General features: G+C 27.6%; 1 protein-coding gene across 2 annotated transcripts; it reads right to left on the reverse strand.

The window, feature by feature from the left end:
- Positions 1-1,923: 1,923 nt before the first annotated feature.
- Positions 1,924-52,003, reverse strand: LOC107446239 (DIS3-like exonuclease 1). Of its 2 annotated transcripts, none has more exons than XM_071178698.1 (22): positions 51,625-52,003; positions 47,479-47,615; positions 45,597-45,748; positions 42,497-42,578; positions 40,344-40,485; positions 38,934-39,069; positions 36,630-36,781; positions 34,509-34,624; positions 33,281-33,393; positions 29,877-30,030; positions 27,674-27,822; positions 24,717-24,908; positions 21,902-22,004; positions 21,193-21,287; positions 19,952-20,114; positions 19,655-19,750; positions 17,655-17,807; positions 14,361-14,510; positions 12,299-12,403; positions 9,641-9,955; positions 7,855-7,962; positions 1,924-2,124 (listed from the first exon to the last, which is right to left on the reverse strand). In XM_071178698.1, the coding sequence occupies exons 1-22, from the start codon at positions 51,638-51,640 to the stop codon at positions 1,990-1,992; spliced, it is 2,964 nt and encodes a 987-aa protein (XP_071034799.1). In that variant the 5' UTR covers positions 51,641-52,003; the 3' UTR covers positions 1,924-1,989. The 2 variants fall into 2 exon arrangements, with proteins under 2 accessions (XP_071034799.1, XP_042896540.1); XM_043040606.2 differs by having other exon boundaries at positions 51,181-51,630.
- Between the last annotated feature and the right edge of the window lie 20,086 nt (positions 52,004-72,089).

Consider the following 72,089-nt stretch of genomic DNA (forward strand, 5'->3'; position numbering starts at 1 on the left):
AGAGTATCTAAGTAAAAATTTTCTTACTTAAAATATTAAATTGAGAATTATTTGAATTGGTCTAATCATTTTGTTTATAAACTGCATCTATGTTTTCCAGTCCTTTTAAATATTTTTCTGAATGGTATTTTATATCTGGTCACGAGTGTTTTAGGGAATATTTAAATATGTATCTATTCATCTATACTCATGAAATTTTTAGTGATGAATTTTAAAAAAATAAAGTGTAATTCATCAAATAAAGTGCGCCATAAATCGTTCAACTCATTAATAAGTCTGAGTTATATTTCCTGCATAGTTGTTACTCTTTCTTGTCTGTGTAATTTTTAAGTGTGTGCTAGTAATTTTATGACTTGTATATAAAGATTTGAAAAAATAAATTTTTTTTTGTCAGAATTGTTCATCTACTTCATTTATTTTGCAACAAATCTAAAAGATTATAAAAGAAATATTTTACAACAATGAAATCTAAACTAAATAATCGTTGTTTCTATCATTTTAGGTTTTTGACAGTTTAACCAGTTTTTGACAGCTTAATCAAGTTTTGAACACTTGTGTCAAAAACCCAACCCTGCATGCTTTTAATTTTTTTTTGAGAGATGAAAATCTTTGTTAGCTGAAAGAATGACAAAAATTATCCTATATATAAGGTATTAAATATATTTTTTGATGCATTTTCTTGCAATTCTTGAAAAAAAAATGACTCCACAGATTAAAATTGCATGTTATATAAATGTGTAAGAAGGGAATGACAACTCACAAAAAGTAAGTAACTAATCTGTATTGTTGAAATAGACTGCTTCCTACATTTCTATCAATTTCACACAAATAGAAAATAACCATGTTACTTTCATTTTAGGTTTTCTGACAGTTTAACCAAGTTTTGGATGCTAATGCCAAAAACCCCCAACCCTGCATGCTTTTAACTTTTTTTTGACAGATGAAAATCTTTGTTAGCTGAAAGAATGACAAAAATTATCCTACAACCAAGGTATTAAATATTTTTTGCATCTATCCTTGGAATTCCTGAAAACTCCACAGATCAGAATAGCATGTTATATCAATGTGTGAGAAGTGACCAACATCTGCAGAAATTATTTTTTGTCCCACTTTGTAGAAATAATTTTAATTTTTAGCATTTAATGTTTCTATAAATTACATACAAATTGGTTCATTGCATTGGAAATGAGAGAGAACAATGTACATGGATCATTTCTCATTACCCTGTTACGTAATGTGATTTTCATTAAAATATCCACGGCTGGGTAGTCGTCGGGTACCCACATGAAAATTCATCTCCAACTACAAATTTTATCTGCCAAATAGCCAATATAGTAACTTTGCATCAATTGTAAGAATTAATTTATTTGCATGTATATTGTCTGTTACAGAAAAGAATTCTCTTTTATTTAAAATGTGGCAGATTTTATGAAAGCATAATATATTTAACATCAATATAAGAAAATAAAATTAATATTCTTAAATATTTGTCTATTGCTATCGCCTTTTAATTATAATTATTTGAAGAATTTCTTTTATTAATTATTCTAGTGGTTTCTTACGTCACATTCTAAATGTATGCATATTTGAATTTTTTTAAAATGTATTTTTAACAAAATTATGCCGTTTTCTATAACTGTTAGTATTATGATAAAATTGCTGAGATATGCATTTAAGTTTCGTGTTCAATTCTGTAGTTAAATTCACCAAGTCAGCTTTGTTTAAAAAGTGTTTGAATTATGAGGTGAACAAGTTTTTACAAAATTTTAAATGGCAAAATCTGAACATAATTATTTAAATGAAAAACACTTTTTAAGTTCAAAAGCTATTTGAATAATTTTGTTCAAATCTTTCACTAAAATCTTTATAAAATCTAGAAAACAAGATTTGTTAAATATAAAACTAAAAGAAAAGTAGACTGTCAAAACTATTAACTTTTTATTCTATGTATTACAAAATATGTACATTATTTACACATAGATATATAACTTAATCTTTTGAGAGTAATGTTAAAGCTCTAATATGTTCTAAAAATTTGTACATACTGATTTCTTCTTTTAATTCTGAATTACAATCTTCATTTTTCTTTTCAACTTCAAGAGCTGTATGTATTGGAAGTGAAGGCTAGTAAAAGAACTGATGTTAAAATATTTGCTTAAAAATACAATTAGAAACAATCAATTTTTGTACACTGTTAACTTTTTATATTTTTAGCTTTCAATGTGTCAAACATTTTATTAACAGGGTGTGTGATGCTCAAGGCTTATACAAATGATGGCAACCTTAAAAGAATTAGAAATTTCCACAGCATCCTAATTCTATAATCTATGTTTGATTAATAAAAAAAAAGAGAAATGGTCAGAATTAAAGAATAATTAGCAGATTTCTTATTTAAAATTCTAACAACCTTTTCAGACTTGCAACTAATAATAAAATGTAGTGAAGCAGTGACACAAAGAAAATAAAATTACCCAAATATATGTTTGTTTAGTGCGACGTTTATGTCTACTGCATAATATATTAGTTCTGTAGAATAAGGCTTTGTACAGTTGCTTAATTTTTCTTTTTCTGATATCCTATTTGTCATATTTTTTAAGAGGGGGAGTTTTTTCTACAATATGTAAAGCAGTAGTAAGATGCTTGGTTTAATAAAGTAGAATTAAAATACTAACCACTTAATCTAAATAATTTATATGTATAAAAAATTTGAATTATTCAAGCATAGAATTAAGCAGTCACCCCTATTATTTCCCAGCATGATACCCTTTTATTAATTTTCTTTTGCAATGCAATATGTTCGGTAATTACACTTTACTTTTCTTTGTTTTATTGAGGTGAAAAGTAGCAATTGAAGTAAACCTTTAAGATTTTATGACAACCTATTCCTTTTTTTCACTGAAAAACAAAGTTTTAAAATTTTCCTACTTTTTGTGAAGAAGGATGTATGGTTATTGTTTAAAGCAAAAAGTTATAAAATAGCAATATTATTCGAATAAAACTTTTTGTTTAGTTTATTAATAAAAATGTGAGGTTGAGCTGCTGAATGGTGGTAAAAGTTCTAATTTTTTGTCCCTTAATGACCATATAAGAGGCATGGTACTTTTTACTTATTGGGTCAAATGCCTGTATATTGCGGCAAATATTTTATTCTTCACTGCTCTTATTTTTTTAGTATTTATAATTAGTATTTACCTTTACTACAGTAGGACCCACTTATAACGAGCCTGCATTTAATGAGGGAAATAGAGTGTTTGGTACAATGTTAAAAATGTATTACAGTTTCATGATTCTTCAAAGTTGTTCAAAACCAGGTGTAACCTTCAGAGAAGGGGAAATGACAGTCTGACTGAACACCTTTCAACAGATAAGGAAAGAGTTTATGGGTGGGCGGGTGAAATAATTCCAGAGATGCATGCAGAGTTGCATTGTTGTGTTGCAACAAGTTGGGAAGGGATGAGAAAAAAACTTTTTATTGTAGGTAAATCTGCAAAACCAAGATGCTTTAGCAGAGTAAAATGCCTGCCACTGATTTATAGATCTAATAAAAATGCATGAATGACTTTAAAATTATTTGTCTCATTTTTGCATGAGTGGGAAAAGGTGCTTGAAAAGCAAAAACGAAAGATTGCCCTTATCGTGGACAAATTGCTCAGCTCGCCCACTTGTCAGCAATTTAAAGGACAAAAAGCTTGTTTTTTTTTTTTGTCTCCTAACTCAAGGTGTACCCAGTTTTAAATGCTATTACAGAAGGCAAATAATTCTTAAGATGTTAGACAAAATGGAAAAGAATGAGGATTTTAAAATTTCTGTTCATGACAGATGCATTGAGAAGTGTAACACAATCATATATCTAAAACTGCTTTAGAATAGCTAGGTGGATTGCCACTCTCAGTGTAGTTACAACAAAAGAACATTTAGGAGTTTAACGATGTTTTAAACATCGATGATTACACACGCTATGTTGTTGAACATTACAAAACCTTGGACAGTTTTGAAGCAATCGATACTACAGATGACGAAACATTTAATGCGTTAAGTATTTTAAGATGAAAATTAGCTGGAAGCAAGTCAGGGAAGTTGTTTTTATTAATTTATAATTTTTTCATACTAACCTTAAATTCAGATTTAGCGAGTATTTTTTTGTTTTCCGAGCTGCTCGTTATATACGGGTCCTACTGAATAATAAATTATATAACTGTAATACAGTCAGTACTGCCTTTATGGTCACCCCGCTTATATGGTCAATTTTCTAAAGTCCCGTCTAACTTAATAGGAAACATGTGTTAAAGCTCACCGCTTATATGGTCATCCTATTTTTCGAGTTACTGGTTATATGGTCAGTTTCCTTTTTTTTCTTTTGAAAAAAGATACATTTTAAGACATTTCTTCAGACAGGAAGCCAAGAAAAATGACCACAAGGTAAACACATTCCTTCGACCCCCGGAGAGAACTGGAATTTCCCCCTCTATTTCGTCACCTTACCCTCTTTTCTCTTTTGCATTCATTGATGACCTTACCCTCTCCTCATTTGACCACTCGCAATCTTTTCCCTGTCCAAGGCCAAAAGGTCTTTTGATCGTTTGAAGTTATCTCTTAGAGCTTGAAAAGGAGTTGAAGTTGAGAAAAAAGAACATTTTTATTGGATTACTGAACGCATAACGTATCCATGCTTTCATTATGGCTTCGAAAAGAAAGAATTTAACAATATCGTAAAATAATGAATTGGTTGAAAAGTTTAAACTTTGCCAAAGAAAATTCTATACCGCGAACAACTTTAAACAACATTTTAGCAGCCAAACGTAGCTCTCCAGATGTTTCAATTAGCGACAGAGAAAGAAAACGTCAGCGTGTGTCACCTTATGAGAATGTGAAGAAGGCTCTTCTGTCATGGATCAAATATGCACAGTCACAAAATGCTCCTATATCCTGGAATATTCTAAAAGAAAAAGCTTTAGAAATAGCTAAAGAACTTGGAGAATCAAATTTTGTTGCAAGCAATGGCTGGACACAGCGATTCAATGCAAGAAATAACCTATATTTTAAGAAATTGTGTGGAGAAGCTGCTGATTTTGACAACAGTTCTTTAAGAGAATGGAAAGACGTAGTGTTGCGAGATATTCATGAAAGATATGAACCTGCTAATGTGTTCAACATCGATGAATGTGGACTTTTCTATGGGTCTTACCCGACAGAACCCTTTGCTTCAAAGGAGAAAAAAGTAAGGAACGCTTAACAGTTTTGTTATCTGCAAACATGGATGGTTCGGAGAAAATGATTCCTTTGGTGATTGGAAAATTTCTGAAACCGAGATGCATGAAAAATTGTAAATCTTTGCCTGTTTTGTACGATGCCAATTCAAAGGAATGGATGACCCAAACGATCTGGGAAAAAACTCTCAGAAGGTGGGACCTACATTTTTCAAAGAAAAACAGAAAAGTTGCATTGATTGCTGATAACTACTGTTCTGTTGTGGGCTTGAAATCGATTGAGCTCGTATTTTTGCCTCCAAACTGCACATGTGTGTTGCAGCCTCTAGATCAAGGCATAATTCAAAGCTTCAAGTCTATGTATAGAAAGCTTCTTCTACGGGATATGATCACCACCATAGACAGAAAAGAAGAATTTCACTTTTCAGTTTTGAACGCACTGTTCTATATTGACCAAAGCTGGAACATGGTGTCGTCGAAAACTATTGAAAATTGTTTCCGTCACGCGGGGTTCCACTGTTCTCCAGACTCTTCGGTATCATTAGAGGACCCTGAGGAAGATCTTCCATTGGCTGAATTGGCAGAAAATCTTCGAAACCGAGGCTATGCAATGCCGNTGACAACAGTTCTTTAAAAGAATGGAAAGACATAGTGTTGCGAGATATTCATGAAAGATATGAACCTGCTAACGTGTTCAACGTCGATGAATGTGGACTTTTCTATAGGATCTTACCCGACAAAACCCTTTGCTTCAAAGGAGAAAAATGTATAGGCGGAAAAAAAAGTAAGGAACGCTTAACAGTTTTGTTATCTGCAAACATGGATGGTTCGGAGAAAATGATTCCTTTGGTGATTGGAAAATTTCTGAAACCGAGATGCACGAAAAATTGTAAATCTTTGCCTGTTTTGTACGATGCCAATTCAAAGGCATGGATGACCCAAACGCTCTGGGAAAAAACTCTCAGAAGGTGGGACCTACATTTTTCAAAGAAAAACAGAAAAGTTGCATTGATTGCTGATAACTACTGTTCACTGTTCTGTTGTGGGCTTGAAATCGATTGAGCTCGTATTTTTGCCTCCAAACAGCACATGTGTGTTGCAGCCTCTAGATCAAGGCATAATTCAAAGCTTCAAGTCTATGTATAGAAAGCTTCTTCTACGGGACATGATCACCACCATAGACAGAAAAGAAGAATTTCACGTTTCAGTTTTGAACGCACTGTTCTATATTGACCAAAGCTGGAACATGGTGTTGTCGAAAACTATTGAAAATTGTTTCCGTTACGTGGGGTTCCACAGTTCTCCAGACTCTTCGGTATCATTAGAGGACCCTGAGGAAGATCTTCCATTAGCTGAATTGGCAGAAAATTTTCGAAACCGAGGCTATGCAGTGCCGGGCGTAAATTTGTATTCCCAAATAGACGTTGATGTCTTCACTAATTGTGAAGCAACCGTGGAAGGCATTGTATCTAATGTCTTAAATCTGAATGCTGAAGGAAGTGACGATGAGGATGATACTGAATGCAATAAAAAGTCTGTATCAACAGCTGATGCTCTTAAGGCTATAGATGACTTAAGGTGTATAGTTCATGCAGCAGATGAACATTTAAAAACTATCAGAGACTTAGAAAAAGTTGTTTTAACAACCAAGAAGAAGAAACTGACAAGCTTATTGGAATATTTTTTTGAACATGTACATATGCTAAGGTTAAAAATTATTTTTGCATTCTTTCTTATTATGCACCTTAATAATTTTTAAACGTTTTTGAATTATTTGTTTAAAAAATACATTCTGATTCCAGAATATATTCACGCCATATTTGGTTATCGCATTTATGGTCATAATATTCTGGACCCATGAGCTGACCATATAACCAATACTGACTGTATTTTAAATATATCTGTTGGGAAGTAAACTTTAAATACGCCCCGACCCTTAAGGGATAATATAGAGAGCGAATTGTTATTTTCTAATCACTGAAAAAAAATTGGAAAATTAAATGTTAGCAGGTATGTTTTTTTTCAATTGATGATAGTAACTGCTTAAAAATAGATTGTTGATAAAGGAACAGAATGACCACAAACATTCAAGAAAAAAATTCGTTGACTTCTTCAAGTTTCCTAATAAGAGGCATAAATTTTATTTTTAATTTTTTAGTTATGCCTTATTCTAATACAAGGTGCATAGTCAAATTTTTAAAGAAAAAGCACTCAAAAAATATTTTAAGCACTGAAAAACTTCAAAAGATTTAAGCAAAGAAAATTAAGCACTTTTTACAAATACCCAATTAAAAAAAAAAAGACTAAGGGCTAAAATGAAAAATTGAAAATAAGCACCTTTCAGCACTTTTTTTAAAAACGCTACACATCCTGTTATAGATTAAGTATACTTGGAAGAAAATCCCATTAGAATTATTACAAGACCAATTCTTTTGTCAAAATATTGGAATTTTTTGCACCTCAAACACAAATTCATTTTTCTGATTTTTTGGGTATTTTAATTAAATTTCTTGATTTTTCCAGATGGATAAAATTCTCTGATCTGTACAAAATTTCTCCACAGGATTCATTAAAAGCAAAATTATGTTTTAAAATGTATTATAAGCAAAGAAGTTCTTAAAATTGAATTTAAAAAAAAGTTTATTACCTCTTCTAATATTGTTGTTTCCCAGTCAGAAAGATAAGGTTCTTTTTTAATTAAATCAAACAGTATTTTATGCTGATGCGATCTAGACCTTTGGACTTTGATGCTCACCTAAAACATTAAGAAAAAATATTTACAAATTTTTAGTCTATAATTTTATAACTTTTATATTTAAAGTAATTTCTTTGATTACAGCTTTTGATTCTGATAAAATCTTACAGTAAATAACATTAATTTTAGACAAAAATAGTTTATAAAGTGTTAATAAAGATATATCATGAGAAACAATTCATAAAAGTGATATTACATGAAGCTGTACCATAGCGATTGCTATACTACCAATTTTTAAAATTACTAAAGTTCATTATGAAGAGCATTTACAGTGAACAGACAATTATTCAACTATTATTACCAATAGAAATAAATTTTCTAAAAATGATTAAAATTGTTAAAGCAACAACATTAGGTAAATTATGTGTTTCAGCATATAGATTTTGGTCTACTAAGCCTTTTAAACTGATTAACAAAAGCCACATTAAGTGTGTATGATAATAGTTATTTGGTTAATGAAATATACAGATTATAAGCAAAAATAGAAGAATGGTTTTATTGTAATTTTCACTTTTTAATGGTTACTCTGATTAACGTCTATTAACGTTTAGTAAAATTTGACTTTATAAATGCGTAAAAATAAATTTTGCTTTAAAATTTGTTTTGATATTTAATTATTAAAATACCCTTAATATCAACAAGTGACATTACGAGAAAAATTTATCAAAGAAGCATCCTATTATGATAAATAATAGGGCGATTATGATTCTAATAAGGGTTGGTGTGTATTATTGTGGAAACTTCAGAAGTTACATCTGCAAGTAATTCCGTGCAAGAAAAGGAAAATTTATAGTTTAAAAACTGCAAATTAGTCATAAAAAGGCTTCTTTATTTTTTAGTTAAATATCTTATCCATGAACACCTAAATATTTTTAACATTAAATACAAGGATAACAATACTTAGCAAAAATAATTTAATTCAGCTTAACCCTTTATAGGGCCATTTTTTAATATTAGTGATATGTTAAAAATATTTTTAGGGTTTAGATAGATTTTTAAAAAGAAATTCATTTGACTCATTACTGTTCAATGCATTAAGCATGGACGTTGGAATAATAGACCTTCCAACTAATATAAATAGTTCGCACAGACAGTGGATTTTAAATGCCTATTTGTTTAACATGTCACATAGAGTCATGCCGTTTTATTGAATTTATGAGCTGAGGCATTAACTGTTTAGATGCTATGTCCAACATATTAAAATTTGGTTTTTAAACCATTTTTTTTTTTTGTGAAAAAGTGGATGGAATTTTGGAAATTTTATTTATTAAAAAGAATTGGTCATAAACATCCAAATTTATTTCTATTATTAGTTATTAATTCAGAGTTTAAAACTTGTTGAGAAATGAATGAACACATAATGTAAAATAGCTTCCCAGTGTTGACCTCTCTTCTAGACTGCATGCAAACCTCTACTGTTACCCAACCTTACTACTTTATGTAACTACCATTAATATTGTTTTTATTTGAATTTTTTTTTTTGCATTAAGTTGTCAGGAAATAACTGCACAAAAAAAAGCTTTCCATCAACAGTTAAAAACTAATTAGGTTGGTGCCGAGTATACCTTCCACGAATCTATATAAAAAGGCTTAAAAGAGACATAAGCAGACTAAAATTACTAACGAATAATTAATATTAAACGTTCATGCATAGAATTGAAACAAGAATGATACATACAGTTAAATGATCAAATATATGATATTGTTGATGTAAACCTAAAGCTTCAACAATTAAAGATGAATCATTCTGTGAAATTTTGCCATCCACCCAATCTACTTTTTCTGTCACAATGGCGACCTTCTTCTCTTTGTTACAAAGCTGAAGGGCTCCTTTGACACCATATTTCGGGATAAATACAAGTACACCATTTGTACGAAGTGAGTAGATAACAGCATCCACAAGAATTGGAGAATCGTTTCCTTTAGAAGTTAAATCATCAAAGAAGAGGGCTAAGAAAAGTTGCTGAGCATCTTTTTCTATGTCTTGAGCTGCCTGCAACATAATGATTATCCTTTATTAAAATATGCAGACCAATTGTTTTAAATTGAAATTTTTAAGGAATGTAAATCAATCTTTTTTACACCTTTGAATAGTGATCAATCATTTTTTTGCACAGGAAAAATAATGTATGGCATTTCAACCCTTTAAATGTCAATAATACTGGATTCAACACATATTATAAATTTACAATTAATGTTATTGCAGGAGACGCTTAAACTTTTTGTTAGATGCTAAGAGGCATTGATGGCTCACCTTTTCAAACATACCAGGTGTATCTCAAACACATGCTGTTGTAGCAATAGTCTTGCAAAAACTTTTGAGTATTTATTGGTTGTTAACAGATGGAACAGTATAAATAAAATAGGATTTTTTATATATATTTGTATATTTTATTTTATAACCGTCGTTGAACAGCCGTCCTTATTTTGAGTTTACGACTACTAATGATCAACTCCGTAGCTTTGTAATTTTGAACCCAGTCCAGAAGACAAGGGATCTCCTGGATTGGGAAAAATTTTGCCTTCGTGGGGGACTTTTTGTGGCATCTAATCCATATTTCAGTTACAAGGAGAGGAAAACCATGAAATCCTCTCACGGTTAGCCTGACGGCAAAGAGACTTCAATCCATGATCCGCCTACCACTGAGAATATTTTAGGTCAGCACTGTGATCAGTGCAAGCCAAGTGCGGAATTCCTATTGACCAGCCATCACTGGGATTCAAACCTGGTTCCATTTGCAATTCCACATTTATTCTTTTTTTATTCTTTTTTGTTTGCCTGTTTTGGCTTTTTATTTTTTCACACCACATTTTTAAATCACCCTTTATAAAAATCCCAATAGCAGAAAGCTCTGTATTGATCTGCCGAGTTTGTGATTAGATATTTGTATTTAAAGATTTTTATTTAAAAAGCAAAAATAAATCTGAAGCAACCACCGCCGTGCCCCATTAATTCTACTACTAGAATGAAACTTAAGCTTCAATGCACAGCACCATTTCATTTATAAAAACATCTATCTCTATCATATTACATTAATATTTATCATATTACTTAAAAATTTCTATTTGAAACTAATCAGTTATAGTATTTTTTTAAAAATCAAAGTGGCAATAACAAAAGAAAACATTCATTCAGTTTTAACAAAAATTCACTAATCAATAAACATCAAATTCCTCCTCCTCGTTTTTTAAGCAACTTATAGTACCATATGGTTATATCCATTGCTTCTATGTGGCAATCTATAAGATAACTATGTTTGTTGCTATACAGGTAATTTGGAAATATACATTTTCAGATCAAAATTTTCACTTTTTTCCCCCCTTCACATTTCTAAATTCATTTTAACTGAAATGGAAATAAAAACCCTTCTGATTTGCCTTAAACTCATATTACTGATACTCAATATATGAAGACTTTACTAGCAATTATACATGTAAGTATATGATAATATATAGTGATTTAACATTATAGTGTGATATGTTAAAAAGCTTTTAATTTTATTATTTCAGATAACTACTTTGGATAATATCCAGGATTTATGAATTTTTTTTTATTTAAAAAAATCAGTACAAGAAATTGAGTTTATAATTAGCTGATTTTTATAAAAATAACTATAATAGAAATATTATTAAAAATAAACTAGCTTAAAATTGTTTCTCAGTCATGAAACTATTTTACAGTAATTGATTTAAATCAACAAACCCTGAAAATATTCAACACATACTTATATTCTGATTTACATCCGCTTTATTTCATTAACTAGTTATTTCAATTCATTATATTTCTTAAAAACTCGCTTGAATAAGTAATACGAAGAGAAAAGATTTATTAATTATAATCACTAGATTAAATGGTTAGGAATTAGTAAATATAATTAACCAATATATAATCCTTATAAAATTTCAAATTTTTTAATAATACTTCACCAACATATTTTTTAATTTGTAGAACTACCAATAATTAATTGTTAGGAAAGACAAGATTTATCACATTAATATATAAGTAATACTTGATAATAAGTTTTTAAAATTTAAGAAAAGTAAGCATAATAAAACCAAATGAACATATCCTGATAAGGATAAGATTCTAAACAGTATATATTGTTCTTAGCCACAGACAGAACATGTTACTTACTCAATCTTCTTCTAAACATAAACATTTGTATTAAACTACTTCTCTATATAAATATAAAATCGCATTACAACAATGTTGGTGATTTCTACATGAAAATAATTACTTGTATAAAAATGAAAAAGATACAACTAATTTTTTATTGGTAATAAGAAGTACTAGTTTAACTAGAAAAATAGATGTAATCTTATTTGAAATTCTTACTTTATGTTTGATATTCATGTGATTACAAAGTTCCTCCATTTCTGTTGCCTCAAACTTTGTATTTTCATTTGAAGCTTCAACAGCAGCAAGAAGCAATCTATGAACCTTAAAAAATAAAATTCATTCAATTCTAACATTTTCATTTTTTCTACATATATGAGTGAGCATGTTGATGGAGATTAATAAATCAATAAAAATTATATTTAGGTTGGGCAGAAATGAACAACACAAATAATTTTATTTGGGCACACTAAATTTTATTAAAAAATCAGATATCCTGCTATTTAGTTAGGAAAAGTTTCTGAGATTTCATTGCGATGCCCTGACCTCAATATGTCCAAAAGTCCTAAACACTTTCTAGTTCAAAATATTTTTATTTATTTTTTCCTTCTGATGTTATGAAATGGAGACAATTTCGTACATTTCTTTCTTTGTTGAATATATTTATGTTGCAGACTTAAATGCTTAAGTTTATTTATCCATACTTGTATATATTACCAGCTTGATTGAATGAGGTTACATGGCTCCCGTGTTCTTAAGGATAAACTACCTCCTGCTCAGTATATAGACACAGAAAGTGTCAGGTAGGCTGAGTGGCTAAAGGCACTCATCTAGCAAGTCGGAGGTCCTGACTTTGATCCTCCAAGATCTCCCGGTAAAACTAATAGTTTCAAAGAAATGATGGTTTTATGTATGAAAATTATAACATTTGCTTTATACCCATTTATATATTAAACTATTAGTTCTATTGATATAAATTTTTATTTTATTGGATTAAACATTCAAAAATACATAGCAACATCAGACATGTAAACAGGTATAAGTATGATCGTAATTTTGATTTACAAACATTTCTATAACTTTTGAACAATTAATTCCATTATTTTGGTCTCATTCGATTCAGTGAAAAAAAAAACAACATAAAAAACAATACCTTCATTATTACCTAAATAGTAAATTTAGATGCATACATATGTATAAATACAAAAAGGTACTTTTAATACATAATACATTTAATCTAAACCATTAGTTTTATTGATTTGAGCATAATTTTATTCAATTCAGCATTAAAATATACATAAGAAACAATATTTCATTTGTTTATATAGCAACAGTTAATTTCTCTTCACTCCAAAATATGTATAGTACATGCACACACACAAAAAGGAAGACCCAGAATAACTTTTGATTAATGATCTGATTTTCACTAACTAGAACTCAATGGTTCATGGGGTGACCTCTAACATGCTAATTAATTAGTGCAGATGATAAAAATCAAAATCAGACAAAAAAAAGTACTTTCTTTAACTGAACATACTTTTTTCCCCAATGGATTTGGATTCCTGACCCACAAAATATAGTCCCCAATAGTTAGGTAAGATCGCACCTCTTAATAGTTATAATTTGGACCTCTTAATAGTTATAATAATTTTTGCTTATGTTGCCATATATCGAGAACTTTCTAAACCAATTTAAACATTTTTGCACACAAATATAAAATTCTTTTATCCAAAGGTATGGTTTAAATGTTTTCATTGTGTTAGATTTCGAAATACTCTTGATATGAGAAATATGATGATGAGAGAAAATGCATAATCAATTGCATATAACATATTAAAAATGGTTATTGAAAGGGGTTATTTGTAAAGATAAATTGATACAGAATTATTCATATCAATTACATTGCTTACAATGCATCGATATTTTACGATCAACGAATGTCCGGCTATAGTATAAGTCAGTTTTCAATTTTCAGTAAAATTCTGGGGGTCTGAAAATTCGACTTATATATCGGTATATAAGGTATTTGAGCTGGCTCCTTCAAACTATTAAAATTGAGTCCTAGTAATTTTTTTTGCACATGCTGAAAAATTGGCCTTTTTCTCCATATATTTAAGCCACTTTTGCGACAAAAGTTTGTGACGAAGACAATGAATACCATATTTGAAATCAGCCTACTAAACAATATAAAAATCAGTCACTGCATTACAAACCAAGTTTTCATAACTCGGTTTTTGCCTGCCCATGTTATTTTAGATAAGTGTTGAAAAGTGAAACTTACCAATACGTCAGCATATCTTCGGATAGGAGATGTAAAATGAGTATATTTATCTAATCCCAATCCATAATGATAGAAGTCTGCTTCACTAAAACTACCTGCACAGCAATAAGTAGCCTGATTCATGGTATGTGTCGCTAAAATTCGAAGTATCTAGATGATAGAAAAATTTGAATTAATTTTTTTTTCTAAAGTTTAAAGATATGTTTTACAAAAAAAATCACTAGTAACTTATACGAATTTTTAAAAACATAAGGAGATACAAACCTCTTTTTACAACTGCTTCTGAACAACGGCAACCTCCAAAGAATAGCCTAAAGTGTATGGAATCAAATGTTTTCCACAGGATTTACATTAGAGGAAAAATCTTCTCAAAAAGTTTTCAACAACGGCCACCTGTTGCTAGCATAAATTTTGTTTCAAAGTGTATTTTAGTCAACTTTTTTTCTTCCTGTTTTATCTCTAGCTTGCATACATATATACATTTGCGAGCAAAAACATATAATAGATAAACATATAATAATTTTCACTAAAAAGTGGAATTTTATAAAATAATTGTAACAGATGTTAGAATTATTTAACTCTAATCCTAATAACTGATTACTGTTACTGACAATTCTAAGACTGGTTATTTTCCAGGTTTTATGTATAAAATTGTAACTTTCCCTGCTTTTTAGAGTTAAAATAAAATTGCCTGACAATTCCATGTTCTCCCTGACCGGTGAAAGCCATGTTTAAAATAAAAAGGGATCATTATTGATCAGTATTTTATTAGATTGAATCTAATGTTTGTGATTTTTTCATGTTTTTGAACAATCAATTCGTCCATAGCTCCAAATGGCTTCCACCTTTTAGTCACATACGCACAATTCCAGAAGATACTGTTTCGTTCGGAGGTTTTACTGTATATGTATTCTAAATAATAAACAAATTAAAGGAACTCAATCCATTTCCGAACAAATTTTATTAATAAACATACACTATTTATAAACTGTAGTTAAAGAAAATGGGCACTCATTTATATTTTAAATTTTTATCACTTCTCAACATTTTAAGAGTTTTATTTACCCTGTAATTCTGTAAAGTTAAGTGTTTTAGGAAGATAACACTTTTAAGACAGAGATTAACATTCTACATAATAGAATAGTAAGAAAAATAATGACATATATATAAGAACAATAAAAATAACAACAAAAAATTTAATAAATTTTGATTTTATTATTGGATATGTAAGACTTACATTGCACTTTTAATTTTATAATTTAAAACTACTTAGGCAACTCTTACATGTGGGTTAATAAATTCAATTGAATTATGTACCCAGTAATACCTAGCATATTTTTTACATGGCTTATTTTTAAGTATTCATTAATGGCAACATTAGGTAAATACAGTAATTTGATTTAGTCTGATTTGCAATGAAGAAATTGCAAATCAATAAAATTCATTTATTCGTTAATTGTTTCAAATATATTCGTAAACATAATTGCAATAATACTTTTTTTTAAACCCTCTTATAATTTTGATAATTTTTTGGCATTTTGCATTGCGTTCCAACATTTTATACACTTTAGACTTCGTCTAATTAAACAAAGTTTTCTAGTAGTTTATTTCAAAATATTTAAAATTTATATTTCTAATATAATTGAAAAAATATAATTTGCCCTGTAATTTGATAATGAAATACATAAGTCATTAAATACGCTGTTTTTTTATAGACAGATTTGAGTTCAGTATTTTAAAACACATTTAACTGACTTGAAATTGTCATAAGGTATGCTCTGAAACAAAGATCTGTAATGTAAGGCACGAATTAGAAAATTTGAAAAAGTAGAGTCGAAATAGTACAAAAATTAAAACTATCAACCGAAAGCATAAAGCAGATTACAAAGAGCTAATGAAGTCAGAATGAAGATTTTGTTTTTGAAAAATTTAAAATATCTGGCAATCTTTGGAAGATAGCTGGATTCAGATAATAAGAATGTAGACATATAGTTCCTCAATTTGCTTTTTATACTGCAGCTAGATAAATATAATGACTGTTTTTTGAAGATTGTTAAGCAACTAATATACAAAGTTAAAATAAGATAATTTAAAAAAATAAGGCAATATGTCAACTTGATATTTATTATTTTTTAAAATAAACCAATAGATACACAAATGAAGTAGAAAAAAAAAAGACACATTTATTTTTGTTCATAAGAGTAGGTAAAGAATTCTTAATTGACCTACAGATTTAAAATATTAAACACAGCATAAAATTCAACAAAAGACAGGTTATTTTAAATGAGTAAAACTAATAGATAAGCAAATAGTTAGTAAACAGGGGAAATTCTGAGCCCAACTCAAAAATCCTGAAAATGTCTTCAATCATCAATACAATCATTAATGACGCATTTAAAAAAGTTAATGTCGTTATAAATTTAAATCATTGATATTTTAAAAGCATGAAATTCTAAATAAATATGCAGCATAATTTAAATGAATAATTCTGTATAAGTTCACTTTTAAGTCTAATCATTATTATTATTTTACCAGAAAAAATATTTACAAATGAAAGAGATTTCAAGAATAAATTGTAGTTCTAATATTTTTAAGTAAAATATATTTTTATACATAAATGTGATTGATGATTTCTTGAAACTTCTGCACCTTAGATTTCCGAAAACTTCCGGATCGCATTAAGCGAAAAATCTGAAAATCCGGATTTTTTCAGAGCACAATCATTTGTGAGTAAATGTCAGGAGAAGATATTGTTCATTTTTAAATTTCTACTAAAATTGATTGATTCTGATATTTACTTCATTATTTGTTTGCAAAAAAGATGTATTGCATCAAAAAATAAATATTAAAATAGAATTATTGAAAATTGTTCATTTTGAAGAAGTTTGAAATTTTAAAAATACCAATTTAGTCCTCTCATCTTTCCAGTGTTAAGTAAAAAAAGATATACAAAAAAGAACCATATAGATTAAAAAAGTAATTTAAAAAAATATAAATTGGAAAATATTATAAAAACTAGTCATTGTAAAATAACATGTAAAAGTAGGATTATATGTGTTAAGTGAAAAGTAATTATGAAAAAAGAAAAAAAAAAGAATAAATTTAATTCTTATTTTTAAATAGATTTCAGCTATTCACCTTAGAACAATTCAAAATTTCAATTAGAGTTGTTATCTAAAGGTGTTATAACTGTTGTACAGGTGTTTTAACTTTTTGATTTTGTAGAAAACATCATGAATGATACATAAATTCGTAAATGGCATTGCGGAAATAATTGTATGCAATTAAACTTGCCTGATTGACTGCAGGATCTTTGCTGTCAACAGCCTGTTCTAGCGATAGAGCAAGTTCCTTGTTAGAGTGGACATTTAAGATAAAACCTTTATTTGATGCCAATTTTTGTAACTCAGCTAAATCAGCTTCTCTAGGATTAGGATGGTGTCGAAGCTAAAGGAAAATTTGAGAAAAATAGAGTAAATCTAAATTAAAAATTAAATCAAATCAAAAAATATAATAAAATAGAATGATTTGAAAATGATTTTGCTTGAGAAACCTGAAATTTATTTTGACCAAAATTAAAATTTAAGAACAAATTGTTTAACATTCAGGAAAAACACTGCCCAGCAGCAAATTTATCTGTTGACAAACTTTGTTACTAATTTTTAAAACTTAGTGAGAATAAATATCTGACTGTTCATTTCTATTTTCTCTCATTTTTCTTTATATGATTTATCAAATTGTGCCTTGATTTTAATTCAGACAGGATTTAAAATTTGATTAACAGCAATGACTAATTTCCTTAAGGATGGCAAGTTTCTACTACAAAAGGAAAAGAATCACAGAAAAAATTGTCCCAGAAGAAATGATTTTAATCCAAACCCAAGTAAAAGAAATTGAAGAAACTCTTTTTCAAGAAGAAATAACAAATATAAAAGTAATTTTTTTCAACATTTTATAATGGTAATCTAGTTTAAATAATAATAGCATTGATTTCTAAGTTGTTTAATGCATCATTTATAAATAAACAAAGACTAAAAAGCAACAACTGAATTTTTTTAAAAAAAATTAATGAATTTTTTAAATTAAAATAACTGTACTTTCTTTTAATATCTTATGTAATAGTGTTGTAATACATAATTTTAAAATTGTAAAAAGAACTAATAAAATATCTGAAGCAAAAATTTCCTTTATACAGTTAAATTAATAAACCACCTATTAAACATACACACTACTACAAATTTTATGTTTAATTCTCAATTACAATTAGTATACTAATTTTTATAATCAAATACTGTTAAGCCTGAATACGCAAGCAGACTAAGTAATAAAGGTTCTGTATATTCTATACATAATTAAAATTCTGTATCAAACTAAATTAAATATGAATAGTTATTTTTAAAAAAAAAAAAACAAAAGTATTTGATAAAAACTTTCTAATACAATATTATTGCTTTAATTTAGACTAATTTTATAATCAAACGGAAGATAGGGTATACTTCGTGTTATGTAAGAATAAAGCTAATCCAAAACTGCAAAATAATCTGAAAACGTTCTTGACTTTGGTTTAAACTAAACATTTTTTTCCAATCCAGTTATACGATTGATCCTAAGCAAATTTTTGAACCAAATGCGGTTTTCACATTTTCAAGAATATCTTTCCACTCCAGTTTCTTTGGATTATTCATTTAAGTTAAGAGATGATTTAAATGAAGTAATTGTGTGGAAAGATCAATAGTTTTTTCCAAAAAGAGAAGGAAAAAAAACTATTTATAAAAAGGATGAACTTGCAGGGGATAGTATTGAAGTAAAATCTTTTAATCTTATGGAAATAATTAAGAAAGAAAAAAAAGGAGGGGTTAATAGCTGAATTTTAAGGTTGCTTATTGATTTGCACCCACTTAAATTTCCTTCAAATAAATTTCTTACTGTACATTCACTGATAATTTGATCTTAACTTTTCCTTTACCTTCTAACGAAAATTTTTCACTCATTTCTTTTTTAATAAAATCTGAGATAAAAAAATATCTGCAGAAGCCATGATATAATATAAAGTGCCTACTGGAGTGGTGCATGGTAACTGCAACCAGGATTTAACTAACTAAAAACTTAGTATTTTATTATAAATTAATAAAAAAAAATATTATATACCTAAAATATTTCTAGATATGGCCTTAATGGAATTCTGATTAAATGAAAAAAAAAGTAAAAACAAATAAAAAAGGTAGAGCTTTGAAATTAGGAAAAGCTGAATGAATACTAAATAATATTGTTAATTATTTCTAAAAATTGCTTACCACTGCTTGATGTGGAAAAACTTCACTAATTTTCTTTGCGACCCAATGATTTGCAAAAATCATGCATTCGGCAACAGTCTTGTGAACAGCAAGTTCCTGCAAAAAATTTAATCATTTTATTTATACAATTTGATATTGAATAGGCAGAATATAAGTTTTTGAACTAAAACACTTTAACAATATTAAAAAATATAAATAACAGTGCAAACATTTATGCAATGTTTGTTCAAATAAAAACCTTTATAGAAATACTAATAAATTGTCAAAAGCTCTTTTCAAAAGAAAAGATTTACAAACCTTGGCTGATTTGACATCTGCTACTGCAGAAGGAAGATTCCGATCAATTTCAAACTTCATGTTGATGCTGTTCAATTCTAACCCTCCTTTTTGAAGTCTTTCCCTCCTTATTGAATTAGCAATAGAATAAAGTTTTGACAGAGCATTCTTCAGGTCTTGAAATCTTTATCATTTAAAAAAAAAATTAACATTAATTGTTAACATACAAACATATTGATGTCACAAGAAATTTAATAATTAATTTTATTACTAAATTATGAAAATTTGTTCACTTTAAAGATTGATTTAAGAATTGGTTCTTCTGAGTTGATTTCAAAATCAGCCTTAATATTTAAAAGCTACAAGCATTTGCATTAAGAATTGAGTATTTGTAACATACAATGAAACAAAACAAACTCAGAAACTGTAAACTTAACAAGGAAGTGCATATTAAAAATATAATATGAGGTTAGTATATTTTTATAATAACTTAATATAATTTTAAAAAATGCTATTAGTTTTTATTTTATGTTAAAGTTTTTAATAAGTCACAATTTTTGAATGAATTTAAATAAATGAATTTTATAAATAAGTTAAAAATTTGGAGGAAAAACAAAAATTTTTTTTTTACAGATAAAAGAGCATTAAATTTTTTATTTCAAATTTCAATGCACACTTTTTTAAGAAATGTTTTATTATTAATGTTGTTGATAAATATAATTCAAAATAAAAAATTTAGAACAAAAGTAAAAGTACTTTTCAAGGGCATACAAATTTAAGAACCTTACACTAATTAAAGTCTAATTTCAAACAAAAATATTTTTAATTATAATGACTAAAAATTTTTTTCTTCTACAATTTACCTCATCAATATCTTTATAAATTGCAATGGTAATATTAAACTGGCCAAGTGGAAATCGGATTACATACGTGGGAAGATTTATTATTACTTTTTTTTACATCAACATCTTATAAATTAAAAATAAATACATACTTGTTATGATCAGTGAAAAGACAAGGTAGTGACAGATTTACAGAGCTAGTGACAACAATTTTCATAGCATATTACTTTGAATTTTCATTAATCTTTCCAGAAATTTCTATTTTAAAAATGGTATATATTGAAAATGAATATTTTGTTTCTTGATATTTTGATTTTGTTTTCATGCATACATATTTGACTTTTATCTAAGGATTAAAAAAATAGACAAAATAATAATAAAATAGTAAAAAAAGAAGAGAATAGAAATGAAAATTTATACTTCAATGATAATTTACTGTCACTAAGTCCTTGAAGCTCTGGGATATCTGCAATCATTTTCTCAGCAGTTGCTCCAAAAAGAATATCTTGAGCTGCCTTAGAGTTAAAATACATATTCAAACACATTTAAAAACACACCATCAAAGAAACATTATGTAAAAATAAATATAAATCAAGAATAACATGTGGAAATAAATACACCAAACAGAACAAAGAGCAATTACTACTGAAACGTAGAATAAAATTACAAATATGGAGGGAACAGAAAAAAAATCACACTTTTACGGCTAATAGTAACAATGAAATTTTTTTTGTAAGAATTCAAATTTATTGGACAGATAAATTGTTTTTGTATTAATTTATTAAATTATAAAAGAGACATTTTTTGGTAACATATAAATTACAACCCCCCCCTTTAATTCTGAAATGTTTTTTTAATATACGTTGAGTTAGTTTTTTTCTTTTCTCAATTTTAATAATATGTTGCCCTAACTGTTAGTTTCATTGATGTTTAGTAGATTAAATGCAAAAAGTTAAAAGAGAACAAATATGTTTATTTTTCTCTCTGAATCACACACACACACAAAAAAAAAAAAATTTATGTGAGGAGAAAAAAGAAATCCTAAGAATCTCCTTATACTTAGACATATGCATGGTATAAAGGAGAAAAATCTGCACAATTTTGAATATATTCTTGATTTGATACTTACTTCATAACAAAGTTTGTAGCTTGACCTAATAATTGTTCTACCATACCAAGCATTTTGTACTTGATAGTTTTTGTCCAATTCCCATAGCACACTTACAGCATATCTAAATTAAATTAACAGCTGGTGAAAATTTATTTTAAGAATGAGAATTATAAGTATTATAGCAAGTATATCAAATGTTCCTGAATATGCAACAATTTCATAAAGTTTTTCAATTAGATTTTTTTTTATTTAAACAGAAATTTAAGTATTCAAAGAAAAATGTGTACAATAAAGCAATATAATCATTTTAATCTAATTTATTTAATGATATTAAAAATTGTAGTTTAAAAAAAAGGGACATATAAATTTTACCTTTTTAAACTACTATCTTTATCAACCCTATACTCTGATCAATGAGAATTGATAGTAGAAATAAATACGAAGGTTTTCTGTTTAACGTCAACTTTACCAACTTCACATAGGAGAGAAGTTCTGATGAGTTGGAGATTCTTTTTGTGTTAACAACGAGTCAGTTTACCATTGTTAGCCACAATCAGCATATTTTATGTCAAGTGGTTTCGCCAAGTCGGGATATTATCATAACGCTTTAACATCTCTAAAGAATGCAAATGATAAATTTAGAGAAATGATAAAATTGTGCATAGAAAAGTAACCTTATTATATAAATTTGACTTATTTAATCATACGAACATATTAAACATGGTTACAGAAAATAATTTCACGTTTTTAAATTACAATTATTTCTAATCCTAGATAACTAGACGTTCGTCAAATATACTTTCGACTTTTGCCACATTGGACTGTTACCATAACAATTTTACATTTTCAAAAGTTATAAACGCTAAATTTTATCACTTTAATTGAAATTCATTAGTCAAATAATACTAATTTGCAGGAGTGACAAAAATCATGATCTTTTTTAATAATAATAATAGATTTATTTGATTTAAATCATGTTTTTTTTAGTTCACTATCACTTTTCATTTTATTTTATTTTTATATTTAACAACCAAAGCATTTCATAAAATTATTTATTAACAACTAATAGTACTTATCAACAATATAACTCAGATAGTTTATAAATCTTACTAAAATGGATAAAACTATTTTTTAATTACTACAAAAATAATCACTGAATAAAAAAATAGAGTTAATTTTGTTCAAGTTCAATGCACTCATGAATTTTAAAGACTGGTAGACAATTTGTCAATTAAATCCAATTAAGAGTTAAGCAGAGGGTTCTATAGTTATATATACAGTGGAGCATCGTTTATACGACGATCACTTATACGACGTTTACATTTATACGACGTTTTAGTGTGGTCCCAAATCATTCCTATTCATTTTAATGTAAAAATATATCGTTTATACTACACACAGAATCGGTTATACGTCGGTGTTTAGATTTTGTTCACGTTTATTTAATTTTTTATTTCTTCTTGTGTATTTTAAAAAAAGGGCGCAATTTGCCAACATAAATGATACAGAAAAGGGTGCCAACGAGAATGCTNTTCGTCAAATATACTTTCGACTTTTGCCACATTGGACTGTTACCATAACAATTTTACATTTTCAAAAGTTATAAACGCTAAATTTTATCACTTTAATTGAAATTCATTAGTCAAATAATACTAATTTGCAGGAGTGACAAAAATCATGATCTTTTTTAATAATAATAATAGATTTATTTGATTTAAATCATGTTTTTTTTAAGTTCACTATCACTTTTCATTTTATTTTTATATTTAACAACCAAAGCATTTCATAATACGATTTATTAACAACTAATAGTACTCATCAACAATATAACTCAAATAGTTAATAATTCTTACTAAAATAGATAAAACTATTTTTTAATTACTACAAATTAATCACTGAATAAAAAAATAGAGTTAATTTCGTTCAAGCTCAATGCACTCATGAATTTTAAAGACAGGTAGACAATTTGTCAATTAGATATACAATCCAATTAAGAGTTAAGCAGAGGGTTCTATAGTTATATATATATATATTTAAATTAAAATAGATCAGATAATTTTTTTTTCGTAAGCCACTCTGGGTAGAACACCTCTTTCTTCATTATTCATACACTTTAATTACTTATTTAATAAGTTTTAAAAGCATTTGTATTTAAAAATTTATTAACTAGGAATGATTGAAATATGTTTATTAAACAGTTAATTATTTTGTACACAGCTAATGGAAAATTATTATTTTAAAGTTTAGCACCACTCTGATCAACTTTTAGTCCTTTTTTTATTATTTCTATAGACTTTTTTGAAATATAATATCTTATATGCATCCCCTTTCATTAATTCTTTGTGATAAATTTTCTTTATCAATGAAATAATACTTAAAAAAAGGCATACTCTAAAGAATATATGCATTAATTATATTGCATAAAAAATATTTTTAATTTTAAAAAATCACAGTTGATTTAAATCAATGATTTCTTCTTTTAAATAAAGTTGTTTCAATCAGGATTTTAAATGTGGTTTCAATTAGGATTTTAAACATGATTTAAATCTAGCGAATTTTTTTTTGTCGATATAAATAACATAAATATTTCAATTCATAGTCTATAAGTGGACTGATTAGTTGCAAAGTAACTCTGATTTAATTTTAGGTTTGAATTCACAACATTTTCAAAACAAATGTTAATCCAGAAAAAGAAAGAAAACTATTCAAAGGGATAATAAGTTGCTATAAAAATCTAGTCTTATAAAATTTTTTTATTTTTATAACATGTTTACAGAAGAATTTGAAATTGATTGATATTCAAGTTTTAGATAAACTAAAAAAAGAACTTTACCTATCAACACTGCCTAACAAGGAACACAAATTTCCACTCAGAACATGAGGCAACATATCGTAACGGCGGTCCGGTAAATAAACTGAAGTTGATCTGCTTCTTGCTTCCAGATCAACTAGAGAAAGAGGTTTCACAAAGTGAGTGACGTCAGCAATGTGTACACCTAGTTCAAGGAAACCATTTGGAAGCTCTCTAATGAATGAAAAAGAATTGTGAAATAGGTTATTCAAGTTGCTTACCAATAAAAGTGACTGGCTTACCAGTTCGATTGTGACCTTATGACCTACAACTTATATTACACTGAATATTAAACTTCAGTGATTAAGCATTTGCGAAGTCCTTTCACGTATTGTTGAACTCCCCCCCCAAAAAAAAGTTTTTCAACTCATATTATATATCCCCCGTTACACAATAAGAAATGTGTGTATTGCGGAAAAATTTCTATACAAACTTGAACAACCTTGAAAAATTCATAGCAGTGGCGTGCAGAGAAAGAGAGAGAGAGAAGGGGGCAATGGGCCTAGACGCCCAGTCAAAGGGGTCGCCCAATTGATAAATAAGTAATTTCAAATTTTAATTATAGTGCTAGCATTAATTATAGTACTTTACTTACTTTAATTACTACTTTTATACATTAATTATTACTTTTAAACTTTAATTATAGTATGAGATTAAATTATTACCACGTAGCTATTTGGCTAAATAAAAATATGTTATAAAGATTTAAATATGAATTTCAAACAAATTTACTAATGAAGTTTTAGGTCTCTAAGAGTTTAAATACTTCGTTGGAAATAAATTTTTACAAAATAATAATTTCCACATGCTTTTACATAAAAATTAATTTAAATTACATACTTTTTTTTTCTTCATTCCAACACCTTTTTTGAAAATTTAATAAGGTTTTTTTGCTTCATTCTGAAAATAAATTATGACCTTCCTCTTTCCAAGGGTATTTAAATGATAAGGCTGTCTTGGGGATCCCTACACCTTTGCACATGTGATAAGGCTCAGTAGTATAGGGTAAAGTTGCAAAGTTAACGTTCGCTACTGGCCACAGGTCAACTAAATATAAGAATTGGCAATTATAAAATAGTATGCCAGTAGCCATCTGATCACAATTTTCGTTGATAATACACCTCAAAGTATTATTATTATTTTTTTTAATACATATGAATTATGGGATTTTAAAGTGTTATAAAAATTACTTTATTTCCAACTTGAATCTCAAAATTTTTCCTAATTTCAGAAATAAAACTTTGTAATGTTTACTACATTTTAAGAAATGTTTCAAAAGCAATGCCTTATATTATAAATATCAACTGTTTCTTAACTCTTTAAAATTTTAAATTTTTGAAAAAGGGGCCATATGTTTTAAAAAGTGGTAACAGTTAGAAATGCTACAACCGGCTGGTAGCAAACAAAAGTCTTAGTATTTAAAATTATTAACTTTGGAGTGTTTATTTTTGTATGCATTAAATTATGTTTTTTTCATTTTTTTATGGACTATGTGAATATTTTTTTTATTTACATTAATTACAAACAGGATTGCAGAAATTTTAATTATTATTATTTTTAAAAAAACTCCAAAATAATTTAACACACTGAGAAAATTTAAAGGAAGAACGAAATATTTAAGAGAATGATATGATTTTATAGCACAGAAATAACACTGAGGACTAGAAAATATTTTAGAGAGGTTTGCTTGTTTTATTTTTAAGTAGTTCCTTACTATAAAGTACAAGGTAAAGATAATGGTAAAGTACAAGGTATAAAGTACAAGGTAAAGATATTCACACCATTTACAATGGATTATACACCATTTACAAACAATGTTAAACTAACTTTTATACCATAATATGATTAAAAAAAAATCATGATTTTAATAATAAGTTTTTTATAGAGTAGTTGGCTGAAAAAAAAATGTAACCTTATTCACATTCTTTATATTTTGCGTATGCATTTCTTCCATATTATTTTCCAATTGAATTCATAATAAGATTAGGATTATTTAAAAATATATTTAATTTAAATACAATGATTAAAAACCAATGATTAACATAAATCTGACATCACTGCAATCAAAATATATATAGTTTAATTTTTTAACAACATAGTTTACAATTTCTGCAAAATAATTCTAATATTTATTCATATTTGATAAGCAAAAGAAATATCAAGTAATATGTAATTTTGAACTATAACACATAAAAGAAAATATAAAGAGTATGAAAAATTTCATGAAAATTTGTTGCATCATAAAATATAACAAACATAATAGCTTTTAAGTTGTTTGGTTTAATATAATCACAATAAAATTTCTACCATATAATGAATATATTTAATCATTTCATGTTAATGAATATAAAGCTAAAAAACTTTTTGAATGAAAGTAATAAATTTTATCTTAGCAATAAATTTTATCTTAGCAATAAATTTTATCTTATAGTATTTCATTTTAATACATAGGATAAATATAGTCCATGGATAGTTTTCAGTCAATATCAAACATAAATTTTTACATCATAAACACTCTTGTAAAAGATTTATCTTTAAATTTCATTTGGAATAAAATTTCAACCCCTAGGGCAATATAAATCTATTATAATTTATCTTAAATATCATTAAGTCGCATGAACAATGTATGTTCATGCGACAAATCTAATAAACTACATTGATATGACTTATGAAACAACCACTGCTAATAATAACAGCTTCATATTTGCTCATAAAAAAATTACTTCTTAACTTAGAATTACAAGTATATTAAAATGGATGAATTATATTAATTTTTAAATCAAAGCAATATTAAAAGATAGACCATTCATTGTTTGTGCTGAATAACATAATTGCTCAGGTTATTTGATTTCTGAATTATTGTCAGACATAATAGCAGTTACAAAATTTCTATGGAAAAAATTAAAGCAAAATTTAAATTTAGTTTAAACAAAACATACCTAACTGATAAGGTATCATCAACATCTTCACAGCCTTTGGGATCAATACTAAATATTAAATGAGAAAATCGCAAATCTTTTCGTTTAGCTATTTCAGTATCTTCTACCAACCAGGGTTGTTCATCAGTACATATAGGCAATTCAGCTACCTGAAAGAGAACAAGATACTTCGTAAAGGTTACACTCAATTTCAATTAAAGTACAGTGCAATAAATTGACTAGATAAATTGAGGAAAGAAAATTTTTTTTTCTATGAAAAATTATCCCGGTTGTGAAAGAACTATAAAACTAATTTACACAAATATAATTCTACATGTAAATCATGATACAGTGGCTGACACTAATATAATCATCCACTTTTTGAAACTGAATTCATAATGAGCAATAGAATATAAAAGCAAAATAGAATCTGTATATATAGGCAATTCAAGCACCTGAAAGAGAAAAGGATACTTCATAATGGCTACACAGAATTTTAATTAAAGTAAGGCGCCATAAACTGACTGGAAAAATAGAGTCAGGAATTTTTTTTTCTCCTTAAAAAAACTTGCACTACAGGTTGCACTACAAAAGTTATTTATATACATATATAAGCCGTGATGGCTCAGGGGATAGAGTGTTTGTCTTCCAATAAGGTGAACTGGATTCGAATTCCAGCGATGGCTGGTTGATATGAATTCCGCATTTAGCTCGCACTGACCACAGTACTGACGTAAAATATCCTTAATGGTAGACGGATCATGGGTTCGAGTCCCCTTGCCATTAGGCTAACCATGGGAAGTTTTTGTGGTTCGCCTCTCCATGCAACACAAATGCAGGTTAGTTCCATCAAACGAATCTTCCATCCTCCAGGAGGGCAAAATTTACCAATACTTGATCAGGGAATTCCCTTGTTTTCCAGACTGGGTTCAAAATTACAAGGCTTCAGAGTTAGTAGTCGTAAGCCCCCCCCCCCAAAAAAAAATTGGGTCGGCTGTTCAACAACGGCTATAATATATATAACTCCATAGATAAATCATGGTACAATGGCTTTTTGAAATTGAATTCACAATAATTAATACAACATGAATGCACATTAGAATTATCTCTGGATAAAATAATTATTACATTTTCTAAAATCAGACTTTCAGGATTATGTGTTTCTAAATGAAAATATTAGATACTTTTTTGTATGGGTTACACGTGCTTGAGTTATTCCATTTCCAATTTATAAATTATCATAGACAAAAAATTTAAGCTTTTAAGGAATAAAATTAGAGGTATGGATCACAGTTAGGTAGAGGTTCAGAGTTAAGAAAGCATGTAACAGTGAATATGTTTATTCAGAGAGGTGAAAAGAAATTTGATTATATGGGGACTACATATAGATGAAGTAACAAATAAATTAAACGTCCTTCCAATTTAATAAAATAAATAGTAAAATTGAAAGATATATTATCTATCTATCATCTAACAATGAAAATAAATAAATAAAAAGAATAAATATAAAAGGATAAAATATATAAAGAAGATATTAAAAAATTAATGAAAAAACTTATACGTAAAAATAAATAAGTCAGAATTTTAAATGATTGCTGAACTTATATTCACCATTATTGTTAGGATTGCAAATTAATTGCCATTAGAATATGAGTCAAATTAAAATAAAAAAAGAGAATTTATGTCCTTATTGTAAAGAAAACAAACAGCAAAACTTGATTGCTCTTTACTTTCTTTCCTTGATACATAATTAATTACCAGAACAACATATTATATACAACATATTATAACACATTTTTTTTGTTAAGTTATTTCTAATGATTTAAACATTGATAAATTTTTCTTTAAAAAAAATAAACATTCACCAATATTTATTTACATTCAATGTTTGAAATAAATTGCAAAAAAAATTTTTTTTTCTCTTCTTTTACATGGTTTTATGTAATTAAACAAAAAATGCTAATTACAAAAACTGCACAACATTGAATCACAATTATTATCTCCCATTTTAATTTATTTCAGACGTATTTCACAGAAATACATACATGTGACATACTTCACAAATAAACTGAAAAATATTTGTTAGTCTTTGATGACATGCATATATTTATCAAGTATTTTATTATAAATAGGAGATAGATTTAATCTAGGCCTTATAGTAAGCAACAAGAAGGAAGCCTGTAAAAAATCTAATTAATGTTTCCAAAACAATGCACGATATTACCAGGTTCTGTGGAAATTCCTTAACCAAAAGCTCATGTTCAATTAATAAGGATTGAACTTCTGTTTCTATGTCTCCAATTTCACCCAAGACTTGAACAAGATGCCCATTAGGATATTGACTCTCTTTCTCCCAGCTATCAATTCGAACAAGTATTCTAAAGAGACGCAAAGAAAAAAAACTATGAAAGCAAAAATGACAATTAAATACACATGGTATATTCATTTATACTCAATAAGAGTAAGTGCGATAGTTCAGTAATTTCCTAACTTTTTTAATTGGTTACACACTTTTAGAATTTTTGCCGTTCAAAGACAGACTAATATCAGTTAATAAGAAGACATTGTCACCTAACAACTGAAGATATAAAACTTTATAATTGGAATGCTTCACAGTGCTAAATTGAGGAACTTATGGTTCCCCAGGACACAGGTGCATAATTTGAGAATAATTCAATAGAAATTATAATTGTAAATTAACAATGTATAAGAATTAGAAGCAAAAATAATTTTGCTTAGAAAATAAAAACATACTAAGTTCTTCTTTTAGTTATTAATAATATTTCAAGTATTTTGATTGTAGTGGACATTTAAAATAATGGTAATTTTGAATGCAAAGAAAATAAGGGTCAAAATGATGGTAAAGAGAAAAAAGAAAGTTTTTAAGCACAACAGTTTTGTTTCTTAATTTGCAAAATTTCCTAGAATTCTCATTTGAGGTTAATCAATGTACACTTGAAAAATTATTTCACCGTAACAAATAAATATAGAGGAAATTTTACAGGTCCTGGACTAACGGGCCACCATTAATTTCACTTCCTGTTAAATTGTCATTTCTTAAACACTGCATTATCTCTCCTAGAATAGGAAAAATTCCTCATCACTTTTAAGAGTGATTGTTGGGCTGTATATTTAAGCTTTTAAAATGTATCGTACTACTGCCATTATCTACTAAAGATCAAATAGCTTTGTTTTACGCTAGTAACAATCGTAGATACTCAATTATTACTACTGCACAACTATCTGGATTCACAGCGAGCATATAACATTCCCCCCCTCTCTGCGCATGGATATTTGTTATAGTTTTAATTATTAATTGCAATTATGCTTAAGGTTTACAATGGGTCAGCAGGAAAGGTTTGTATTTCTCTAGAAATTTCCATATTAGGAGTTAAAACAGAACTCTAATTAAAATTGGAAAACGTAAGTCCTGTCTTTTAGCTCTGTGTGCATTAAGAATTACTTAATACACACACCTACTTTTTATTAAAAAAGAGAAAAGTTTATTTATGATTTCAGAAATTCTAAAAAATTAGTGTAAGGTAACAAACAGAATTATAAAGTTTTTTAAGTGGTGTATCAATTATCACTCTAGTAAGTTGTATTGAACTTTTTTTCAAAATTAATTAAAAAATGTTAATATATTGATTTTCTTAAATACAACTATATAAGGGTCATTCTCACAAAAAGGTGATTTTTTAAGTCCCTTAGTAATAAGTAATAGGAAATACAGCAGATTTCTTTATATTTTTCTTCATCATTTTTTTGTAAAGTTCTAGCTAACAAATCATATGCATTTCTGCTAAATGTATTTAATATTTCAATCTTATTTTTTAATAAACAAAACTTCAAAATCCCCTCTGTGGACATCCCTATGTCTGTGACACAAAAAATTTTTTAATGGCTGTTAAACAATTTAAATGTTATTTTAATGATTTTTGTAGTTTTACCTAGTTAAATGTTTATAGTAACTTTTTATTTAATATTTTAAAAAAAAAATTATTTTTATAAAATAAATGACTAGTAAACTTCGTCCATCAAAAATGAAATCTCCTTCCGTGGACAATTAATATAGTTCGGTAAATATGCAATAAAGGGCAGCATATGCGAAATCCCTATAAGATAGCTTCTGGGAAAGGTAACCATTCCATTTTCTAATGTTAACTATCAATTGTTTTTGTTCTCTTTGGTGTCAGTTTTGGATTGTTGTGTTCAACTGGGGTTTGGTAAAGTTCTCACCATATACTCCGTGGACATCATAAAGAAGGTAAGAGAAAATCATTTTATTTTTGATAGATGAATTTTAGATTGCAAAAATAGTATATTTAATAAAAAGAACTGTCCCATTTTTGTAACTTTAAAATTAAAAATCAGTAAAAATCAAGAACTAGTTTTTGTCTCCTCAGTGGACATAACAAGTCCACGGAGGAGAAGACACAGTCAATGGAAGAGACAATGTGTTAGATAACCATAATACAATTTTAATAATTAAAAAACTATTTTCTTTTAATTGATATTTTTTAAAATGCCACAAATGTGTTAATTTGTTTGTATTTTTAAAGAAAATCAATTAAGTTGAACTTTTTCTTATCCGAGAAGTAAATATTGGCAATTTTTCTAAATAATTTCTGTGATGTTTAACATTTTTTTTTCTCTTCAAATTTTAGGAAAAAAATGGCAAAACCAAAATGTAAAAAAAGAAAGCAATCAAATGTTCAAATGTAAAAGAGAAGGGAGCAGAAAAAACTTAGTATGAGACAAGCTGGACAGAAATTAAAAGAAAACCCTNAAAAAAAAAAAAAAAAAAAAAAAAAAAAAAAAAAAAAAAAAAAAAAAAAGAGCAAGAAACTTTAAAATCTGTATCAGAAAAAGATTTAACAGAAAAATCGTGATTAAATGTTCTTAAATTTTTAGAAATTAATAGAGCAAGCCGTTTGTGCCCAGGGAAAAAAGAAACAATAACAAAAGAGAAAAAACAAAAATGTTATTTGGATGACAGTATGTTTAATTTGCATAAAATGTTCATAAAAGAGTAATCTCAACACCCAACTTTCATGTGGAGTCTGAATTTTTATTTCAATAGTCTTTACATTTTAATTTATTAATATTCAGTAAGAGTTACTTAAAAAATTGTACACCTAGATTAAAAATGGATGTTTCCTTTCATAGCAGCATGATTAATCGGAAGTAGCTCCATCTCTAATAATTAAATATTTTATTATTTACTTATTAATGTTAAACTCATATCAGTTGTACCCAATAATTAATGAACTAGTCTTCATTGACATTTTATATTTTATAATATAAAATGTCTCCTCCGTTGACTATTACATCTCCTCCATGGACAAGGCAGAATGTAAAATATTTTAAATCTTGTAAAAAATAAAATAGAAAACTTGACCATTATTATNGAAACAACACCTATCCGGAGTTTGCATGTAGATGTTTTTTCGTGACGCTTCGGAAATAAGGGGTTAATTACTTTAATTTAAGAAAATGTTTTAGTCTATTTATACCTTTTCAGTGAGAATGACCCATAAGTACCTTAAAACATTAACAAATATCAATAGGTTAAGACACATTTTATGCTTCTTAGTTTAAACCACTTAAAAAAGAAATATAACTTACCTTTGGTTTCGAATGCCTTCAGCTTGTTTAGTAACGATTCTAATTTTCGGAATACGATAATCATACGGTATTACTAGGATCCTCTCTTTATTTTTAGAAGCTGAACTAGAGTCCTGAAAATAGAAAAATATTTATTTTTTAATAGAATTTTCATTCTAACAATGAAATGTCCTAATTTCACAATTTGGTGTTTTTAAATCAAATAATAAATATAAAAAAATATAAAACTCATTTTATTTTTATAATTTCTAAAAAAGTCTCTTTAAATCTTAAAAAGAAAAGGAACAAACTATTGAAATTGTTTAACTATATAACTATTCAAAAAAATTTTTTTGGGTTCACAATATATTTAATTTATTACTTAAATGATTTTTACTTAAATAGTTTTGTTTTAAAATTACTACATTAGTTAAAATGAAATACTAGAATTAAATGAATTATTGTATGGTGAGTGTATATACCTATTATCAGTGAATGCTGAATGACAACAACTGTTTTATAAGTGAAAAATAATGATCTTTAACATACATATCAGCTACATACCAAAGTAGTTTTGACATTTATTGAATAACATTGGTATTTGTCAGATTGTAGTCTTCACAATAATGTAAATGAATAATTCTATGTTAATATATTTATTTTAGTTAAAATAAAAAATGTTTGTTCTAGTCTTGCACAAATGCATAGATCAAGAGCATTATTTTAAAATATAATTATAATATTCAGTGCTATTAAGGACTTAAATTATTAATAAATTGACGTTTATCTAAATACACTGGTTTTAAAATTAATACATTATTTAAAATGAAATACTAGAATGACAAAAAACCAGATCTCTGGAACAATTATGGTTGCTGTGAACATTTTCCAGTGAATGACAGCACTAACATATTCACTTTGGTGTAAGTCTGTAATATTTGTTACATATCATAATTGCTCACTTTTACAAACAAATGAGACATTCAGCACGTACTGATTCCGAATGCTGAACTGAAGATATAACAGAAAACTATATATTTTTGTCACGTAAAATATTTGTTTTTACTCTATAGTAATCAATTTTCTACAAAGAAAACTGTAATATTGAAAAAACTTACACAATTATTTTATGATAAAAATTACGACTTATTACAAAAAATAAACTATATTATAAAATTTAAAAGTAATTTTAACTAATGATTTTTTTTAATAATGAAAGCAATAACTTGATAAATAGAATAATCCTTACATCCTCTTCTGGAAGAGTTGCGACATAATTTCTCCATCGTCTCTCTAGAATTCCCACTATTTTACCTGTAGTTAGAGTTGTTAATACTGTTGAATCATTGCTTTCCAACGAAGCATCTGCAAAAAAATTAAACGCAACAATAAACAAGTAAATAATGTTAAGGGTAAAAACTCTATAAAAATATTTTGACTTGTAATCTAATGCTGTTAATAATCATCTAAAGATGCTCTTTAGTTATTGGGACGATGCCATAAGAAGTACAAAAATCATATTACTATTAATAAGTTTTTATTGCCAAGAACGTCATAATAGTTCATAAATCTTTTAACAGTTCTGTTTGAAAAAAATTGACTGGCTTATGCTAAAACTGGTTTTATTTGAAATAGAATATTGTATAACTGAGAAACATTGTCAGAAATTTGTACATTAACATATGCATTAAAGGATTAAGATCTATAAATAAAAAAAGGTCATTTAAAATTTAATTTCTGAATAGCTAAGTTTTAAGTATTGAGAGATTTTACCAAAAATAAATTAGCACAGTTAAAGATCTCCCAGCCTCTACTTTGCAAAATTTTGAAAAATCGTGAGGATCTTATTAGAAGTGAAAAACCAAATGAAAACTCAGAGTGAGTGCAAATTAAATAGATCAGGTACAGATAAATAAGTTTGAAAAAGCTCGAAGACTGTGGTTTTAAAATATTGGAGAATGTAATACTCCAATCAATGGACCGCTTAGGCAACAAAAAACAGAAAATATAGCAACTCAAATGGGTAAAAAAGATTTTGTTGCAACAAATAGTTGGTTCTAGGGCTAAAGGAAATGAGAAAACAATATTTTAAAGATAATTCTAGGCGAACAAAAGTATGCCAACTGAAGCCAGCTAGAGAAAATTGGCTACAAGATCAGAGGCCAACACTGTCCCATATTAACCAGAAAATGTTTAGTTTACAATGCCGAGGAGGCTGGTTTGGTTTTCAGAGCACTGCTGAAACATACATACTTATTCAAGAATGAAAGCTCAAAAGGAGATAAAATCTCAAAGAAACAAGAGTTACTTTATCTTGTTGCATCAGTATGTCATGAAAGATCTTTATTGATCAAGAAAATTTAGAATTTACGTTGTTTTAAAGGAGTTAAAAAACTTTCTGTATGTAAACTATACCAACAAAATTGTTTGGATGACACAAATTGAATTTCTTAAATTATGTATAATTTTTATATGTTAAACCAAAATTACAATACATAAATATAAGGTGAGTTTTTCTCTTCAATTTATTTTTGAACTCGGTATGTGTGACTTAAATTGAAAAATTTACGTAATTTTATGACTTGTCTATTTATTGGTTAATATGACCAAAATTGTTGTGTCCTAAAGTAATCACAATAAGCGAAGACTACTGTATTAGCACATTTGCTTGAATGCTTTTAAAATTTCTTGTAACTTTCAATATTATCTTTTCTTTGAATGAGTGACAATCACTAGTATTGAATGATCCTATAACTTTTTTTACTATAAAAGTTTTCAGTTGACCGTCCTGTGAAAGCATTAAAAGTGCCAACAGAAAAGAAAAATAATAAAAAGAAGTAAAATTGGAATTAAAATTGCGAATAAACTATACATTTAATTCAAATCTATTCATTGAGCCTACATTAATTTTTATCAAAAATCGAACATATACAAATTTAATTACCAATTTAATAAAATATAAACTAATTTAAATTAGTTTTGTAATGATAAGAAGGTTTAGAAATGTGAATTATAAATTAAAAAGTAGTAATGAGTAAAGTTACACAAAAGCAGTTAATAAAGCAAAGCTCAAATTCAGTGACACAACAATCCACAGAGGGCCAAAGTCTACTGTGCCAACCCCATGTTTCTTGAACTTGGGCTCTGGTTGGGGGGACAGCCGACCGTATAATACCCAGTGTTTAGTCCCCAAGCATGCTAGTGGCTAAGTGGTAGCACTTCATGCTTCTATGCCACAGGGCCTAGGGGCAGGCAAGGTTTACTCTGCCTTTCACCCTTCAGTGGGTTGATAAAATGAGTACCAAACATATAAAGTAAAAAACTCGATAAAAAGCAGCAAATCTTTGAATACAAATAATTTAAAAATTACCTTTAGATTCAGAATTATCTTTTAATTTAAAGCTTCTAGACTTCCATTGACTCTCAGGAAGGATTTCAACAACAACTTCATCACCATGTATTGCCCTGTTTCGATCTATCATTCCATGTATAAATATGTCTCCCGAATCCTTCTTGAATGCTCTGAATTAAAATTTTAAAGTAGCAAACATTTAGATTAGAATTTCAAATACAGTAAAAGATCTTAATGCAATGCTTTGCATTTCATAGAATTTCGCTTTAAATAGATCAATATTTAAATTCTTTAAAATAGTTTTTAAATACAAATAATTAAAAATATATGCACTTAAGTATAAAATATATACAAAAAAAAAAGTAAATTTTTTAAAGCATTAGAACTTGTAATAATTTTTTTTTATCAAACTTTAACTTTGAAATTGTAACATTCAATTTTAACAAATAATGTAAAAAGTTATTAGCTCTTGCTTTTACAGAAATTTCTTAACTACAATTTTCATTGTTTACAGCCGTGAAGTTAATGAGGTTTAAGTAGAATTGCGGTTTATAGAACTGCGATATATAGGTTTTCTACTGTAATAATTAGTTAAGTAATATGAAGTAAAAAAAAATGGTTTTATCTTTGGAAGAAAGTACAATTGGTATTATGTAATTTATTTGATTCTTCAACAACTTAAAAGGTTTTATTGACTAAATCAGTTAAATCAACAATTTTAATCACTTGCTTTTTTCAAAAAAAAAAAAAAAAAAAAAAAAATTAAATTAAAAAAAAAGTTAAATTTTCATTTTGAGCAGAAGGAACAAAAACAGATTCTTTTTTAAAAACTATTACATGATTTGAAAAATTTTTAAACAAATTTATGTTACATTTATAAACTACAGATTTTTATTTTTAAATGCAAAGATGTATGATAAAAATATACAGATAATAGATGTCACCATTCTAATATCCTGTAGTTGTATTGTATTCACTGCCAGAATGCATTTTTGTAAATGAATGATTGCTATATATTTTTTTATTTTGTGCTTGTTCACATATTCCAGATTTTTAGCATTTTACTTTTAAATTTATACTTAATTTAATCCTTTCATCAACAAGTACATTCATTCAAACTTATTATATTTGTCTAACTGTATTATAAAGTTTCAAAAGTTCAAAATTTATCATAAAGTTGGTCTTTAAAATTACTTGTCATTAATTTCTCATCTGAGAAAAAAAACAAACAAAAAAACATTTACAACTTTTTTGATTTGATTTTTGACCAACAGTAAAAAAATAAAGGATTTCTTTTTTAATGTGTGATGACTGTTTTACAGATAGCACAGATTTTTATTTGAGAAGTAATAGAGGCTTTAAAGCCTTTCTTGGCCAATTTTTTTTCAAATGATAATTTTTTCATTAATATTAAATAATAATAATAATAAAAAACAAAAGAGATAAGATAGATATGTATGAAAAGAAACCTTCAAGTTGGTTGCAGAGATCTGAATTTTATGTATATTTGAATATGATAATAATATAATATGAATTATAAATGATTTGAATAATAAGATAAGAATTTTCCTTAACTTAATTTGCTTTTTCAACGATTGGAACTTGTCTAAAGAAACATTTTTCATTGATACATGTTTTCTTTCATAATGACATAATGTTACTCATGCTTTTAATTTAGTAAGATATTTTTAAGTATTTAATATAATTTTTTGTGGGCACATTATATGATCTTTAAAGGAATTAATTGCAGCAGAAAAATAATAATAAATAAATAAAACAAATTTGCTATTTTTACAACCAATTAGTCAATTATCCAAATGTATGAATGAAAACCATCAAATACTAGATTTTGCATTAGCTATAAATAATGCTTCCTGAAATAATCTATTAAAAATGCAAATAATATAAATACCTAATAATGCTTGATACTCATTCATACACTTTGCGAAAAAAAAAAACTGTTAAAGAGCAATAAAGGAAGAAAAAAAAATTGAAAACTAAAACAAACTTTTTGAAGTGATGAATAAACTACTTGAACAAATAAAAAACTGATTAATAAATAAATTTAAAAAAAAAACTGTTAAAGGAATTTTTTTTAACAACATAATCAGCTAAAACATTTTGGAAAGAACATTTGAACTCCCCCCCCCCCCTATAATCTGTATATTTAAGTTAAGGCAGCTATAAGTGTATGAAATTCATGTTTAAAAATAAAATAGTCAATAAAATAATAACAATTCAGTTAGATGGTAAGAAATGCATTATAAATTTAAATAAGATGCAGTATTAAAAATTAAAGTGGTTAATAAAATGAACTCATACTTAGATGATGCTACAAAAGCTTCTTCAGATGCATTATGCTTGTTAACTCTCAAATAGCCTTTAAAATAGCGACCAGCTTTGATACCAGCTTCAAGAACACTTGATGGCAAATAATTGTCATAAGATCGTGATAAATCTAAAATATACATATAATTTTAACTACCGTCAAGAAATATATACAAAGGGCTAGGGGTAATATAGTGATAAGCCAAATTTTATCCAAAGATGACATCTTTAAACTAAACGTATAGCTTAGTTTAAAAATTATAATTTTAAATAAGAAAGCAAAAGTTCCATGTATTTTTACTAAACAACATAATACACAGATTTCTTACCCAAAATGCAATAATCAACAATTTCAAAATGTGGCTTATTATTTATATTACCTCAGCCCCCCATATATGCTGCAATATTTACATTCCTTCTTCGGAGCATTCCAAATTTCATACATTAGGGGTAAATATTTAAGATATAAACAGCATCCGATAAGTGGCTTTTATTACGTTTGATTCATGAAATAGATATTAAGATATTAAAAGGAAATACATAATATTTTTTTCTATTCAAACAGTAATGGTTGTAAATAAAATTAAATGCTGACTTCAGATAAAATTGATTTACTGAATAAATTTAGCATTTAATAGATAAATGAATATATAGATATAGGTTGAGAAATTAAACTTAATAAAATTTTATGTGACTTTTACGGAACATTTAGACCCTTTATTTTATACAAAGAAACCTTTTATTTTAAAGTCATGTGACATATTTTCTGCATAGATTACAACAAATATGAAAGTGAGACTTGATTAAGTTACATCATCAAAATGTTTTAATATCTTTATAATTTTAAAATTTAAGAATCATTTCATTATTAATATGAAATAATTACATGGATAAATTCAGTTTACTTAATAATGGATCTTCAAGATCAATTAGCAGATCGAAAACAGTGTGAAACTTGATTGAATATAGCTTTAATAAATTTATTTAAGATCTTTATTTAGATATTCTTTTTATTGAGGAATGAAATATATTATTGGTTTCATTTTATTTAAGCATTAAAATTTAATCTTCTACAGCATGTAGTGCAGAGATGAAAGCCATTAAGTAAGAAAAATATAAGGTTGAAATGTAAAATATTAAGCAGAAGTTTGAATGAAAAAGACTTGAACAAAATAATTTGATATTCCCTTTGAAACATTGATTAATCTAAATTGATAAGAGTTTCATGACTGATAAAAATATTTATGAGATGTAAAAATGCAAGAAAACTAAAATCTGTTGCCTAGAGTTAAGTACAGTTTCAGTAATAATTGAGATTTATTAACATTGAGATAGTTTGAAACTATATTCTTATAGAAAAAAAATAATAATTATCAATTACCTCTATGAAAAAAATTAAGATACCTTTAACAGTTCCAGCAGAAATTGCTAAATTTAATGACTCATATAGTTGTAAAGCTGATTCTAGATTCTTGTGCAGACTGTTTAAATATTCTCCAAGGGTATATACTTTCACATTCGGATTTTGAACCAATGATTTATAAGCCTGCAATATTTTAAGAAATTAAAAATATGAATGTAAAAATAAATAAATAAATAATTAAAATAATAAAGTTACCATAAGGAAAATAAGTGAAGAACAATGTAGATAAATTAAGATACAAAAAATTCAATTTTTCGCAACATTTTTACAAAAAGACTATTAAATGTAAATTGAATTAAGTTTCCTTTATAAATAAATAATTACCAAAACAGTAAGATATCCTAAAATAAAATTACAAGCATGAGACACATTTCAAACACTTTTTTTCTTTTTACAAAAAAATAGTCAATTATCTTTTTACTTAAAGGAAGCACAGTGCAATTTTCAAAAAAAAAAAAAAAAAAAAANAAAATTACAAGCATGAGACACATTTCAAACACTTTTTTTCTTTTTCTAAAAAAATAGTCAATTATCTTTTTACTTAAAGGAGCAATTTTAAAAAAAAAAAAAAAAAAAAAAAAAAAAAAAAAAAACTTTTTTTTTAAACATTTTTTATGGTTTATCCTATCAAGATTATTGTACTAAAATATTGAATTAATTTTCTTTCAAATGCAAAAGTTACAGCATAACATGTTGATGCAAGACACGTTGTGACATGTGTGAACTTGTGGACTAATGTATTTGCTCACTCTTATCAAAACATTTTAGAAAAATACTATAATTTTAACTATTTCATTGAAGTAATATGGTTAAGTAATGTAAGAAAAACAATTAATGGTATTTTCAGTATACAACTTATTTAGCTATAAAATGTTTTAATGAAGGTTGCAAGGGGTAATTAATACTTTTGGAACAATTGGAAATAAATGGCACTCGAGACGGCTGAAAATGATAAAAAACAACTTATGAACCAGGAATTGATGTATTATAGTTAATTGTAAAATTTTATATATTTATATGGATAATTGATCATAAAATCTTAAACACAAATTACTTGAAACCATGTTTCTCTTACTTGCTGTATCTCCAATTAGTAAAATTTTCAACGGACTTATTTCATATTTTTACACAATGTTCACAACAAATATAGTTTTTGTTGCATACAGAGATTTCTTAATTCAGTTGATTGGTTTTACATAATAACTGAAAATGTAAGTTATTTTAAGTCATTTTTTGAACTTTTTTCCCTCACAGCAGTGCCATTTTGTGAATGCAGCTACACTTTTCAATGGTTGAGGAGATACTTTGATATAATTTTTAATAATAATGGAAATTATTTTGTGTCCTATTTTTTGCACTAATATACAGTACAATGGTACTAATATTCTTTAAAAGCACAAAATAAGCATCAATATTTAATTACATAAAGATAGACAATCAGAAATAACTATTTAAATTTAATTTCCAAAAAAATCAATGTAGTTTTGATATTTTGAATGTTTATGAACATACAAAAAATAAGGCTTTGTATAGAAATCACAAAAAGTTACCTAAGTATAGATAAAATGTCATTCACAAATTAAAAAAAAAAGACCTGAAATAAGATGGCATTTAATATTTAAAGAAACTAGGAAATTAGTTTAAAATTTTAGAGCAATTTCGTAGTGTAAATTAAAATCTGTAGATTCCATGTGAAACTTATAACAGTTGATATATTGGGTATTGGTAAATTCAGCTAAAATTAGGTGCATTTATACCAAAATTTAGACAAGGCTAAATTTTCCTAGGCAAGTTTTTAAAGTACTTATTTTCTTAATTGCATTTAAAATTTTTTACTTTTCTTCTACAAATCTTTATTTATCATAGTATTTTTTACAATTGAAATGAAGTGCTAATTAGCTTTATGAGAAAATTAACATTAAATGTTTTGGAGTGTTTTATCTATAATTATGTTAATTAAACTACTGCTATAATTATGTCACAGCCTCAATCAAATATTTAGTAACAGGAAGTAACATAAAATATTAAATTTTCTTCAAAAAAGTAATAAAAAATGCACATGAGTGGGAAAATCTAAAAAATTCAGAATATAAAAATACAAAAATTAAAAAAACAAAACAAAACGCAAACATACTTCAATATTATGTGTAATTAAGATTATAGGTATAGACCGTTCCAAATGATCAGAATAAAATTCAGCTACTCTGACACAGCATCTTAAAAAGATTAAAACAAATCAAAGTTATAATAAAACCATAATGCAAAGGAATTATAAGTTTATTTTTAAATGTCATAGCAAAATACAGGGTAATTTTTTTTTTTTTTTTACAAAAAAATAAAGGAAGAAAAAGGCGGCTTTAATGTTTTTTTTGGGGCACTTTAAGACAAACCAAGCATTGTTAAAATATTCAGGCTACAAATAGCTTGTGGGCCATTCTCCACTGTAAACACTCTAAACCTCAATTTTTATCTTACTTGTACATATTTTTAATTTATTCAATAATAAAGTACATAGGCTAAATCTTAAAAAATGAGATACAATGATAGTTATATTTAAATTTTTATTATGGAATCAATTCTTAAAATTTAGCATTGTACTTTTTAAGTTTTCTTGTTATAATCAACATATTTACATTTATTTCCTTAGCTGAAAAAATATTATAGCATTTCAATTTTCTTCTTTTTTTCCCATATGTCTATATAATGCTCTTATTTAAAAATAAATTAAAAATTTAAAAATCATATTAAAATTGTGTAAAAAATAAAAATTTATTAGAGCAAACATTGGTTGTCCCGTGCATAACACAAAAACATGATAATTTTTATTTTTCTCATTTATTTTTAGGGCAAAACAGAAACTGCTTCAATTTTACTTTCTTTCTCTTAGTACTGACTTCTATTACAAAGGAAGTTCCTCTAAGTTTAATATTAGATAAAAAATTAGCACTTGTTTTCATGTCCCGTGCACAACTTAGATTTCTCTAAAAATCGGGAAAATCAAAAACTCCAAGAGCATTTATAACTGTAGGTGGCTGAGTAACTTTAACAACTTCTTCATGTTGTAAAACACTTTATCTTCTCGTTTAGGCCATTTCCAATATTTTCCAGGCTTTACCATGGCAGAAACTTCAATATCATTTCCCAGCACCTCCGTAACTTCTCCAGCATATAAACTATTATCATATTTCACAATAACCCAATTTCCTCCAATACTTTTTGTGGTGTTAATTGTCCTGGTATTAAGATTTCTTTTTATTGGTGCTACAGCATTTTTATGAAATTTTAAACCAGAAGGCGAATATGTAATTCCATGCATTTTAGAAATTCCTTGTATTACTCTTGCGTTGGCCCACATATATCTCTGTTTATATCTTTATCTAAAAATAGCATCAGTGTAATAGGTGGCATAGCTTTTTTCACAACATTTGCAAAATCTTCCGCAGACTGCACAATTGGAACTGTCTTAGCTGCCTAAAACTGTCCTAAACTGTTTTAAAGTGTCCAAAACCTTAAACATTGGTTAAAAGATAAAAATTCTATATGTGAAACTATTAAACACATAATAATTACATACATTAATAAATATTTTATATTTTTTATACAATTTACTTTAACTTATTAAAGGAAAATAATATAATAGGAAAAGATCAATAACTTTTGAAGCTGCACAATTCATTGAATAACAAAAGTGAGTACCTTATCCTTTAAATATGCTTTTAGTACTGATAAATTATGTTTTTGCATAAGGATAAATAATGCAATATTTAAAGTAATAATAAATTTTTTAACAAAACAAAAACTTGTCTTCATTTTGTTCCTTGTTCAAAAATTAACCTTTTATTTTTCACATTATTTTTTTAAAATTTTAATATAATTTGATCCATAGAGTTTTGGACAGGACAGTTTAAACCGTTGATTAATCCTTTCTTTTTTAAACCTTGCCAACTCTGATGCTTCATTCAGATATGTCACCAAATAATATTTTCTTAATTTAATTTTCTCACCATTCTTCCAAACTGTAACTTCATCTTTCATTCCTGGTGCTGTAAAAAAAATATCTGAATGGAAAAAAATTTATCGTACTAAATTAGGTGACTCTTCATCACTAATAGTATTTTTCTGACTAGCTTGCATGTTTAAGCCAAAATTTGTTGCAATTACAGAAACTACTGTTTTTTTTTTTTTTTTTTTTTTTTGGTTGGAGATTTAGGTAAAGATTTTAATGATTTTCTCATTGCTTTTCCGACAGCTTGATAAATCTTGTAGGCATTTTCAATTTGGCTTCTTGATGGTGTATTATTCCTAAACTCTGTTTTCTTTCTTTGGCGATACAGTTGTAATTATCCTTTATAATGATTTATAAAGCTTCTAATCCAGATCACCAAACTAAATTCAAAGTATGAATTAGTGTTGCCACTTCAAAATATACATAATTAAATCAAGTGTATGCTTCCGTGTGTAATAAATTGCAGACATGTCCCGTGCATAACATTAGGTATGTCCCGTGCATAACACAAATAAAATAAATTTAGAATTTTATCAAATAATGTATTTGGAAAACATCCAGCATAATTTAATAGAAGTAATATTTATCAGCTAAGAAAAAAATATAATGACAATATACAAGTTTTAAATTCACAGAGTTTATGAAAAATAGAAGTCAGGGTAGAAATTAATCTTTTTTCTGAGTCCCGTGCATAACGACTATATTAAATCCCTTTTCAAGTATTTAAACTTTAATTTTTTATTTGTTTTCTATGCAATCTTTAAGAAACAGACTTGTTTTGAATTGAATTGTAAAAAAAAATTTATTACCCCATTATTTTACTATTTTTATTAACTTCAAAGGCCTGCAAATGTCCTGTGCATAACGGGAGAATGGCCCTTGTGCAATAATTTTTTTTAAATAATAGTAATTAAATCTTCTAAAGCCTTCATTTTCAGGTTACAAATAGCTTGTGCAATAAAAAAAAAAACCTTTTGTAATAATTAAATCTTCTAAAGCCTTTATGAGTAACTTTGCTAAGAAAGATAATCATATTTGACTATATAAACTTAGAGAGTACTTTTTTAAATGCATAGAAAGTTTTTCAAAATTAAAATGATTTGAAATGCTCATAAAGAAGTCTTATAATTTTGCACAGAACAGAGGTAAACCAGATTGAATATTTAAATAAGAAAATATCAAGAATAACAATTTAAATTCCATAATAAATTTTGAATTATATACATACTTAATTAACCATTCATCATAAGACTCAGAAAAAGATCTAGGAACATGAGTATGGATAGAAATTTCATTCAGAAAAACAGTACTTCCATGTCGAATATCTTTAGTAATATTGAGGAGGCGTTTACTAAATCGTTGGCCCATACTTTGCATTACCTATTAAATAAAGAATAAATTATCAAATAAAATTTTTTTTAGAATTTTTAAAAGTAAAAAAATTCAAGAGGTACAGTGCGCAAAAAAATAAGCAGATCGCCCTGAATAACTTTTGACCTAATAACCAGATCTTCAAGTTCTAGTACTCAATCTTAATGGTTTGAGAGAGGGACTTCAAATATGTTAATTAATTAAATCTGACGCAAAAACGTACTTTCTCTGAATAAATATACCCTTTTTTTATGGATTTCTGAACCTCAAACTATAAGGGGCAACCGCAACTGGGTAATATGGTCCCAATAGTTTGGTCAGGAGAGCGATATAAAGTTTGAGGGACATCGATGGAATAGTTCCTGAGATATTGAATTTTACATATACAACTTTTTAAAATTTCATTTCTCAGGAACTATTTGATCAATTTCACTCAAATTTTGTATTTTGCCATTTAAAATGATGTAAAATATTTTATTCCTGGCAATTCAAATTTTTTCGACTATTATTGAATAAAAATGATAAGAAATAATAAATATTTACTAAAAGTTACTTTTTGAACAAATTACCCTTGAATAAATAAATTCTATAATTGTATGCAATTTTTTAAAAATTTGTTTAAAAGTTTTTTGAGATATGGCGAAGTATGCAAAAAGTAAAATTAACATTAAGGGGTTCAAACTTTGGATTGCTCTTGTGACCAAACTATTATGACTATATTCCCCAGATTATGGCTAACCTCTAAATTATGTGAGTCCAAAATCCAAATCCGTAAAAAAAGGTACGCTTATTCAGAGAAAGTAAATTTTTTTCTCTGATTTTGTACCTTAAAATATCATCTGCACTAATTTGTTAGCATATTGAGGTCAGCCCTTCCACCATTGAGTCCTAGAACGTGAAAATTCAACTATTGGAGCAAAAGTTATTCAGGGTGGTCCTTTTATTGCACGCTGTACACAAATCAGCAATAACTAATTAACAATATTGAAAGTTTAAAAATATTATTGTGTTTGTTATGAACAAAATACAACTTCAAAGATATTTAACTAATACATTTTTAAATTTTTTTAAAGAAGCATTGCACTAGAGTTAAGCTATTGAAAAGGGTGTGAGATTCATCCTCTATCATGATCCAAAGACAATATTGATGCACTTGTGCAAACACTATAGAAATTTAGATGAAAAGCAGTTGGTTGTAGTAATCTCCTTACTTCAACAATATTTTTCCCATCCTTAAACTATGGGTGACATTTAATTAAAAAGGATTTCAAAATACGAAGACATAATCAGAGAAAGTTTAGTCCCACCAGATACTCAGCCTTTAGCATGTGAAATTGAACTCAAGCCTAAGATGTCATAGGTGACGACTAAACTCACCACACCTAGTAGTGAAAAACAGAATAGAGTAGCATAGAGAAAAAATAAAAAGAGGAAAGGATTTTTTATATATCTTTTTGATTGTACTAAGAGGCATTAAGAAGTGAGATATTAGTGAGTAACATAGTATAGTGAGTACCATAGCAACTTATCTCCTACAAAAATTGTACATGATTTTGGTTTTGATAAATAAATTCTGAATAAAAATTTATTGCTGAAATAAGAGCAATGAATTTAAAAATATAGAATATCTTTATCATAAAATGATGAGATTTGTTTAACAATTTAGAAGTTAATTTAGAGGGGAAAATAAGATGAGATAAAACAAACTATATAAGAATTTTTTATCAGTCTTAACTTACTTTAGCAGCAATACTTTGTAAAATAATAAATCCCTGCAATTCCGGTAATTCTAAAATTTCCAAATAGTTCAAAATAATGTCTATGCAAGGCAGGGCATAATGAGTCACATCTTTTTGTAGTCCACTTGGTTTTGAGTCTGAAAAAACAAATAAAAATTAATTTATAGTGCAACTTTTCATTTGGACAGATTTTAGTTATTTTATTGTTTTAGGCATACAGTTAAGATCATTTTCAAAATGAAAGTAATAAAAAACTAAAATGGACAATCAATTTACAAGACTATTGGTTTCCAACTTTTTATTTATTTATAATTTTATTCAAAGTATTATTGGCAAAATGGTTAAGGCATTATGGTGTCATTGAGAAGGACTAACTAACTAATACAGACTAACAGTGCAAAGCCTATCCAGTTTCACATGGCAAGCTTGTAAAAAGACATAAAGGGGGTGGTGCACAATGCTTTCTACATTGTCAACATGATGCTGTAGGTCTCATTAAGCAAGTGGAGCCTTAATCTTCATGATCCCTTTGATATTCAGAATGCTAAGAATGAAACATATTACAGTCAAACCCCGCTATAGTGAACCTTCAAGGGACTGACATTTCGGTTCACTATAACTGGGAGTTCACTATAACCGTTAGCAGGCGATTTAACTAATGGTTCCTTAAATTCTCCCTTTTATTACACATGATTCAAATAAATGACTGAAAAATATTATGTAGTAGCAAAAGATGTGTTATTTTTTTATTACTCTTCGTCTTACGTACAAAAAAAATCTTGTAATATTTAGCTGATGAGCAATCCTCAACATCAGATATGGAAAGACCTGCCAACCCTCAGATAATTTTTCCTGAATTTCTGTTATTCTTCTTTTTAAACCTGTCTAACCTGCCATTTGATCACATAAAAGTAGTCTTACAAAATGGCTTAGCAAAGTCTTCGACATATGCCCAGATACTGGAAGATTGCTGCCTCTTCGAATGCTGAACCACTTCAGTAACGCTTCTTCAACATCCTTGTGATCTGCTTTCTTTTCTCAACTTTTATCTGCCATCTAAATTTCTTTCATGAGCAGGAATTGCTAATTGACTATTTTTCCATTTGTAACAAACTGTAGATTTGGAAAGTTTATATTCCCTGCAAATATCAGCTTGATTACATCCATTTTCAATTTTTTTGATTATGCCCATTTTAACATCAATGGAGAACGTATTACGTTAACTGCTCTCCATAGTTAAATTTGAGACACTTGTTTGCAGGCTTTTTTTAACTGAACTGATAGCCAAAAGGAGTTGAAATGAGGGCCTTATTAACATAGATTAGTGTCGAATCCTTTGACCAATAATGAATAATTACTCATTCCCTCTGACAGAGAATGCATATTGATCCCACTGACGCCTTACAGGTGCATCATCTGCCTGAGTTGGACGCATCTGCTTGGTTTATTTAGGGATGGAAAAGTGAGATAAAAGAAGCTGACAAGAAAAAATGCTTATCGCTACATTCCCCTCTATAAATGGTTTAAAAAATTGGTATATGTATTTATTTGAAGTAGAAATTTCAAAATTACAAAAAAATGAAGAAAATGGAAATTTGGAAATTAAATTTGGCGAATGATTTTTTCCACTGGAAAAAAACAAAAATTATGTCAAAATGAATTTTTTCTAAACAAATCAATATTTTTTATTCGATTACAGTAATTTTCGGTAGATGCGCTGTGTAACCAATTAGAATTGAGTCCAAATAATATAAGCCTGAAACAAACTACTGCAAAACAGTTTTTCATGAGAAAAAAAAATTATCATAAAAAATTGTTAAGATTTGCATTNCAGTAATTTTCGGTAGATGCGCTGTGTAACCAATTAGAATTGAGTCCAAATAATATAAGCCTGAAACAAACTACTGCAAAACAGTTTTATATGAGAAAAAAAATTTATCATAAAAAATTTTTAAGATTTGCATTTGGTGAAGACTTTCGAAAATTGGCGAATACTTTTGATATTTGACTAATAATTTGAAATCCTTAGCGAGGACCCTGTATACATATATATGTCTGTGTGTGTTTAATTCTTTACTGACAGCTGAATAATTTTTCTCTAAATTGTAGTTTAATAGGAAAGTGGTGTAGGCATAAAGAATAAAATTTCCTTTAAACTCTTCATTTAGGCATTGTTATAAGTATTAACCAAATCCAAGAAATAGAGATTTAATTTGTATTCCAGTACGCACATTTTAGCATTATAAACTGATATAAGAAAAAAAAAAAAAAGCTTTGAAGATAATACAAATTTGAATAGTTATTGGAACTTCATTAATATATTTTTAATTCTTATTTTTAGTTAAGAAAACACATCATTAATTAATATTAAATGAAGAGTTTAATAATATTTTCAAGAATTAACAGCGATTTCGGTATAGACTAACAAGTATACTAACAATTGTAGAGTAGATGCCAAAAAAAGTAGTGATGCATCCCTAGGGACACACAATTCTCTAGTGTGACAAAAAAATATGCAAAAAATATAATGGAAGCAATAGTATAACTAAATTTTAAATCTATGTATAAAATAAATATTTTTTCTTCCTTATTAATAATTGAAAGGAAATAATTTTGAATAATTATGAAATATTCTTATTAATAAAATAATTCTGAGTATCAAATTACATTAACATTTCCTTTTTGCAGATGTTTTATCAGCCCTAACTAAAAGCCTAATTTGTATATATATGGCTCCTGTTTGAAATTCTTTGTCTTGTCTATAAATTAATATAATAATAATGAATGTCATATTAATGGATATAGAATTCATATTTTAAACAGGGACATGTCTGTAGTAAAAAAGAATCAAGAAATTTCGATGTCCTTAACCATAAGTATCAGAGATCTCCTTATCGTGATCTTGGCAACTTCTAAGCCAACTCGAGGAGCATAACTATAGTGTGGATTTGAGAACAACTCCAGACTAAAAGTCTGGGACTGTCTGTTGCTATGGTAACAAGCGAGAGCACATTTCTAATGGAGGTGAAATGGAGGAAAGGTGTCGATTGGTTTACTCACGATGACCTATGCAGGGTTAAGACAAAACTATTCACCCCACATCCCTATTCGAAGCATCTTTTTCTCGAAACCATAGTACCTGCCATGACATGAGACAGGTGTCTGGAGGAGTTTTTCTGAAAGTTGCACTATAGCTTCCACCCCTGGTCAAACATTTGGGGATATTTCCATATCCTAACCTGTTGCACCAACTACAATCGCCAAGGTGCCAAATAGATTTTAAACTTGCAAACTTTTTTAAAAAAACATGTAGATATTTGCCAGGAGTTATACATTTCAAGTTGGTCCCTTTCTGTGATATTTTTTTAGTTTCTCGAGGGCCACTGATCAGAAGTTGCCTAGACTTGGCGATTATTCTGCCACAGATCAGGATACGGAAATCTCCCCACACCTTTACATGTCTTTTAACTTTTACATGGCCTTCCTTTTGAAAGTTTAAAATCCATTTAGGGCCTTGGTGTGACAGATCATGGTATGGAAATATCCTCTGAAAAACACGTAGTTTCTAATGCCTAGCAGAATTACTGACTAAAATGTGAAAAGTATAGGATGGAGCAGGAAAAAGAATGTTCTCATAGTTGGTTATAAGTGACTAACTATTAATAAAAATATTCAATTTTCAAGAGTAATGGTGCCCACTACCTGTGTTGTCACATGCTTTACATAAAGAACTATGGCAGGATATATCATCACGAAGATACAATTCTCGGACGATCGGACTAGCCTTCCCTTTTAATTTGACTAGTTTTGTTGTTACGTTAGAGTATATGTCGTTACATGGTACGTTGGAGAACATCTTTTTAAGTGAATCTCTAGTGAATGAATTATGATAGAAGGTTTCTTAACAACGGGTAACTAAGCCATGTAAAAAGATTTTTGCTGTGCCTAATTCAATTTATACTTTAGTATTGAGTGTTAAAATGACGAATGGATGTTCTAAGTGCAGCCTCTTCAAAATTATCCGTTAAGTGGATCGTAGAAAAATAATAGATTCAAAGAACCACACATGAAACATCAATTTAAATAGAATGTTTTAATCTTAGAACAATAATGCAAATTGAAGATATTTTGAATATGTAGACGTACGCTTCTGCCTGCCCATTTCTTTTTAAATAAGATTCGATGTTTTCTTCAAAATTCAGTTAAATAACGAATTTACCACCTGAGCAAACTAATTATTAAATATATCTCTTCTTTATGACGTAAAAAATGTCTTAAAATTTCATAAATATAAATAAAGCATTTACAAAAGATATGCATTAATTACAAATTTTAAAAAGTTATCAGGTTAACCCCGATGTTTAAATCATTAAAAAAAATAAGCAAACAAAAATAAAACTGTAACAATAAAATTTTTTTATGTTACAGTGTTTTTTTTATAAATTAAATTTTCTATTCGCAATCACAAGACCAGTTCCGTGACTTGACCTTTACTCTTCTCTCACCTCCTGTTCTCAGTTGACGCACTGCGATATTTTCCTCTTTCTTAATATTTTTCGTACTTCAAAATATTTTAATATTATTGTCAAAAATATTTTTTTAAACTTCCACGAAGCATTCTTTTAGAACTCTAATATTGTTTTCAGTTCCAAATAGTTTTCTAACTTAAAAGTTTTTCATCTATTTAAAAATCAAGAGAGAAAGTAACGTACTTTCACCTCCTATGACTCTACACACGCTAATGGTGAAAACATGTGAAGCTTTGCCTTAGGTAGAGAGTTCTGATCTTCGCCACCTGTAGCACCATTTCGATCGCCAATTCGACTATCTAATATCGACATTCTACTATCAACCCTTATTTGCATAATGATGAAAATTTGCATCATATCATTTAGTGAACGAAAAATTGTACCAAGAACTGTAAATTAGTTGTTTCTGGCAACTTTTATCGCGACTATTGAGTAACAAGAAACGTAGCTGCCAAAAAAAAAAAAAANAAAAAAAAAAAAAAAAAAAAAAAAAAAAAAAAAAAAAAAAATGCCACAATTACTAGAGCGGGTTTGAACTTGTCATTAAACCATTCGTTGTGACTTGCAAGAAGTGTACGATTCCTTGAATATTTTTATAGCTATTCTGAGAATTTTTTGTTTATAAAAGCGATGAGTAAGAAGGTTTGTTTTTTGCGTTTCTGTAATTTTCTGTGTAATTTATATCGAATACCCAAATAATCTTCCCAAAACCATGTGATAGAAATTTACATCACTATGGAGCTGTTTCACTCTAATGTATGACGATGACGAAAATGTTTTTTACTATTTGCTTATTTTATGTTATTTTTGTAGAGAAATTGAAGTATACTAAAAAAGAGGAGGATTGAAGACTACTTAGGCCAGTTAGAAGGCGGTTGCTAATCAGAAGATGGCCTGCATGACGAAAATTCTGACGACTAGTACCGCGATGCAGATGAAATTATAAGAGTGCTGCAAGAAGAGAATAATAATTGTTGCTTTAATTATCCTCAGGAACAAAAATGATACATAGATATATTATTTTTTTTATTAATTTTGCACTGAGCTTAACGAGTAAATTTGCATGATGATAAATATTTCCATCACACTGTTTTTTAAAATATTTTATATTATATAGTTAAACTTGGACTTTTTTAAACAATTTTCCTTTAATCTAGAACATGAATTATATCACCCCGATTTATTTCATCAAATTTTTATCCTGTATGTGTAAATACAGGGATGTTTCCTTATGTCCTCCTTAATATCCACTCACTGACCAGTGAATTAGAAACCTTAGATAAATGCTTTTTTGGTTCTCATTTTGCTCGAATAACATTTCGTACTCGTGAGAGCATCGATTCTACAGGATTATATTTTCTGTATTTATGCCCAGGGGGAATACTATGCCTGCCTAAGCAGAGCTTAATATATTGTAAATTAGATGGAAGAAGTGATTGCTGTCGAATGTGCTTTTCCAACGTGTCCCAAATTTTTTTTTTATTAGGCTAACATCCAGATTTTGGGGTTGCCAAGACCAGGTATTGGAAAGATGTTCGTTGAACCTATTTTGTATGCTTCTGGCACGATATAGAGTTACATTATCGTCCATGAAGTATCCGTTACCTTCGGAGTAAAAAAGCAACATTGGAAGATGAACTTGATTCGTCCTTTTGCCTAGCTATTACATGGCTCTCTGATTACTCTCTAGAAACACCAAGGCACCATTTTCATGTCTCACTGCATGATACTCCCCCCAGACCCTAGTATAAAGCAAAGAAGTCAAGTTGGTCAGTGTGTGTGTAGACAGAATATATTTAATAAGTATTCACAGAATACTTATTAAAAATGAAATTTTTTTTTCCAAAATAGGGGTAGTAAATTGATATTTAAACAAAGGAGAAATAAAAATAATATCGAAACCCTCACCTGGGTTATGACTATGGTGAGCGAAATGTTAATTTAGGTAAAAAGTTCTTTACGAAACGACCGATTCTTTCATGAGGAAACTTAAAATCGAAGATGTAAAATATTTCAATTGCTAAAGCTCAATCACTCAATTGCTGAAAAAAATAAATAAAAATAAAATTATAATTCAAAATATAAAAAATTGAAGAATGTAAATAATCAAAATATAAATATAAAACTATTATAAAATTCTTAACATTTATGGTCTATTTTTATGCTAATTTTTTTAAACGCTTTTTAAGCAGCATTTCAAAATTTCTGGCACATTGAATCTATTAGAATTAATTGTAAGGTTTGATTACAATATTTGTGTTAATTTCTTTTAAGTAAGTCTGAATACATTAAAAATTTCTGTTATTTTTGAGCATTGATTAAAAAAAATTAACAATGAAAATATTTACTGTCCGCTTATTTGTACTAAAAGTTAGAATATGATTTTAAATTCAATTTTATATACTTTTTTTTTACTCTTATGAATTCTCCATCTCTTTACAGATTTCTTATAATAAAAAATTTATTTCTATACTAATCTTTGTAGGCAGTGGGTATTTTATTAGATTAAATTTTAGTTATGATAGACTCTTATTATTAATTAGATAACAATAATAACAAAATTAGTTTGGATTGAATTGCTAGAAACACCTTCAAGTTTCCTATGGCAATCAAACTGGTTTAAAATTTTTCTGCCTACTTTTATAAAAAAAATTGCATTTTTTTATTAAAAATTTGATAAAAGAATCTTGTCTCTCATATCTTATCTCTGATCTGATCTTATATTTGATCTTGTTCTTGTAATAGCAAGAACAAGTATGGTTTTAAATAGGTTCTCAAATAAAACATTTTTTAAACTTTGTATTTCCTCAATAAGAAAAAATTAGTTTTCAAATAATGAATGAAAAAAATCAGAAATAGTATAAACCAAATAATTAAATCTCATATCAATCGAAAAATCAAACAGCATCAACTGAATAATTGTAATAATCTTATTATTTAATGCAACAATCATGGGAGATCGAAACTGTTTGAACTATAAGGTTTAAAAAAGTTTACATTTTGTTAAACAGAATCCAATGTTTCAACGAAGAAACCTTCTCAGGAATAAAAAATTAAAAGAACTTTATTTTTTATAAACCGCTCAACTGATTTGATTAGAATCCAATTTTCTATGCTGGTATTTAAAATTATGTAACGTGGCGTGAAAATTATGATTCATTTAAAACATTTTCTAATGTAATTAAATTAAATGATAAAAATTATAATTATTCAATATTCTTTTGAGAAACATTTAGATAAATGATTTTAATATTTATATTAAAAAGAACTCAAGTGCAATATAATCAAAGTTATTATAATCAAATACAAAAAAGTACTTTTATTGAATGAACGTTGCTTTTTTATGATAGATGGTGATTAATTATGGTGATAGCCTCTATCTTTGAAATATGACCCCACTAGTTAAATCGGAAAAGCTGCCAAAATTTTGAACCCCTTAAATTTAATTTCAATTATTGCTATTTCAGCTTATCTTTGCAAATATTTAAGCGAATCAAACAATTTTTGCTCATAATTACAAAACACATATATTCTAAAATACTTCAATGTAAAAATTAAATTTTTAGTTACTTTCAATTTAATGATAGTCAGAAAATTTTAAATGCTACAATGAAAATTTGAATAAAGTTGTCTGAGTTTCTGAATAAAGAAGTTTTAAAAAATTCGTATTTTTAAATTTTCATTTCTCTGATTTCATTCACAATTTTAATTTTTCATTTAATGTTGTATTAATAAAAATGATGTATAAATGTGTATGCATTTACAATCCAATATTTTTTTAACCATTTTTAAATTTATAAATAAAAAAATCATAATTATTAAAAAATATTTTTTTTGAGCCTGAAATTATCTTTGGGTAAACTACTTTCATAATTATGTGCAAAAAGAAATTTTTTCTCCTACTCTTAAACAGATTTAAAAATATGCAAAAAGAGAAATTAATATTAAGGGATCTACTTTCAACCACGAACCAGATTGAACTATCGAGAATATATTTTCCAGATTGCGGCTAGCCCCATATTTTTCTGAGTCAAGAAAACCGAATCGTTCGAAAAAATATAATGGTTTAACACGGGGAAATACGTTTTTGTACCCGATTCTGTAACTTAAAATATTTCCTGCATTTATTAGTTAACTTTATTTAAAGTTAAACATTTAGATTGCATCTTCGAACGTGAAAATTCGTCAACTTTTAAAGCGATCAATTTTTATTTCGCTCACTGTATAATATATTAAATAATCTCTTTAAGAAAGTAAATGAAACATATTTCATGGAGCACCAATTAATATTTAAATAAATAAATAAAAAAAACCAAGGACGTTATTAAAATCTTTCGAATCATAATCTAAGTCAATCATCGTAAATGTGAAATTAAAATAATCAAAATCTGTTTATTTGTTGAATAAAAAAATTGGAGGCTTAGGTTATTATTTTGGCCATTTTGATTTTCATCAGACAAATAAACTAGGTTTAATTATATTAATGCCATCTATGCTATGACCTTTCTCTATACTGATTAGTAATAAGTGCTTGTTTTCCTTTTTCTCTTAAATATTAGTTTGAAACTCTAAATACATTAGGTTCTTATATTCACCACTTTAGTAAGGATAATACTAAAAATACATAAAGGGCAGCAATAACGAATATTATGTATCAGATATATTTAACTGAAATCTTACGCGTTTTAAAATGTATTAGCTAGTTTTTCGTTTGCGTTTTAATAAGTTATAATTGATAATAAAAGTAGTGTTTTTTTATAATTTTTTTCTTACACGATTTATAGAAAGGGTTTTAAACAGTAACATTTTATTGTTTTTGCACAAAGAAAATTAATGAGCTTACACTTCGGAAACAAAGACTTTTAGAATTATAAAAATGTTCAATTTTTTTTTGTGCCAAAGGAGCACAATAAGCTAGTTATACTACTTATAAGAAGGTAACATAACATCATAAATATTGATAATGTAAGATATAGTAGTAAAAAGGGAAATAACTATCGCTCTCGAACATATTGCGAACTCGTTTAGTGCGATGGCAAAGCTTGCTGCTAGTACGTGGAATTTAACCGAGGAATAATGTTTGATATGGCTACTCGATATTTATTTTCTAACTATTTTTACTTCTGAGAATTGAAACTGCTGCACAATGTTTGAAGTAGAAAAGAGAATGCTGTACACACTTCTACGTCAGCAATTTTAACCACTTTCCGATATAAATAAACTAAGTGACTCAAAGTAAAAAGAAGGAGACAAGAAAATAAAATTTGAAAAACTACGTTTTTCTAGTGGACTAAAAAGGAGAAAATAATTCCATACATAATACAAAAGAAACAAAAATAAAATTAGATTCCCTTTTTCAATTTACTTAAAATTTATAGTTTTTAAAATTTTATTTTATTTCATTACTTCATGATTCATTTAATGTAATCGAATATGAAAGCTACCAAAGAAAGTTATTAAAAACATTAAAGAATTGACAGCGGCTTAAAAATACACTATGCTAAAAACAATATGGATTGAACTGTATGACTACTAACAATAGTTTAATTTGAAAATCAATCTAAATCTGCAATTACTTCTCTCTTATACTTAAATTTTTTTTGTTGCAATATTTAAAGCTGTTCATTTTCTTTTACAATCATCGCTTGACGTAAAGATGTAGAATATTTTATGAGGCATTCCCGTTAAAGGTAAAAATGTGCTGTAATTGGTAACTCGTAAAATTGCCAGTAAGTCGAGTAGTCTTAACGTTTTATGATTACTTCGGCTGTAAATGGGAATACCAATACATAAGCTTGCATTGGGTGCAATCTAATATAGCACTCGAGTAGTAAAAATTGAATAAAAACAAGAATTGTTTGCTGTTGTATAGTTGCTTGGGAGAGTATTAATTAAGTGAACAAGCTGGAAGAAAATATATTTGGTTGCTTGCAAGCAAGAAATAATCATTTATTTATGAATTAGGTACGTTTTTATTATATAGATAGGCTCTTTCTGATGACGTTTGCAGGTATTTCAGTTTTATCTATTCAATGAAATAAGTTTCTTTTTACTTAAGATGAATACTTTTGGTACAATAAAATGAGAAAATATTATCCCCAGTGGTTTTAAAATAAATAATCGAAACCGTTTATAAAGGATGTTCCATAATCACCATCCTCAACAATGATTATAATTTTAAGAATCTTTGACAAAATGAAGTCAAAATTATTCTTTTTGGGGGTCAAAAATTAATATTTAAGCCAAGAGAAAGCAAAAACATTATTCAATAGATTCTGCAGAATGGACAATCGAGGAAATTCATCAGATTCTAATAACAAAGTTGGGTTATAAATACTAAAATTTATTTGATTGCTGGAGAAAATAGAGGAGTCAAAGGTGATTATCAGAAACACATTTAAAGAAGTTTTTAACCCTTCCTCAATAATAATTAGTCAGATTTTGATAAAGTTTCTTCCTTGTTAAAAAACAACACGTCTTACATAATTATTTCTTATTTCTTTAGAAATTGGTTGTTTTTGCACATTGCAAAATTTATAACTCCCTGTACCTAAATTATTTTGGATATCTCCTTAAGAAAAGACCATTGCAGTATAAGATTTAAGAAATCATCCGCGATTGCACATAGTTTCGTTTTTATCAAAGTTTTAGTTTTCAAAGTTTCTTAGTTAAGTTTTTTTTCAGTTATCAAATTATATAATCTTTAACGATATGTATGATAGAATCATTAAAAGAGATTTGAGTCTTATAGTCTCACTTTAATCCTATTCAAGATCACACCATCTGGCGGGAATCCGCCTTCTCGCGGGGCGGACATTTTCAGGCTACTATTTGTTAAGTTATCGTTCAGTTCCGTCAGAATGACTGAGGAAGTTGACGTTTTTTCCCCCAGCAACAAATAGAAAACGAAACTTCACAAGGGAGAAAGCTAAAGAACTTGACAAAGGAACACATAACATCGGTAAATGTTTTCTAAACAGAACAGACATTTCAAGAACAATTTTTCATTAATGCAAATAATATTCCTTTATATTATCCAACACTTTCAACATCATTTTGGTGAACTGAGAGCATTCGTGTTCACATATTATTACGAATGTGTGCTACGGTATTGTTTGTGCTTAATTCATTGAAAATTAAAGTGATGACGTTAAAAGTCCATTGCCTACTTCATTTCAATGAATACATGTGGTATAAGAATGTGCAGAACTGTAGTGTTATAGAATAGTATATATTTTTGAATCTATGCAATTCGGAAAACAATGAAGAGACGTCAGACTTACTTGAAATAGCATCATTTGTGTGGATTATTAATAAATTATTAATGCTATCTTGGTAAGTATTTTTTCTTAATTTTGAAAGATAAATGTAACTGGAATTCAGTCAAGTTATATATTGAAATTTATATCGAGACCTTACAAGTAAAAAATTTCATAGAATAATATGTCATTTTAAAGTTATGAAGTGGTAATATATGTATATATTATTTGAGAATTAAATTTTTAAATCAAAGAACATTTTATTTTAGGATTCTCCGGATTTATAAAGCAAATAAGTGCTATGATTTTATAAGAAAATTTATTCTTAAATATCTTTTTTTTCTAATTTGATGATAGTTCTGCACACTATGGTTTTTCGAAGTCTGATTAAGATCTTTAAGATTAAAAGAAAAAAATGAACTCAATATGAACCTTTTTTCACTTAAATGTGAGGAATTTTTAATTTCACTTTTTTATTGAAAATTTAAATTTTTCGATAAAAATTGTTGCCAAAAAACTTTTTCTATAAAATCAAATCATATAACATTATGATATAATCAAATGATATAACATTGCTTTAATGTTTGAAGTAATTTAATTCAGAAAATTGTGGAATGTAAAGTTTAAATAGATTCTTCATATTAGATCGTTAAATTTAGTCAAGAAATTTCTGTCGGATTAGAATTTCTCTCTCATAAGAGTATAGATACATATTATTTTTCTCCTTATTTACAAATATTTTTCCAAAGTGTTTTAAATGTTCCATCTTTGTTAAAGGGATTCTATTTCTTTTTCGCCTGACTAAGAAAGAATATCACTTTTATTTATTATTTTTCTTAAAATCTAGTTAGACACAGTGAAGAAGGGACATAACCATGCTTCACTGAAGAAATCTCCAGAGCCACTGAACGTTTTGTTCTGCTAGCAGTCATTCGCCTCAAATAACAACACCCCCTATAGGTCGTTTGCGTTTTTATGTCAAATACAGAGCCGTATTGTTCTAGATTTTAATGGGTACTGTGTTTAATAATTCACTCCGTGTTTCATAATAAGTTTAGACTCTGTATCCACAAGTATTACTGCTTAATTTACAGCTTAAGTGTAGAAACTAGTTATTTGACACATAACACTGGGATTTTTTTGTTTTTGCTTTTTGTCTTCCATTACATGAAATTTTTTTAAAACAGATTTTGGATATTTTCAAGCCACCGATTTCAAATCTGTGATTGGTTTCTCTTTCCAAACTACAGTTCTTTAAATGATATTTTTAGTATATTTTTTGTCGAAATGAGCAAGTTTAAAAATGTTATATATAAGAGGGGGTCGCATAAATGCTGCGGCAAGCTTCTAGGGTAGTTAGGACACATTATCAGGACATCAGGATTATGGATTAAAATTGCATAGGCGCGTTTCATTCGCATGCTTCTAAAGAGGTCATCATAGGGAAGCGCTCCTGGCCACGTACTACAAAATTTCCGGGCATGGATTCCTATTAGTTTGGGCTCCCTTTCTGAGCTGCAAGTCAGCCAAGAATTTTAATCTGAGCGCACCCAAACCCGAGATACATAGGATTACTTAGAGTCCGAGTTCATATGCGTCGTTCAACGCAAAATTTTGAGGTATTAGGCTTTTGTTGCTTAAACTAGAAAATTGGTCATTTGAACCTTTTTATCACAATTAATAAATAAATTTCATATTTTTCATACATAATAACTGTACAAAATTTGTTTAATGTAAAAAAGAAGTTTATGAAAATTTTATCACGAGTCCGAGGCCGCCGGAGCCTGAAAACTTCTCTCAGTAAACGCATCAGTCTCATCCCTACTTTGTATGTAATTTTTATCCCGATGATGAGCCTTAACTCCTCTAAAAGTTTGTCTCAACATTCACGAGCCCCCCTGTTACATTTACCATTTTCAAACTTGTATACATTTCGACAAAAATTGACTAAAAATATCCTTACAAAATCTGAAGCTTTAGGAGCAAAGCTAATTTCTGATTTGAAATCCCAACAATCAAATCTGGCAGGTTCAGGTATTTGTATGAATCCAACAAGAAATTTGTTTCCATAATGTTATCTAGGTTATGTGACAACAAAGCTGATCCATTAAAATTGCCCAAAAATTTTTATTTCTCAAATTACCAAGATAAACTGCGCATTGCCTACCATATACTTGTTAAAGTGAAGATAAGATCTTTGTGTATCAACAGCAACTCTGTACGCTTAAATTAACATAATATTAATTCTTTTTTTTTCGCTATATAAGAATTCTTGTCACTACAATCAATCAATCAACATATTAGTTGATAGAATCAATCATCACTAACTTTGAATACTATAAAACAAAGAATAAAAGATTTAATATTATTATAATTAAGGAAATTAGCATAATATTATTTATTTGTTTTTCAATACCTAAAGAATCACATCGTTAAATGCAATCAAATTATCAACAAAGCAGTTGATGGAGTGATAGAAGCAAACTTTTGAACTTTGACTATACCGAAATCCTTTATGCGTACATTACGAAGGTAAAATTATGAAAAACTCTTGATTCTGAACTTTAACGGATTTACATAGTTAATTTACTGATTAACTAGGAAAATGTTAGCAGCTTTTGAGCTTAAGCGATAATATATTTAACTCCAAATAGTTAATTTTTTTTTAACCCTATTTGACTTTAAATGTATTTATGTCTACATACTTCAAATAATTCTGGAATGATAACTAATATTTTCAAAAAAAGTTTTGATATGTTTATTGCTGTTTTATTTGGAACATTTTGAAACGAGAAAAAAAGATTAAATATTTGTACAAAGCCCGTATCAAGAACGTGATATTTAAATAAAATAAACATGCATAAAGAGTAATGCATTTTTTTCCATCCATTTAAATAATGATAAAAAATATCTGTATTAGTTGAATGGTTCAAAGAATACAAAAGTTCTTTTTAAATGTAAAAATTCTCAAGGAAAAAGAAAATTAAAATTCTTAAAGTCTGAAGCAAAGTAATAACATTGTCAAAAAGCAAAAATTATTTTATTTACGACAATCATCACTGAAAAGAAACTTCCATTCGAGTTGAAAATGGAATAAAAGTTTTCAAGCTTTAAGAATATTTCAAGATGGTGATCAATAATTTCATTAACTTATGTAACATTAGGCATGGTTTGGAATCTCGAATAAAAGAAAAAATGAAAGAAAAAAGAATTATCAAATTTTTGGGAGTTTGGGAAAGTATTAGCTTAAATTGGGTGGAAATTTTTTTAAAAAAGGTTGTACCAATTACTGCTCATTATTTTTTTCATGTAGTTTTTAAAAAATCAATTATTCCTCCTATTTCCAAAAAGAGGAAAACTTCTGCACTCTTAATTTTTTTAAACAGATGAATTGATAAAATGTAGTAAATAAATGAATTTAAAGTAAAAGTTATTCTCTTATTGCAGAAAAACTAATATTCTTTCAACGTTTCTTAAATGATAACTAATTATACCTACTTTTAGAATCCTTGCGAAATGTGTAATGTTGTAATGTGTAAGTAAGAAAAAAATAAAAAAGTCATTGGAATCTAATGAATTGCTATTGAGTTGAGAAAGGAAAAACTGTAAACATCAAAACCATTTTGAATGCCGAAGGAAGCATATTGAGGTTGAAAGTTGGTAGCGAGAAACTCCTCCAAATTACACCCAGCAATCAAACTGGTTTATGTATTTTTAATCTCGTCTTTCTCACAAGTGATTCCTCAGATTTCGGTTCCGATTTTGATTTTTCTTTCTCGCTTAAATATTGATTTGCGACTCTTACTTTTTTTTTTTACTTCCATTTCGAAAAGAATTCAAAAAAATTTAATTTAAGAGCAGTCATTATGAAACATCCTGCTAGCCATAGTTCAGCTTACTATGCATCTGTTTGTTTAATCAAAAGAAGGCAACTAATCTAGTAAATTAAGAAGCTTAATTTGTGGTCTTAGAATGTAATTTTTTTAAATTTTATCACCATAGAAGTATAAACTTATCCAAGTATGATTCAATAGCTTTCGTTCATATCAGATTGTAACTTTTAATCCAAATCGAAAAACAAGGGAATTTCGAATCAGGTATAGGAACAAAGCTATCGTGGAGAGAAAAATCAGTAAAATTTTTTATAGTTAGCTTAATGACTGATAGCAGCATGCAAATCCATCAACAAGAGGTTTCAGATTTTTAACGTCGACTTGAAAACGCGTTATTTATGCCAAATCAAGTATATATTGTATATACTTGATTTGTATGTATTTAAAAAGAAGCTTAACTTTTGAATTTCCGTGCAGNTTTTTTGCACTCAAAAACAAATCACAGAGCGTAATTCGCACCTGGCGTGAGAAACAAATGGAAGCTTTATCTTTCACGGCTACCAAGACAAGAACTAACGTTGTAGATACCTCGCCGGGGCGGGAACTGGGGCAAAGGGAGCTAAGTTACACGCCAGTCTCAACAAATCCCGCTTAACAGCGTTCCTAGCATCCGCAGCTCCTTGGGAACCTTATTTTATGGACAATACTTGATTTGCATGTATTTAAAAAGAAGCAGAATTTTTTACCCCGATTTTTACAGTAGGTATGATTTTTTTAAATCATACTGTAAAAATCGGGGTAAAAAATTCTGCACGGAAATTCAAAAATTAAGCTTCTTTTTAAATACATACAAATCAAGTATCCACAATATATACTTGATTTACAAGGTTAATTTACAATTTTTTGTGCAGAATTTTTTAACCCGAATTTAAATATTAAAATTTCTCTTTAATAATATTGGATTATTGTTATAGTGTGAAAAAATATATCTTAAATTTTAATTATGCAAATACAATAATAATGGATATATTTATCACTCCAGTACTCGATTTATGTGATAAATTAACAACATATATGCATGAGTAGCATTCAAAACAACACACTCACAGTATAGTTGGAAAATAAAAGTAGATACTATATAGTTAATCCTTAATTGTTTAGAAATAATAATAATGAGATATTGATTATAAAAAGCATTGTTAGAATTTATATTAAAATAGTTTTTAGGATTCATTGTTGGAGTTTTTATATATATCACCCCAGTACTCGATTTATTTGATAATTGATTAACAACATAGATGTATGTGTAATATTCAAAACAATACACTCTTTCCATAGTTGGAATATAAAAGTAGATATTATTAATCTTCAATTGTTTAAAAATAATAATAATGAGATATTGATTATTAAAAGCATTGTTGGAATTTATATTAAAATAGTCTTTAGGATATATTGTTGGAGTTTAAATGTATTTGATCCCATTTCTCGATTTATTTGATGACCGATTAACAACATATATGAATGTGTAACACTCAAAACAACACTTTCATAATACTGTCGGAATGTAAAAGTAGACATTGTTAATTTTTAATTGTAAAAAATACTAATAATGAGATATTGAGTATTAAGAGCATTGTTGGAGTTTGAATAAAAAGAGTTTAACGCGTGCATTTCAAAGGTGGGTCAGATGACTATTGATTGAGACTAGTTTTAAATAAATCTGGAACACATTTTTGAAATTTTATAAAATTCATGTTTTGTTTGGAATTTTTAGGTACAATTTCATTAAGCAAAAAGTACGTAAAAATGCTAATAATTCTAATATTCATTTAAAAAATTTAAATTAAAAATTTTAAAATATTCATATTTCTAAATTTTTCAATTCAAGCAAATATTCGGATACTTCTATAATCAATAGTCATAAATTAGGACATAATTTCCATACTTTAATTTGTTTTCAGCTTTTTTTTTGTAATTAGTATTTAAAAAAAATTAAAAAGTTTCAAAAATAAAAATTTTATATATTTTTTCATTATATATATATTTTTAAAATATAAGACCTAAAAATGTTTTGCAAATTTCTAGATATCAAATGAAAATTAAATAGCTAAAATATATATGTTCAACTTCATGCCTTTTACAAATAAAGATGTATCATTTTATAGTGAGAGAAAAAACTAGAACAACTGATCATAGATAACAAGTTTCAGCATTAGCTGAAGTTCAATATAAATAAAAAATGGAAGCAAATTATATTTTGTGTTCTAGTTAAGATAAAAACATAATTCTGTACCATTTAAATTATAATTTATTGCGCTATTTATTTATAATTTTTTTTTTTATATAAAGCTCATAATTTTTGTGTCTTAGTACCTTTAAAAAAATGAGCAATAAACTTTGAAACAGAATGAGTCACAAAAAACGTTGTATCATTAATATCTAAATAACACTTCTGGACATTTTCTGAAGTCTTTGATAAAGGTCAAAGAATAGCAAGCATAAGTCCGGTAATTTAAGACCATCAATATTCATTTCTCTCTACACTCTCAGAAATTTTCGCGAAATTCGAAGAGTTTGCTGTTAATTTATACGGTCAGTTTTGATCTTTGAGAAAAGAGCCAAGTACTCGTAATTGAGACGAACTTCAGTAAAATTACAAGAGTTGACAGTTAAAATAAACAGACAGCTCCCGTTTTCCAGGAGGAAGTCTACCGAATGTAAAAACACTTTCCTTGAAATAAGAACTTCACAGCTTCATTGACTGTTATAGATCATATTAATAATAATAATAATACAAATGGAATACATTAAAAGCATATTTGACATCATTGCAATCATATTAAAATTTTGAAGCATCGAAATTGTTGATAAAATATAAAGCAACGTAATTAATAAGTAATTATATATATTTTTTTTGAATTCATACTTAACTTAAAACTATTTCATTATAAATGCTGGACTTAATATTTCTTCTAATTATAATAAATTACTTTAGTTATAATTTTGGTCTCAAACATTTTCTTACTATGGTAGTTATTGTATAAAGCTTCTAAACTCAATATAGGTTCGACAAATGGTTCAGCACTTTTAAGAAAAAAAAGTGCCTAGCGAGAATTAGAGAAATCAGAAATTTAATGTTTTAAAATTTTTCCTAGTTGAAATCCTCTTGTGAGTATAAATTTAGTATATTATAATCACACCAGTCATATATTCATGTTCTAATGTTTTATTCGCATTTCTAATTGACTTATAAATATAATTTTTTGCACCTTCCGAAAGATTAATTGCGTCATTTTAAGCAATAAAATAAAATATTTCATCTAATTATGATAAGTTACTTTAGTTATAATTTTGGTCTCAAACATTTTCCTATAATGGTAGTTATTGTATAAAGCTTCTAAACTCAATATAGGGATGTACTGTCTCCTTCATGGTAGTGACATGATCTGACTACAGACATAAAGGACCCGGGATCAATACCAGCCTGCGATAAAGCAAATGTTTTTTATACTCTTTTCGACAAATGGTTCAAAACTTTCAAGAAAAAAATGTGCCTAGCGAGAATTAGAGAAATCAGAAATTTAATGTTTTAAAAGTTTTCCTAGTTGAAATCCTCTTGTGAGCATAAATTAATTTTATTATAATCACACCAATCATATATTTATTTTCTAAAATTTTATTCCTTTTCTTATTGGGTTATAAATATAATTTTTTATACCTTCTGAAAGATTAATTGCGTCATTTTAAGCAATAAAATAAAAGCATGTGATTTTTAAGATTTTCGTGCCTTGGACTCCCTTGAAATAAAATGTCTGAAATAAATTTTGAAACATGTCAAAATATTGACCCGTAAGAGAGATGTAATATTAATTTCTGAATAAAACTTCTGGTCATTTCTCGAAGTCTTTGATAAAAGATCCAAGAATAGCAAAAGTCATGTAATTTACGAGTCAATATCCATCAATACTCATTCGTCGCCATGATAAAGATTTCAAAGATAATAAAGACAAACGGTTCAATATTTCCGAGAGAAAAAAATGTATCGGGCAAGAATCGAAGCAAAAGGAAATTTCATATCTTGAAAGTTTTCTTAGTTTAAAATCCAATATATTTATACTCACACCTGGGGATGCCTAGCTAAGGATGCCATCTATCTCCAGTCAGCGTTTTGCGCCTTTTTTTTCTTTCTTCTGGATAAAAGTGAAACTTTGCTATCGATGCCAACGAAAATTTAAAAGAATTTTTGCCACGATCGTCAATTCTGATGAAAGATTGGATCTTTCGGAATATGAGTTTTAAATCTCTACATAGAGTGACAAAAATAAAATAATGTCTCATATTGTGTCGCGTTGAAATGTGAGATCATGTCGTAGAAAATGGCTAAATGACATATTTTGATTCTCTTTCAGAGATTTTTATTGGTGAATATCTCGTAAAAGGATAGTATGGACGTGTTATATGATGTGGTATTTCGTTCTTTTCCAGGTATTTATGATAGTTATTTTAAAAATATTCCATACTGTTCGATAAAGACGTGTTTTGTTTTTAACCTTGAATATTAAGGGGGATCCTTCTTAAATTGTACCCTTTTCTCCATATTTTATTTTAATTTTATAAACGTCGTTGAACAGCTGACCCAATTTTTGGGTTTACGACTTCTAATGTTCAATTCCGTGGCCTTGTAATTTTGAACCCAATCCAGAAGACAAGGGAACTGCTAGATTTGTACCCAGAGGTATTTATTTGTTATGAGAATTTGGAGGACTTTGTGANCCTGACGGCAAAGGGACTCTAACCCGTGATCCGTCTACCACTGAGGATATTTCACGTCAGCACTGTGGTTGGCAATTTCGGCATTTTATTGAACAATTTGCGAATTGTTGAACTGTCATTGGCTCGTTTGCGATTCGTTCAATTGAAAGAGTCGTTAATGCAAGTATTCGAAAATGAAAGCTATTCTTGATTGCTAAAGCTATTGTGAGATACTGTTGTCACATGAAGGCATTGTCGTAATATGCTGTTTTTTTTAACTGTTGTGAGTTTGTAACAGTTATTCATGGCTGTTTGGTTGCATTTGCGCAAATATCCAGCTAACGCTCACTATGATAATTTTAAAATGGGAACGAGGAGCGAATACGAAGAAAAGCTACAGTTTTGAGAAAATAAAAAGCACCCTGTAAAATATTTCGGATCAAATTTACCGGATGTAATGTGTGAAAAAAGTACAGGTTACCTTAGTGCCAGTACTTTTCACCATAAAATCCATTTTCTCGAAACATGTCAAGGAGCAAATAAATCTCATACACAGTATATTTTACAGTAAAAATTACTGTAAAATCTCTGAATAGATATTACAGTAGAAATTAAGGTACAGCATTTTACGATATAACTAGATTTTTCGTTAAAGTAGACTTTACGGATGATGCATCAAAAGTACCGGTACTTAATACCGTAATTTTTTCCGGAATTTTTTAACAGTGCATTTATGATATATTTTTTTAATACTTGGTAACTTACTTCAATGTTGCATTGTCTGGGTTTGTAAATGCAGAGAATTATTGATTGGCCTTAATTTTATTTTGGGCTGAAAAATCTTGCGAAATCGGCAATTTTCAAAACAGTTTCATAATTTTTTAAATATTCAAACTACTTTTTCGTTCTAAATACCATATGATTCTTCACGGCAAGATTGCGGTTAAATTTAGAATTATAGCTTTGCTTCCAGTTGAACTATATTTTTTCATTATATCCTTCATGAAAAATCTTCAACTAACAACTTTAAATGATGTTCTCAAAATTAATCAATCTGAGAACTGATTTATAACCATATGTGTTTTTAAAATTTTTTCATTAGCTAGCATTTTTTCGTTTTTAAAAAAAATTTTGACGATGCTATCAAAAAGTATCCCCAATATTATCGAAATTAGATTACTAACAATGGGTTCAAATCTACAGATAAAATAGTATTGAAATCTGTATCAAGATAGATCACCGAATCTAGTTTTGTCAAACAAACGATTCATGAGTTGAATAAATTTAAAAGAAATCAAAGCATTTCAATCAAAGTCAAAAATATTAATTAACTGATTTTTAAATCGTTTGATTAAGATCGCTTACTTGATCCAGTTTCTAAAAGGATCAACAGTTTTGATTACTAATTTGAAAAAGATGATTCGAATCAGCAATTAATTTGAGTAAAAACCAAATGAAACAAGTGATTTTATTTAAAATAATAGGCAAGAAAAAAATTCATTGAGCTATTTTCACATTTTTTTTTACAGAATTTTGTTGCATTTTTGCACCGATTCGTTACAATTTTACACCGATTTTTTTTGCGCCATTTTCACACCGAACTGTTTAATTTTGAATGTTTAGAATAACTTTCCAAATGATGATCAGAATCAAAAAGTTATTGCGGTGATTCGAACATGGAAAAACCGATTCAAAATCAAATTCTCAGTCAAGTATTAATCCTTGACTTCTATTAAATTTTTCCTGAAATAATTCAAAAGCTTAAGGTTTCGCTATGATCATCAATCTATCGGAGATTCATTAAAGATTTTCAAACAACTGTTCAAACTTTTGAATAGCTTGTCCTGATATTAGTATGAGAAAAGATTCGATGGCTTCATCGACTATTTTAAAGTTAGTTTACAACGCTTTTGTTCGTAAAGCGTCCTTTTATGGTAGTTTCCTAGTAAAATATAAGACTGAATAAAGATGATATATTCTGAAGTCTCAAACTTCAAGACAGACGTTTCACTATTATTTACAAAGTAGAAAAGGCCTTTATATTAAGCTTGTTAAGATTTAAGGTATTGGCCAGTTTTTCTCGTTTTTATTTATTCATTTGTTTACAAGCCTTTACGCAAGGTTAATTTTCTCTCTCTTGCAGTTGTTTCAAATTTAAATAAATTTGTGTATACTATATGGATTCATCTATTTATTTACTAGAATCGAGTGATAACACTGTTAAACAAGTTTTTTTGTGGTTTTAAATTTTTTAACAGATCTTGGATACTTTTACGTCGCTGATTTTAAATGTGCTCTAGGTTTCTCTCTCCAAGCAACAGTTTTTTTCTAAATGACATTTTTGGTCTACTTATTGTTCAAATGTACAAATTTGAAACGTTATATCCAATAACGGGTCACATAAGTGTTGCAATAAACTTCAAGGAGGTTAGGGCACGTCATCTGGATTAAAACTGCTTACAAACTCCTACCCGTAAATGTCACCATACGCCATAATAGAAACGCTTCTCTATTATGAACTGTTACTTCGTGTGCTTCTGAACAGGTCATAATAGAAAAAGCAACCCTAGTAGCGTACGATGACATTGCCAGGATCATTTGCCACGCAGTTTTAATTTCGACGATGTTTTTTTAATTCTCCTAGAAGTTAGTCACAACATTTAAGCGACCTCCTGATATATATGACGTTCTTAAACTTGTATATTTCGACAAAAAATAGACTAAAAGTGTCACTTAAAAAAAATTGTAGCTTTACGAAAAATACTAATTTCAGATTTAAAATCCCCACAATAAATTAATTTGCATGAACTCCATTAATTCATTAAATCAATCCATTCACTTAAATAAGTAATAAAATGGATCGAATGACTTTACTTAATTTTCTGAATAAAATTAATTTCACTGATTCATTTTTGTTTCGAAGATATTGATTAACTTTTAACTGGTTAGAATAAATTTAAAATCAATGTTTCGAATCAATAAGTTATTTTGGTGTTCTGAATTATTGTACGGAATCACTGATTCCGTATCCAATTGTTACTAAATGATTGATCTTCGACTTATTAAATTTTTCTAAAATAAACCAAAAGTTTACGGTTTTCTTATGATCATCAGTCCATATTGGAAATTTATTAGGAACTTCTTACCAACTGTTCAAACATTTGAATTGCTTTTAAAGATATTAGGGTTAAAAAAAAAGCTTTCATAGTTTTACCGACCATTTTAAAGTTTGTTTACAATCGTTTTGCTCGTAAAACATCCTCTTACGGCAAGTTTTTTAGCATAAAGATCAAATAAAGGGGGGAAGTTGAAAGCTCTAAGACAGACTTTTCACACTTATTTAACGAGTTGAAAATGGCGTTGATTCGTTATACTTTATATTTCAGGTGCATATGTTGTTAGTTTTTATTTTTTTCCTGATTTGTTTGTTAGCTTGTTTACATACATTTAAAACATTTATCGATCACGCTGTTAGGTTAATAGCATTTATCTCTCACGCTGTCATTTTTTTTATTTAAAATATAAATAAATTTATTTATTTTATATAAGTTTATTTATTAATGTATCTGATTAAAATGAAAGTTCGAATCAGCAATAAAATGGATCAGCAGCTCTTACTCTTGACTACTGTTTCATCCCTGACTCGGCCCATTTTAAAAAGAATTGATGTATTCAATCTAAATAAAAATTTTTTTAATCAACTGATTTAATTATTGGTTGAAATCATAATTTTTTTTTCAATCCCTAGTCATAAATGAATCAACAGGCGTAATTAATTTGAATTAACAAATTTGACTCGACTGATTAAAATGATTATTTTATAATTATTAATATTAGCCAGAATCATAAATGAGTCGATGATTTTTGTTTTCGATTTCAATAAATTTAAAAGCAATCGATGTATCTCGTTAAAATCAATATTTTTTTCAACTGATTGACCACGGCTCTCTCCCTTAATTTAGCATTATTTATTTCTTCAATATTTTATTTAGTTTAAAATATACAGAATAATGCTAAGATGAAAATAAATATTTTTATATACAACGATTTCCCAAATATTTTTATATAGAACAATTTTCCATTTTTTTCTTTTCAATTTTTTGGTGAGAAAATCACAATATTTTTATTAATACTCATGTGATATGCTTTGTTTCTGTACAATCTAGAACAGTAGTGTTTATATCGATAGAAAAGTTTTATATTTTCTCTTGAGATCCATTATTCGGTCCACAAGAAAT

This window comes from Parasteatoda tepidariorum, chromosome 3 (assembly GCF_043381705.1).
Source record: "Parasteatoda tepidariorum isolate YZ-2023 chromosome 3, CAS_Ptep_4.0, whole genome shotgun sequence".
Taxonomy (NCBI): Eukaryota; Metazoa; Arthropoda; class Arachnida; order Araneae; family Theridiidae; genus Parasteatoda; species Parasteatoda tepidariorum.

Bases quoted from the DNA above. Each gene is read 5' to 3' on its own strand.
- LOC107446239 (XM_043040606.2), bottom strand. From the start codon at position 51,334: ATGTTCTCCAACGTACCATGTAACGACATATACTCTAACGTAACAACA. The intron at 39,070-40,343 runs GTATCTTAATTT...TGTATATTTTAG, and splicing joins TTCTGCTGGAACTGTTAAAG to ATTTATCACGATCTTATGAC. The intron at 9,956-12,298 runs GTAAGAATTTCA...ATTATGTTGCAG, and splicing joins ACATGAATATCAAACATAAA to GCAGCTCAAGACATAGAAAA.